Below are 72,089 nucleotides of genomic sequence, written 5' to 3' on the forward strand. Positions count from 1 at the left end.
AGCAGTTACTAAAAAACTTTAGGGTCGAGGATAAAGTCTAACCATGCTTTCTGATGAATCCGGTTGCTAATCCTACTCCCCAGCAAAACCAGTTATTTCCCAGAAGAAATTGGCATTACTAGACAGACTGGCCATCTCTTTTATCCCCAGCCAGGCTCTGTTGAATGTTTCTACCATCAGACATAAATCAAGTATCCCCAGCTAAGAAAGGGTCATCAATACAAATATCTCCAACCAGAATATGGGGATTTATTTTCCCCTGGAAGAACTTTTCAGACGCATAATTCATTCATTACATCATTTCACAGCATACGCATGCATACAATGTTCGCATTTATTTTCGAAAGCATAAAACATCTCATGCATCATGACATGGCATGAAGCTAACTTTATTTTTCAGGTTAATTATCCTTCTGATACAGTTAAAATAAAGGTTCATTCAGACAGACACCCTCAGCGGTTACATTCGAGATTCAGATACATCTTTCAGATATAATCCATGTGAATATTCATTCTGACAAGCATTCTGATATCCTCCTAATGATGGCATCTTTAAGCCCATCCCAGACATTTATTGCAAATACAACATATACAAATGTTATCAGATATAGCCTAACGTACGGTTCATTCTGATTCAGCTCAACATATGATTCCTTCAATTATTCCAATACGGTCTAGCGTACGACCCATTTGGATCTTCAAATCCTCAGATACTACCTAGCGTACGGTACATTCCGAGGTGTAGTCTAGCGTACGACTACTTTCTTTTTCAGATACAGCCTAACGTACGACTCATTCTGCAACTCAGATACGATCTAACGTACGATCCATTCTGATCTTCAAATCCTCATACACTAATATTCATTATTTTTAAAATATTTTTGGGGGATGATGATGTCCTGACCCCACCTTATTTAGTTTAATTTTTCATAATTTTCTTGATTAATTTGCTATTTATTCTTGATTTATTTCTAACCTAGTCTTATTGGTTGACTTTTGGTTTGACCTCTGTTTTATTTCAACTAATTCATGTACTAATTTTCATTATTTTTAAAATCTTTTAGGGGGATGATGATGTCCTGACCCTACGTTACTTAACTTAATTTTTCATAATTTTCTTGATTAATTTGCTATTTATTTGCTATTTATTAAGTTGGCTCGATTTTTCAGTTGACTTCTTTATGATCGATGTTTGACTTAGGGATTGCTTATGGCAATTGAAGAGATATTTTGATCCTCCCTTGTTCATCTCATAGGCCATGTATTAGAGGCCTTTTATCTTGATTTTATTTGATCCTTACCTTATTTCTTGATTTAATCATTTTAGTGGACCCTTTTTGTGCATCTTTTCATCTGTCTGGTTCATCTGTTATCTGTTATACTTGTTTCTTTCATCCATGCTTACTATTGCTTGATTGTTTAACATGTTCATACTTCCCATGCCTTGTTTAATGCTCCATTATTTCATTCTTTGATTCTTTGATTTGATTATATACTTGTTTACTTATCTGATTTGATTGATAACTGTTGCCTACTTGTATGATGATTGAGGCATATATTCTTATTGTTTGATTACCATGAACCATCCCCATTCGTAACAAATGTACCCCACTCCCCGGCATGTAATAATTTTATCGCTTTTTATTTCTTTGTTTGCTTGACTGTTTAGTTAGCTACTAACACAAGAATAAAATCAACAATTTCCAAAAGATCAAAAATAAGACTCGATCCAACGTCGAGGATTTTCTCAATAAACAAATCAATCCATTTCTTCCTCCCATTTCATTCTATTTCTTTCTAACCTTCATCAAATACTTGATCCAACGTCAAGCCATTTTTCATAATAAAAACTCAAAAAAATATTAATTCATATTTAAGACCTTTTCAATAAAGATGGAAGTGGAACATGGTGGATACCGTGCACTCCCGAGATTAAGATTTGAGGTGGATGCCTCGCCTATCTTAGCTCTCGCCATCATCCAAATTTATCTATTCAGTTTTCTCTCAAACACTCATTCGAATCTTTCTCAATCGCTCATCAAATGCTTGATCCAATGTCAAGTCATTTTCACAATAAAACTCAAAATACTTAATTCCTATCTAAACACTTTTCAATAAAGATGGAAATGGAACATGGTGGATACCATGCACTCCTGAGATTAAGATTCAAGGTGGATGCCTCGCCTATCTTAGCTCTCGCCATCATTTAAAATTGTCAATGCGGTTTCTTCAAACCCTTTCAATCAAACCCCAAAAACACTTAATTCTTATTAAACATTTTTTGCAAATAAGATGGAAATGGAACGTGGTGGATACCACACACTCCTGAGACTAGGATTCGAGATGGATATCTCGCTCATCCAAGTTCTCGCCATTACTCAAAACACATCAAACCAATCAATTTCTTTTTCTCGCCGTCGTGCGATTGACTCTTAAACCTTTTCACAAACGAAAGGTACTTTGTTTCAAAACAATGCAAGGCAATGTTTTTCCACCTGTTTTGGGTAGTCCAACAATGTTTTTGTCGATTTGACACAAAGTAGCTTTCACTAAAATCGACCAAGAAACAAACATTTTTCTACCCAGAACTACGTAAGCCTTGACTTCTCTATTGAGATACGTAGGAGCAGGATTTGTAAATCTTGTCAGGCCCACTAATAAAAAACTTAGGTTTAGTCCTTCGTCAAAAATCCAAAAACATTCTCCTCTCTTCTATTCTTTCCCACTTAATAACTTGAAAAGCCAAACATTTCAAACTATCATTAACGCACACAACTAACCTAATGGTTCCCGTTGAGTACAACAGACGTGAGGGGTGCTAATACGTTCCCCTCGCGTAATCGACTCCCGAACCCTGATTTGGTTGCGACGACCATAATCATTGTCATTTTTTTTCTTGGGTTTTATCGATATTTCCCCTTTCCTTTTTAGGAATAAATAAAGTTCGGTGGCGACTTTGTTCAGTCCATCATTGCGAGCGTGCGATTGCGCTTCGCTAGGTCGTATTGCCATTTTCATCGAGGTACGACAACATGTCTTCCACCTTTAATTCGCCTTCTGATCGTGGATACGGGTTATAGAAAACACTGTCGGATGTTTCATCGTCATGCAGATCCATCTGTGTCATATGTTGAGCCGGATTATAGACATGACTAGGAGGTATTGTCGGTGGTTGATCATCATCTTCAATGTCGTTGTTCAGTGTCATACCCCAAAATTTGCCCGTTAATATTACAAGGCATTTTTCAAGGCACTCCAACTTATTTTTCAAAACATTGATCTTAAGGGAACAAATACCCAACATACAGGTGGCAAAATCCGGAAAATGGCCTAAACTAGCTTGCTCGCTAGGCGAGCAAATCCTTCGCCTAGCGAACCCTTCGCTACACCACTCGCCTAGCGAAGCTTGCGAATACCAGAATTTTTGGGCTTCATTCTGAGCCCATTAGGTCACAAAAAGCATTATAAATACCAGCACTTCAGTCAAAAAAGGGGGGGAACGAAAGGAGGAGACGGACGGAGACAGAGAGAAGGAATAACAAACCCTGGAGGCTAACCCAGAGAATTCAGAGCAACCCTAAAGGAAACCCTGAAGGAGACGCATCTGCACAAAGGTTACCTCCACCCAACTCAATCCGGCGCCAACCCTAAGAGTGACTTGCCAATTCAAGGTTGTAATTCAATTGCAAACAGGTTTACATTACTATTCCCGCTTTATGTTCTTAATTTACATGTGGCATTATGATTGAATTTATAAAAACATCTTAAGTTTTGCATGTGGATTTAAGTATGTATGGATATCTTGAACGTTTAACCATGTAATTTCTGTAATGGATGCCATAGGGTTTGGAGCTCGGTGAAATCGTATTGTTCTTAAATTCAAAATCCGCAGCCGTTCGCTAGCACATCGCTAAGCGAACCTGTAGCGAGTGTTCGTTAAGCCCTCGCTAGGCGAGGCAGCAGCGAACGTGACAGTCGCTGATTTTTTTCTGTTCTGATCTTTGCTCATCTGACATGTTTTATTATCACCGTGCATTGTTTATCTGACACTATTACTGTTGTGATTCCTTTTGTTTGGTGCAATTCTCGATTGCACCCTGATTTGGTATTCTGACCTGTTTGCTGAATTTTGTAAGGGTTCACATACTCCCGGAAAAGGTAGCTTGCTAGGTATTCCACTTTATTTGTGGGATACCCTTGTGGAGATTCATCCTAATTACTTAATTGATTTTAATGTGGAGATTCATCCTAATTACCTAATTGATTATAAAATATTGCCTTTGAATATGTGATCTTGGACCTCTCTTTGTTGCCTTACGATTACGGTGTTACGGTCATGTCCCGCGAATGTGGGGATACACTTAGCAAAGACCCTTCGGTTAAATCATCATGTCCCTATAAGATAAATCATAGTCCCTCGGATGTTGCCTGCGAATATATGATTTTTGTCCCTCGATGACCCGTCGTTGTAGCCTACGGTTAAATGATGATCGTCCCTTCGAATGCTAAGGTATCCTTACAAATGTTGCCTTCAATGACCAATCGATGACCCTACGATGACCCTTTACATCCAAAGGATAGAACTACTTACTTCTCAATAGTAAGGACAGTTTTACCCTCATAAGGATAGGAAATGCCCATAAAGACCTTGGGTAGGTATAACTCCTAAATGCTTGCTCACAACTTAAACTACTTTTCACACCTCACACTTTTCAAAACCTCCATTAGAAAATCACCACTTGGCATACATTCGTACTAGAATCATTGCCAAGTTATATTTTCCTAAACAGCTTTCAAAATTAAACGAGATAAATACTTTGTATACATTCGTACGAGAAGCATTACAAAGTTAAACTCTCTTTTCAAAACATTTTCTAAACAGCTCTCACACACTTTTTCAGACAAGAAAAACATAAGTGATCAAGCAATTAAGAGCCCATGGATAACCATGGATACAAAGGGTGCTAACACCTTCCCTTTGTATAATGTACCTCCCGAACCCAAAATCTAATCAAGGTCTTTCCTGTTCTTTTCCGTCTTTCCTTATTGGATAAAAGAAAAGTCGGTGGCGACTCTTGCTATCCGCGACATTTGCTTTCCAAAGCAAAAACACACAAAGTCAGTTCACCGTATGACATTCAGCATATGATCAACCTGTATCTCGGCCTCCTCTTCTTTTTCATCAACGACATCCACTTCTGCTTCTGCTTCTGGGTTGACGTCATCTGACCATTGTGGATCAAACTCACCAGATTCATCCTGTCTGGTTATTTGAGACTATTGAGATGGTATACATGGTTGAAGAGTAATATACAATTTAATACAGTTGCAGCCTGAATGTTCATGACTAACAAACATGTATTCAACATCTTCATCATCTCGTACCTTAAGTGGGAAAAACTTGCATTGACTGTTCTAAAAAAATATTGGATTTTGATACGTGATCTTTGACACAATACCCGATCCTATACAGGATTATATTCTTTTTTTCCAATGCAAGAAGGTTGAATTTGTCTTGATCGTAAGTCTAATGGTATCGGTGTTTCAAAAATAAAAACCGTATAACTCAGACTCGTATGTTTCACCGTTGTAATGAACGTTAACACTGTATTTTGGTGAAGATGACATTGTGCAGATGAAAACTATTTTCTTGCTGCAAATGAATGTGAGTCGAGTCTTGGATGTTGATAGTAAGACACTTAAATTGGTGAGTGATGTGTCGCACATGCAAGCTAGTCCGAAATGATGTGTCAACCATGCAAGCTACTAAGAAGTGACATGTTCAGCATGCAAGAAAGAGGACAACCATGTGTCAGACATGCAGACACACACTCCAATTGAATTGGAGCCCCTATTCATTCCTTGCACATGGGCGCTAATCCATTTGGCGACACCTTGTCTTGCATGCATGCATACCTCGAAACCAAGCAATCAAACCTAGGTGTGTCATGCATGTCCCTATGGAGAAGCCAATTTGAATGGTGACACCATGTACAAAATGCACATGGGCGCCAATTCAATTGGAGACCACATTCAAACACAACTTTTCAAGCTCCAAGCCATTTGCCTATAAATACATCCACACCATCAACACTTCTTCCACACCATCACTCACTAATTCTTCTATAATTTCATCTGCAACAACTTCTTATAGTTTCATCTGCAACAAAATGTATATCCTTACAATGGGCGAATCTCATAAAGGAACGGTTGCAAACATAGCAACTTATGTAAGTGTTTTCTTCTTTTGTTATTTGTTTTAATAGAGTCCCTTTTAATAACATACCAACTTAGTCAAGTTTTTTGTTCTTTATTTTATAGGATGTTTCAAGGTTTCGGACTCGGGTCCACGAATATGCCCATATGGACCCGATGATTCAACTGATAACATGAAATAATATCACATTTTTGGACTTGATTTAATTAAATTATATTATTGTTTGATCCGATTTATTTTATATTATTTGATATTACTTAGTATTTTTCTTCTATTTATTTCAGGTAACATTATTTGAAGCATACGTGAAAAAGAAAGAAAAGGGGGTGTAAAAAGAAGCATTCCACTAAAGCCCAGCCCACAACTACAAGGAGAAGCGCTGAAGCGCTGTGACGACCGCCACGCAAGGCGTGACGAGCGTCACGCCCCCCTGCTCAGCGTTACGAGCGTAACACAGGGTGTGACGAACGTCACACCCCCACTCTTATTTTTTGGCTTTGACGCGTAACAGAAGCACGTTCGCCCTTTTTCTTCGCTTGACTCGTTGACACACGAGGAAACCTACTACTGAAGGAATTTTTGGGAAACGGTTACATGAGGGATGAATATAAATAGATCTTAAGTGGTGCCCTGCCTTCTCTCTCCTCTTTTCCGCCGTGCAAGCTTTTACAGCAATATATTTTACAGCATTCTACTTTCTTAGCATTTTTTATTTCCTTTTCTTTTCTAGTTAATTTCCAAAGCATTGAATTTATTTTCTTTCACACTAGTTTCTACACCGGAAACTATTGTGTAGTTTTTACTGGATCTAACCTTACGTTAGGTCATAGTATTTTATTCCTTCGCTTTTATTTTTCTGCCTGATCGAAGATTGTGAAGAACAAATTCAGCCGGTTTGTGGTGGAGTGTTCAAGCATCGAAGTTAGGGAACAACCAAGATTTCTATTAATTTTACAGGTTCATTAATTTATTGTTTTAATTTATATATGCTCTGTACTGCTGTTTATCTATAATGTTTGTCTGATATGGCTGTATTTAAGCATAATTATTGTTTAGGCTTGTTTAGCATGTCCGGCTAAATAAACTTAGATATCGGTATGTAAAGTAAGCGGAATAAAGGAATCAAAACTAAGTTGGTTTAAATTTATTTAAAAATATAGTCACTCTTTTTATGGTCTCAATTTACAGAGTTAATACCAAAGTTTTTGTACGAGAGTAAAGAACATAAGGAAGTTAAAATCAATAGAACGACGGTTTGAGCTTTTAACTGGATAGTGTAAATTGGACATTAACTTTAAATCAGGGCGAAAGCAATTTTTAGAGTTAATTAAATTCTAATCATTTTCAAAAAGTATTTTTAAAGGTTAAATGTGAGGACGAGAGTTAAGCATTTAAGTTTAATCATATAATCTAAGTCAACAGAGCGAGAGTTTGAGATGAGGGTGTTTAAACGGTTAGTATTTTAATAAAAAGAGTTTCTATAGATTCTATTGTTTTCAAAAAGTGATTTTAGACTTAACTAAATAGTGAGAGCGTACGTTAATATAAAGTCATAGTCTGATTCGACAGAGCGAGAGTTTGAGAAAAGATTTTTAATCAATAGTGTCTACTGAAAAGACTTATTTTAAAACTAAGAAACCAACGAAGATTTGATTCCCTAATTACGACGAACTACATACCGATATTCGCGTATTTGATATTTAATCTAGATCCGATTTTAGTTTTACTTTTCCCCCTAATCAACAAAGTATCATCCACCTTAGCTTTACGAAGTAACCTTAGAAAAACGGTATATCGATTCATTAAGTCCCTGTGGGATCGATATCTTTTAAAACTACACGATTAGACTGTGCACTTGCATTTAATACCCCAATAGACTCATAAAGTCGCGATCAAGTTTTTGGCGCCGTTGCCGGGGACTTTTATTTAGTCGATATCGTAACTCTTCTGTTACGCTGTAGAGACTAAGGCAATTTTTATTTTTCCCTTGTTTCTTCGTTGATTTATATGCCACACACTCGCTCACAAGGCGAACCGTACTACTTATGAATCAACGACGTTGAACGATATCTCCGAGTCTTACGACGAATTCAGGAGTATCATGATGCAAACAATCTTCCTTCAATCGAAATTCCTGATCTCAAAAATCTTCTTCCCTCGCCGATACCCGAGATGGCAGAACCAGCTCGTGCTCTTCGAGATTACGCCGCTCCATCACAAGATGAGCCGCATTCGAGTATTGCTCCACCCGCAATCGAAGCAAACAACTTCGAACTTAAACCTTCGGTGTTGCAGGCAGTGCAACAGAACCAATTTTCTAGAAATCCTACCGAGGATCCAAACCTTCATTTATCCGTATTCGTCCAATACGCTGATACTGTTAAAGCTAATGGTGTCACTTCAGAGGCAATTCGACTTCGTCTCTTTCCTTTCTCGTTAAGAGATAAATCTAGAAGATGGCTTCAGTCGCTTCCTTCCAACTCAGTCACCACATGGAATGAGTTGAAGAAAGTCTTTCTTGCCCGATATTTTCCTCCAAGCAAAACAGCTATGTTAAGAGCCCAGATAAATAGATTTAAACAGAAAGATAACGAGTCTCTTTTCGAAGCATGGGAAAGATACAAAGACATGATGAGACTTTGTCCACACCATGGTTTAGAGGACTGGTTAGTAATTCATACCTTCTATAATGGTCTCTTGTACAACACAAGGTTAACAATAGACGTCGCCGCAGGTGGTGCGCTTAAGGATAAACCCTACGCTGACGCTTATCAACTTATCGAGAGAGCATGGCCCAAAACCATTATCAGTGGGGAAGCGACCGAACAATGGTAGAAAAACCTCAAACAAAAGGAGGCATGTACGAGATAAGTAGCCTTGATCATGTTAATGCAAAAGTGGATGCTCTTGCCCAGAAAATTGAAAGTTTAAATGTATCACCTCCAGCCACCGTGGTTGCCGTAACTCAAAATTGCGAAGTCTGTGTAATTCAAGGTCACACTCCTACAGATTGTCAACTCCTAACAGGAATCCAAGCAGAGCAAGTGAACTATGCTCAAGGAAATCCCTACTCGCATACCTATAACTCAAACTGGAAGAACCATCCTAATTTTTCATATAAGAGTAATAATGCTTTATATGCACCAGGTCAAGCTCCCAGTCAAGCCCCAGTTATACCTCCTGGATATCAAAAGCCGACCCCATCTACACCTAACAATAACGTTCCTAGGAAATCCAACTTGGAAATCATGATGGAGAACTTCATAGCTTCTCAACAGCAAACCAATAAAGAGTTCTTAAACCAGAATGTACACACTAACGAACAGATTAAACAACTAGCAAGTAAAGTAGATGCCCTGGCTACCCATAACAAAATGCTGGAAACACAAATCTCACAAAATGCCGGATGGTGAAGATGTTACTCTGAGGAGTTTAGCATCATGACGTCAGATCAGCAATGTTCCCCAATAGTACGATACTGGAGGAAACTTTTCCGTCGGACAGAGATGGAAATGAAGATCGCGATCAGCGCGACTCGAGCCGTGGTTACCGCTTGAGATTTGGTTTCGCCGGATGGTGAAGATGTTACTCTGAGGAGTTTAGCATCATGACGTCAGATCAACAATGTTCCCCGGTAGTACGATACTGGAGGAAACTTTTCCGTCGGACAGAGATGGAAATGAAGATCGCGATCAGCGCGACTCGAGCCGTGGTTACCGCTTGAGATTTGGTTTCGCCGAATGGTGAAGATGTTACTCTGAGGAGTTTAGCATCATAACGTCAGATCAACAATGTTCCCCAGTAGTACGATACTGGAGGAAACTTTTTCGTCGGGCGGAGATGGAAATAAAATCAAAGGACGTTACGCGATCAGCGCGAAACGGGGTTCAAATGGAGAATGGGGTTCATTATTGGCAAACAAGATGTTGAGGTTCAAATGCGGTGATCCGGGATCATTCGCGCGAAAGAAAATTTGTCCGGGGTTCAAGAAAAGAAAAAAGGATTATCAATCGTAAAGTTCCGGGGTTCAAGAAAAGCAAAAAAAGAAGATGATAATAATCCCCAGCGGATAGGTGGTGTTCAGGCCATGGTTATCCCTGTGTTACCATTTATTTTGGTATCCGGGTCGACATTCAGTTTCGGTGTTCAGGCCGACTTTCTCCGTACCAGACGGATTCTTCTTTAGAGATTGCTTCTTTGCCGATTCTGACAGGCGTTGTTAATTATTTCCCATCGGAGTGCAATTTGTTCGTCTGTTCTTGGTATTCAATCACTCTTCATCCTGATCATCTGAAAGCCGAGGCTATTCATATTGACAGGTTCACAGTGGATTGAATAGGGGCAGCTGTAACACCTCAAAATTTGCCCTCCTCTCTTGGGACTAGCTTAGCATATTGCATTTCATTTTGTAGGTCATTAGTCATTGCATTTTTGCATATCATGTGGAGACAATAAGCAAGTCATCCTCCTAGGTCTTTCTCAGAAGATAAAGAGGTTAAAAGATTCAAGCTTGAGGGTCTCATTGAATTGATCACTAGCCATCTGAGGGTTTGTGCTTCAATTAGGGTTTCTTGGTTCCTCAAGGAGATTGGGTACCATCTTGGTTGAAGTGGTGCATCATCATCATTGGTCTTATCATCACCAAGAGGTTCATTGTGCTTGATCAGTTCCTTGGGATTAGGGTTTTGACCTCTGGTCAACCCTAATCAGTTGTATTGTACCAATCAGGGTTTTGTCAAGGAGATGAGGTTTTCACGGAGATGGGGATCATTATATGGTTTTATTGAGCTTGTACGAGCTAGAGTTTCATTTTGGGGCCATTTCATCAGGAGATTGAGGCTCAAGCTCAACAGTCAAGCTGAAATTCATCTGAAACCCTAGAAAGTCAACCAACGTCAACTGTGCATTCAATTATGGATTTGGAGGTGGGAGATGGTTAGAAATACTTCATTCATGTTCAGATGAGTCTCATTTGACATTTCAAACATCAACATTGAAGAAAATAAAGTCAGGACAAAACTTTCCAAAAATAGAAAGTGACTTGTAATTCAAAATTGCCAAAAATGGAAAGGTTTTCTCCTCAAGATTACATCATCAAAAATGCTTCAAATGAAATTTTGTCCAACATGAAAGTTGAAGATCTTGCTCTCACCTTTCCAAAAAGTCCAAGAACATGAATTTCTCATGTATGGTTGAGAAGATATGGTCAAATCTTGGTCAAGCAAATTTGAACTTCACAAGTGCATAACTTTTGAACCAAAAGGCCAAATGAAGTGGTTCTTTTTGCAACATTCTTGTTTTGACATGAGCTATCCAAAACATGCATCATATTCCATGCATTTTGATCACAAAAATATTTGACTTTCCATTTGAATTTTGGAGGGAAAAGTCAAATTCAAAAAGTATGCATTGTTTTCACTTCCAAGCATTGCATTTGGCTTCTACATGTCATTTTGAAGGGAATTGAAGCATAACTCGTGCACTGTAGCATCCATTTCATGCATGTAGGGTGCATTTGCAAATTGGCCATAACACTTGGTTTTTACTTAATTCACTTGCATTTGCTTAATTGTGATTAGCAACATCATTAGGAAACCATATATAAACATAATCATAACTGTTTTCATGATTAACACATCAAATTCTCAGATCTAGATCTAGTTTCACAAATCTTCGCATTTTTTTCTCTCAACTTTTCTTCAAAATTCTTCACAAACCTTGCCTAGTTCATGATCTATCCTTGATCCATAAGCATAATTGAGTGTGTTGGAAGCAAGATCCATCCATTTTCGAGCTGTTTTGGGAACTGTTGAAGCAAGCATTCATCAATGGCAGTTGAGGATTGGAGCTGCATCAAGCACAATTGAGCTATCAACATTCATCCATTCATTCACATGAGCATTGGAGAACACCTGTTTGGACATTACAAGGCCTGAAATCCACGAATCCAATTCTGCAATTGCTTGAAGGTAAGATTTCGAATGTCACCATTCTTGAAATTATGATATGCATGTGATAGATCTTCCAACACTGAGTAGTTTGAGCTTTGTTTCATTGAATTTCATCAAGAAATGAACAAGTTGTGTTGAATTTAAGTTTGATGATTGAAATTTCTTTTGATCGAACCTTGTGATATAACGAGAATTAGGTTAATCCAAGCTTAGATTCGTGTTGTACACTGAAAGATGAAGCCATTGATATAACTCTTGTCAATTTCTGTGCAAAAATGTTCTTGACCTGGAAATTTGTGATGAACATGATGAACTTCTTAGGTTTTCGCTTCCCAGACCTTGTTTAATCCATGAGCGCGCGTTTTGCATGAAATTTCTTGTTTATTGCCATGTATTGGCTGCATTAGATCCAGCGTGGCTAAATGATTGGTCCAGGGCGCCTCACCTTGCCACATCAACTTTAATGACACGCGGCGTTTCATTGTGAGGCGCCACAATTCAAATCCTTACACACTTCGATTCCCCGCTCTGGACAAATCCATGAGGCCTTTGCATTTTTTCCTTTTCTCCATTCATATTCATGCTATGCTTTCCATGTGATTTTTATTTTTCTATTCATTCCAAAATTCATAACTCATTGATTAATAATCCAATTGATGTGAGGTTTTTTTCACTTTGTTCCTTATCATGTCTACTATTTTTTGATGATTTTTCCATAATTTGTGCCTGGATGGATTTTATTTTTGCCTAGGGTTTGTACATGTGTATCCAATTTGAACCTTGCTTGCCATATCCTTCATGAAATGATGAGTTTTGACCCAATGTTCTTGAAACTTTGCATGCTTAAAATAGACATCCTAATGGTCATTTTGATATAGAGTTTGCATTTTTCTCATTTCTGGTTGTGGAGTTATGATCTGATGAATGTAGGTGTGACAATGTGTGTCACACCTTTGCTTTCTTGACTTGTGGATTTTCTTTGCCATGCCAATTCAATGCCAAATAATATGATTTTTTGCATGATACTACTTCTGGATGTTAGGATTGATCATGAATTTTTATGGAATTTTTGGAATGATTTACAATTTGTTTGAGATTTTCCTTGCTGATTGGTCATGGTTGGACTTTTGATGAGTGTTGAATTTAGATGATTTGTGAAATGCTTGATGTTTATCATATGAACTTGAAACTTTGTACATTGATTCTAGACACATTAAAGTTTATTGTGGCTTTGTTTTGAGACATTTCTCATGTGTGGATTCTGTTTTAGGCTTGTGTTAAGTTGATGTATGAAATTGTGCCTCAATTGAGCTTGTTTGTGCTTACCTTGCCTTAGGGAATTTGATTGCCTTTCCTATACTTGTCCAAATGCCTTGATTTTTGGTGTGTTGATCATGTGATGTGTGCTGTTTAGCCATGATTTTTATTGGGATTTATTGAATCATTTTTGAGTTGATGTGGATTGGTTCATTCTGTTTGCTTCAATGAGCTTTGAACTTGCATGCCTTGCCTTATTTGAGTTGTGAAATGAAATTGGTTGATGCTATGAACATGAGACCACTTGGATGTTGTTCTTAATTGATTAAGCTTGATTCATGCCAATTTTCATGTTCTGTTTTGAATTATTTCTCCCTCTTTGACCCTAGGCCTTGTCCTAGTGGTTTGCTTCTCATGTTTGAGCTTGGTTTGCAGGTTAAGAAGCATATGGCCTTGAGGAATTGATTCATTGGCTTGAATTTCCTATTTGGTTGATGTTGATTAACATTGAGTTGTTTTGTAGGTGATTTAGCTCATTTGAGTTGAGCTTGTGCTTGGCATATGGTTGCCTTGTTTGTTTGACTTTGTACAGTTAACTGTTGACTATTAACTGTCTGATTGACTTTGTGAATTGTATACTGACTGAGTTAGATTGTTTTCAGGTACATTTAGTTGCTATAGTTCATTGTGAACTTGCATTTGCTTGTGGGTTGCTTAACCTAGGTATAACATCTCTTCTCCATGTAGTCTGGAAGACCTGGCCTGTTACTTGGCCAGGCACCTGTCTGAAGTCCTCCTTAAGAGGCAATGCTTGTGTATGTTTATTTTTGTGCCAAGCAGGAAAAGTCCTTTGATAAGGCAATTGGCAGATAAAAGAGATGTGTAATCCATCTCCTGCTAGTCAGTGTGTCATCCCTTTGCTCACATTACATGTTGATGCATTGTGGATATTAACCCAAGATCTATAGAGTCATTACTTGTGGAGAGAGTTCCAACTTTCTGAACTCCCACACCTTCTATTTGAGTCAAGCTCTCCTAGGCCAGGGATAAGAGTTGTGAGGCACACCCCTCACTTACCATTTCATCTGCTTCACCCTAACTCTCGATGTTAGGGTTAAGAGCTAACTACACCCGATTCCAGTTGGCTTGTGTTTCACAGCCTAACCTTGTGTGAGCCCACTTTGTTTGTATATAGTGTGTGCTAATTGTGTGTATGTTTGCTTTGATTGTGCTGTTTAGGATAGCTTGCTGCCTGTGCAAGTTAGATAGAAAACTCAACCTAGGACCATTGTGGAATACATGATAACTATTAGGCTCGAGTCAGTCTCCCTTCTAGTTAGTCATTTCCCAGTCTCTGGTTAGGAGAAAGTTTCGCCCCTGTTAAGGGGAACTACGTTGCCCTGATCCTCATACCAGATGAGGTACGTAGGCAGGAGATCGTACGAGATCTCTCCGGGCACCCTTTTTTTTCTTTTTGTGTGTGTTTGCTTGACAGCTAGCAGGCTCGAGTACCAGACTCCCTGTTAGCTTGTTTGTTCAACTTTTTTTGTTGCTTTTGACGACTCAGCGTCCGATTAACCTCTTATTTTCTTGGAGTCTGACGTAAGCCCAGTGATTGGCAGTCGGTTTCCTGTGTGTGGTTTGTTTGTGTGGAGTCTGACGTAAGTCCAACGATTGGCAGTCGGTTTCCTGAGTGTGTTTGTTGGTTCGGAGTCTGATGTAAGTCCAGCGATTGGCATTCGGTTTCCATGTTTGCCTGTTTGTGTGTTTGTCTTGACGTCTCAGCGTCTGTGCGTGTGTTTTGTTTGGCGTGCGTGAGCCGAACTACGGTAGCTCTGATTCTCATTCCAGATGAGATACGTAGGCATAGGATGCGATATCCTAGCGATCCCGTTCCTCTCTTCCCCCCACCTGTGTTATTTTCAGTGTGTGTGTGTGTGTGCTTTGTTTGTGAGCAGTTTTAGTAACCTTATCCTATCTTTTTGAGCGTGGATCCCGTCGAGTACGACGGATGCGTAGGGGTGCAAATACCTTCCCTTCGCATAACCGACTCCCGATCCCATCTCTCATTGGTCGCGAGACCATGTCTTTTCCAGGTTTACTTCGAGCGTTTCCTTTCCCTTTTTGGGATAAATAACGCACGGTGGCGGCTCTGTTTGTTTTTGTTTTAGCCCGCCGGTTGTTTTTCGCGGATGCGACAGTACCTCTTAACAAAAAAAGACGCTAAACCTAGACTCCTAAGGTGGATCTTGTTGCTACAAGAATTTGATTTGGAAATCAAAGATAAAAAAGGAACTGAAAACGTAGTAGCAGATCACCTTTCTAGACTTGAAAACCTGGAACCGGAAAGAACATTGATCAATGATGATTTCTCGTACGATAAACTTATAGCTAATTTGGAAGAAAATAGATCTGATGAACAGGTAGAGACCACCTTGGTTGTATGCGTTACACCATGGTACGCTGATTTTGTCAATTATTTAGCCGCCGGAGTGGTTCCACTTGATTTATCCTACCAACAAAAGAAACGATTCTTCCATGACATAAAACATTATTACTGGGATGACCCTTTACTTTTCAAAAGAGGCCCCGATGGTATTTTCCGTCGGTGTATACCTGAAGAAGAGGTAGAAAGTATAATCCAACATTGTCATTCCGCTCCTTATGGTGGACACGCAAGTACATCCAAGACCTGCTCTAAAATCCTACAAGCCGGTCTTTATTGGCCAAACATATGGAAGGATGTGCATGCTGCTGTCAAGAAATGCGATAGGTGTCAACGCACAGGAAACATATCTAGACGTGACGAGATGCCACAAAAAGGCATTTTGGAAGTAGAAATTTTCGACGTGTGGGGAATAGATTTCATGAGACCTTTTCCACCTTCTTTCGGTAACAAGTACATACTCGTAGCGGTTGACTACGTATCAAAATGGATTGAGGCTATAACTTCTCCAACAAACGACACACGAGTAGTAACTAGACTCTTTAAGAATATAATCTTTCCAAGATTTGGTGTCCCAAGAATAGTCGTCAGTGATGGTGGATCGCATTTCATATCTGAGATACTCGAAAAATTATTATTTAAGTATGGCGTAAAACATCGAGTAGTAACACCTTACCATCCTCAAACTAGTGGACAAGTGGAAGTATCTAATAGAGAAATTAAACAGATATTGGAAAAAACAGTCGCTACATCAAGGAAAGACTGGTCATCAAAATTACCCGAAGCTTTATGGGCATATCGAACCGCTTACAAAACTCCCATAGGAACAACCCCATTTAGGCTTACTTATGGTAAATCTTGCCACCTCCCAGTAGAGTTAGAACATAAGGCCTATTGGGCTATTAAAAATTTAAATTTAAACTATAAGGCCGCCGGTGAAAAGCGAATTCTTGATATAAACGAATTAGAGGAACTTAGACAAGACGCATACGAAAATGCCAAAATCTATAAGGAAAGAACGAAAAAATGGCATGATAAGCGCATATCAAGAAAAACTTTCAAACAAGGCGATGTAGTCCTTTTGTTCAACTCTAGACTTAAGTTATTCCCAGGAAAACTACGCTCTAGATGGTCAGGCCCTTTCCAAGTCACTAATGTCTTTCCTAGTGGGGCTGTAGAAATTAAAGGAAAATCTATTGAAGCATTTATCGTAAACGGGCAGCGTCTGAAACATTATCACTATGATGAAAACAATGAAGACTCGCAAGTCCTGCACTTAGACGTATTGTCTCCAAAATTTATAGATTAACATTTAATACTTTTATGTCGAGCTTGCGACATTAAACAAAGCGCTTCGTGGGAGACAACCCACAACTTTCTATTTCATTTTCTATTTTTATTTTTTCTTTGATTATTCCTTTTGATTTTATTCAGTATTCATTTATTTTATTTTATTTTATAAAACTTTTCTTCTTTTCTCCTTTCGGCATCTGGCCAAATTCTGACTAAATTCTTGTTTTTCTTTTCTTTAGTTAACATTAACCTGATGGGACATATTGATCGTATGGGTATCAAATTCTGAGGGAAAGCTCAGAGACAAAAATTTGAAGAACTAGCAGAGAGAGAGATGCACCCAAGTTTTTATGCTGATGATTGGGCAATGACTGCCCTTGGACTAAGAGAGAGTGTCCTGTATCTGCTGAGTCAAATAGGGTGGGAAACCACTCCTATTCGAAGACAATTTGTCACTTACCGGAGGCTAACTTTAGAATTCCTTAGCTCCCTGATGTATCTACCAAACCATGGAAAAGGAATAAGCCGAGGTTTCATTCAGTTCAGGATGTTCAACATGGAGTATCAGTATAACATTCAAGAATTTACTAACCTTTTAGGGTTCCCTATTTTTTTTGGATACATTCACCATGAGCCAAGAAGACCTTTTTGAATATAGAGAGCTTGAGCATTTTTGGGGAAGTTTGACGGGAAATGATGACCCCGAGGAACATGAGTTTCTCTCTGGAAACATATATAACCCGACTTTTCATTATTTCCACAAGATCCTAGCACACACTCTTTTTGGGAAGAAATCAAACATTACCACAGTATCACGTGATGAACTCTTCATAATATTTTGTGCTTCCCAGAACCGTCCAGTGAATGGTGCCACTTATATGTTGGCGAGTTTTGACCGCCTTATTCAAGATGACCGTGCACCGATCCTAATAGGAGGATTAATAACTATGATTCCTAATGCTATTGGACTGCGCCAACCCATGCTTGACTTGAACCCTTTTTGTGGCATTGAGCCTATGAATATACCTTTCCTCTTCAACACTATGTTTATAGGTAACCTTGGACCTGAAGAGTTTGAACTAATAATTAATAACCAAGATTTTTACCTATTCACCATGCCTAGTCCGATGACTAGTATCCATAACCGAAATAATTGGCTCTACAACCTGAATGGAATACCTTCTCCTGTTAGATCTGTTGAATCCATCCAAGACTATGAGATTTGTGACGACCAGATTCCTTATGCTGAGTCTGATCCACAGACACCAACTAGTTACCATGATGTTGCCTCTCCACCTCACCCTATCCCGCCCGCAGAATCGACAATACCTGATCATAGACATCATATGCCCGAAACTGATTATAACACCGCCATTCAAGCCTTGATGTCAGAACAAGATGCCATCAGAGAAGAGTTAACTAATATGGGACATAAATTTCTAGGATACATGAGTAGTATGACAAATCAATTCCACGAGTTACTAAACCGTGTCAATTCCTTTGCTCCTCCGGCCAGAGATCCTACAAGTGGCTAGAAGTTTTTAGTTAATTAGTTTTAGTTTTAGGCAATATATAGTTTCGTTTAACATTGCTTTTAATCTTAGTATTTGTTTTTCCATGTTTTCTTTTGTTTTCAAATGTTACATTATATTTATTGAAGCTATTGGCATTATTGGTTTATTTTATTTTATTTTGATTTATGCAATATCTACAATTACCAGTAATGATATTCACTATATGCTAATACTTACATAGCCTATTAGAGAAAAATATATATTTAAACTATGATGTGTAGTAGAATAGCATACATGGCAATTCAAAAATATAACAATAGCAAATATAATGAACAAAACAAAAAAATAAAAAAATTATTAATAAAAATAATTTATGAAGCACCCACGTCAGCAATCACGAGCGCCAGTGACCGTTGGAAGCTAACTGGTGTGACGAGCGTCACACAAGCCATCACGGTCGTCACGCAAATGCACATGACGCCCGTAACACCTTATGTCACGAGCGTGACAGCTTAAGAATAGGTGAACGTTGGTGACCGTTGGGGACATGACCGTTGCTCCCCATCTTTTCATTTTTCCATTCAACTCACCTTTACTCCATCCCACTCACATTCATCCACATTTATTTTTTTCTCACCCACTCACCTTCCCAATTCCAAAACTTTTCCTATAAATACCTACAACACCTTTCTTCCTACACCACATCATTCCAACAAACCACTCTATACAAATACATTTTCATCCCCTTTCCTTCTTTTTACCTACCTACCAATATGGCGGAGAACCAATAATTCGGAAATATTATCTTCCGATCTGAAGATGATAACTATCAACGAGAGCAGTTCGATCGGTTCCAACAACGAGGTATCGTATCTACCAGGTATCCTGATTTAAATTGTTTACAAGAATTAGGATTACTTCAAGGTGTGCAATGGATGCTTCAGCTTTCTGATTTAACTTTTCTTTGCTAAGAAAATCACCCTACATACCCATCACTCACCTTAGAATTTTTAAGTTCTTATTCATACACCACTCCAACCGGTGAAGACGAGTACTTAACCGGTACCGCAACTTTCCGCATGTTCAACACCAAGTACTCACTATCCCAGGACCAGTTGAGTGTCATGCTACACTTTCCTGTAGGAGGCCAAGTCTATCCAAGAATCCTTCTGAACTCACAGTGGCACATAAACGCCTTCGACCTCTTTAGAAAAATATCCGGTGTGGAAACCAATAACTAGGATGCACTACTTGCTTCGCACATACATAACTCCACTATCCGGTATTTTATCCGCATTCTGCAAAACACCATTTTTGGAAGACCAAACAACAATAAAGTCAACGTGAAGGAATTATTCTTCCTCCACTGTGTCTTTGAAATGGATACAAAGGTAAACGCCGCCTCTTTCTTCTTTCACCATATCCGCACCCTATGTGCTAGAGGCCGCCAACCTTTTGTGATTGGAGGATTAATAACCACCATAGCACTTGGTCTGAATCTAGGGGACCGACTTCAAAATTTGCAATCTCTGCCACCCTTATTTATGGATATAAGCTATTGTCGCTCCAGCCGCTTAATCAAAAATAGGGTAGGCGGAAGGTATTATCTTATGGTGAATAACCAAGAAGTCCCAAGCGTTGTTTTGCCCAACATTGCCCTCACAGATGTCACCAACCCCGACCGATTCATCTACGATATGAATGCTCCCGAACCTACCGAGCCTACACAAGCAAACCCGGCCCCGGACGAGTTTGAGGAAATGGAGCAAGGTGATCAAGGTCCTGAACAACAGTCAGCCCCGCTTAATCCTTCCGATAATGCAACTGGTTAATCCTCCCGACGTCGTCGAAGACGAAGGCCGACAACTAATGATGACATCATGGATGCTATTGATGCTATGCATGCGCAGAATAACGAAGTAATGCAACTGATGCGCCAGATGCAACATCAACAGGAAGCGAGGAATGCAATAACCGACCAGCGGTTCACTGACTTGCTCAACAGGTTTGATGACTTGGAAGTTCGTCAACGATCACCGGGTCCGAGAACAAGAGGCGGAAGGCAGAATTGAGTTTGGGGTTCCCTTTTCTTCTTTTTTCTTTTCTTTTGTTTTCTTTGAAACATTGGGGACAATGTTTCATTTAAGTGTGTGTGGGGGGGGGGGGGGGGGGAACTTTGTTTCAGTTATGATTACTTCTCTTTCAACATTCCTCTTCCAAGTATGTTATTTTCCCTTTCATTGTTATTTCCCTATTAATATAAAAAAAATATAATATATTTATTTCAAGTCGAGTCCCTAGTGTGAAATTTTTTATTATCTACTCCCCTCAATTTTCTTGAGCCATAACAAAAATTCAACACACTCAATAAGTATAAAGGTTGCTTATTTTATCAAACTTGAGTAAAATTAAGACAAAAATTATTACCACCCCAACACTCTAAAAACCTCAACATGTTAGATCGGGCTAAGTACCTATTATATCAATTCCTTGAACTTTTAGTTTTATAGTAACCCCGAGTAGTTTATACGAGAAGTCGACACCATCTTAATAGCAAACTACGTGGAGAGCCGATGAATATAAGTGAATGATTCCCAAAAACAATATATTAAAAATCAGGTAATGCACTAATTAAGTTAGGTGATCCTTACCCGATCATTTAATCCAAAGGTTGCGGACCCTACAAAAACATTGTATGAACGATCCATTGTGAGTTGGTTCAGCGGTTTCTGGTGCTGAACTTGGTAGGACGGACTACGATCCGATCCCCCGCAATTTGCAATGGACTAAATAACGAAGTTATCCAACTTATGTACCAGAACTTCTAGCTAAAAGGGGATCGGAATCGCTAACCGGTTACTCCACTATGTGCGCGAAAAGATAAAGGGCTTAATGTGATTTCGCTAGAACGCAAACGGGTGAAATAAGAGTAAAAGAACTAGGCTAGCTATAATAGCATGACTCGAACTGGTTTGCATAAGGTGAGGTTATCTAGTGTTGTTACAGTAATTTGTGATGTTAAGATTGAGCTCAAGTTATTTTTAAATGAGATTTACTTGCAACCTACTACGAATTGATGTGTGTTTAGAAATTTCATCTGGCTAATATTTTAAACCGATTTCTACATTGTATCTTGCTTGAGGACAAGCAAAAGTCTAAGTGTGGGGGAGTTTGATAACATGAAATAATATCACATTTTTGGACTTGATTTAATTAAATTATATTATTATTTGATCCGATTTATTTTATATTATTCGATATTACTTGGTATTTTTCTTCTATTTATTTCAGGTAACATTATTTGAAGCATACGTGAAAAAGAAAGAAAAGGGGGTGCAAAAAGAAGCATTCCACTAAAGCCCAGTCCACAACTACAAGGAGAAGCGCTGAAGCGCTGTGACGACCGCCACACAAGGCGTGACGAGCGTCACGCCCCCCTGCTCAGCGTTACGAGCGTAACACAGGGTGTGACGAACGTCACACCCCCACTCCTATTTTTTTGGCTTTGACGCGTAATAGAAGCACGTTCGCCCTTTTTCTTCGCTTGACTCGTTGACACACGAGGAAACCTACTACTGAAGGAATTTTTGAGAAACGGTTACATGAGGGATGAATATAAATAGATCTTAAGTGGTGCCCTGCCTTCTCTCTCCTCTTTTCCGCCGTGCAAGCTTTTACAGCAATATATTTTACAACATTCTACTTTCTTAGCATTTTTTATTTCCTTTTCTTTTCTAGTTAATTACCAAAGCATTGAATTTATTTTCTTTCACACTAGTTTCTACACCGGAAACTATTGTGTAGTTTTTACTGGATCTAACCTTACGTTAGGTCATAGTATTTTATTCCTTCGCTTTTATTTTTCTGCCTGATCGAAGATTGTGAAGAACAAATCCAACCGAATTGTGGTTGAGTGTTCAAGCATCGAAGTTAGGGAACAACCAAGATTTCTATTAATTTTACAGGTTCATTAATTTATTGTTTTAATTTATATATGCTATGTACTGCTGTTTATCTATACTGTTTGTCTGATATGGTTGTATTTAAGCATAATTATTGTTTAGGCTTGTTTAGCATGTCCGGCTAAATAAACTTAGATATCGGTATGTAAAGTAAGCGGAATAAAGGAATCAAAACTAAGTTGGTTTAAATTTATTTAAAAATATAGTCACTCTTTTTATGGTCTCAATTTACAGAGTTAATACCAAAGTTTTTGTACGAGAGTAAAGAACATAAAGAAGTTAAAATCAATAGAACGACGGTTTGAGCTTTTAACTGGACAGTGTAAATTGGACATTAACTTTAAATCAGGGCGAAAACAATTTTTAGAGTTAATTAAATTCTAATCATTTTCAAAAAGTATTTTTAAAGGTTAAATGTGAGGGCGAAAGTTAAGCATTTAAGTTTAATCATATAATCTAAGTCAACAGAGCGAGAGTTTGAGACGAGGGTGTTTAAACGGTTAGTATTTTAATAAAAAGAGTTTCTATAGATTCTATTGTTTTCAAAAAGTGATTTTAGACTTAACTAAATAGTGAGAGCGTACGTTAATATAAAGTCATAGTCTGATTCGACAGAGCGAGAGTTTGAGAAAAGATTTTTAATCAATAGTGTCTACTGAAAAGACTTATTTTAAAACTAAGAAACCAACGAAGATTTGATTCCCTAATTACGACGAACTACATGCCGATATCCGTGTATTTGATATTTAATCTAGATCCGATTTTAGTTTTACTTTTCCCCCTAATCAACAAAGTATCATCCGCCTTAGCTTTATGAAGTAACCTTAGAAAAACGGTATATCGATTCATTAAGTCCCTGTGGGATCAATATCTTTTAAAACTACGCGATTAGACTGTGCACTTGCAGTTAATACCCCAATAGACTCATAAAGTCGCGATCATCAACCTTATGTTGAACTCGCCGGTTTTGGTCATATAAGCAAGATTTTATCTTGGTCCGTAGATAACAAATTCATTCTTGCTTTATGCGAAAAATGGCGTCCAGAGACACACACATTTTGGTTCCCAACCGGTGAGTGTACCGTGACGTTAGAAGACGTCTACATGCTTTTGGGACTGCCCATTGAAGGTAAGGTTATTAATGGTAAAACCAACTATGCAAATTCAATTTGCATGGACCTCTTGGAGACTGATTTGTTCGATGATAACTCAAGAGGTCAAGGTATACTCCTTTCACGCCTTAAGGCATACTATAACAGTTTATACTTAGATGAGCATTCTACCGAAGATGCTCGAATAATAAAAACTAGGTGTTACATTATACTTTTAATTGGTTCTTTTTTATTTCCCGAAGATAGTGATTCTAGCATGCATATTATGTATTTACCTTTACTTAGACATGTAGATAGATTAGGAAGTTACAGTTGGGGATCTGCTTGTCTAGCCTATCTCTATAGTTCCTTGTGCAAAAACTCACACAAAGACACATCTACATTTTCTGGATGTACTGTTTTGCTCCAAGCATGGGGTTGGTCAAGACTACCGTCCCTAGCACCCGTCAACAACAACCCTTTCACTTTCCCGTATGCACAAAAGTAAGTTGTTTAAATTGCTATATATTTACTTACTTCTTTAAAGATTATTATCTCTAACTAATATTTTTACCTTTTTGGTGTAGATGGTCTGCACGTGGTATGAGTTACAATAGATGTCCTAGACACTGTATTACCCAGTATCGCAATCTGTTAGATCACCTTCGACCGACAGACGTAAGGATAATAACCTCATTATTTCGTTATAATTTGTTAACCTCTTCTACCTAGATTATAATCCTATTTTCTTTCACATTTCAGTTCATTTCGCGTCCATACCTTAATTTGGATCATGACCATGAGGTCAACGCTGAAGACGTGGCCATATGGACTGCATGCACACCGATAATACGATTCACAATTGTGGAGATGCACAACAGTGATCGTGTGAAGTTGCAGTTCGGTATGCCCCCAAACATCCCAGATCCCCTAGCAAGCCTAGGAGAATGGCATATGCGCAAAGTTAACGATCAATGGAACTTCAATCCATGGCAAAGCTTCGCAAGATCGGAGTGTCGTAAATGGAAGCACCGACATGACCATGTCTTAACTGATGCAGACATGCCAAATGAAGAAAAACCAAGTCGTACTTATATGATTTGGCACAGATCGGTTGGTTTTCAGTTCATCGGCGAGGATATGTACCTGTACGATCCACGCCAACAAACTTACACACCTGACACCTCAACATCAAACCCCCAACAACATTGTCAGACCGGATACACACAACCCCCTGTCCGTCAAACGTTTCGTTCAACCAACGCACAAACATACAACCAAAACATGCCATACACCCAACCCCAATACCAAGAGCATACCCCATACCACCACCAACAAATTGACCATCAACCTGAGACCCAACATCGTTTCGCACCCACAATATCACCCTACCAAAGCCGGCTTAGCCAGAACACCCAATGATCATTCAACACCAACCGCCCCTCCTCCTACCATAGCCAAGAAGCCCAAACCTCACAAAACCAAAACCTCTGACAACCCTATTTATACCAAACACCCCAACAATCTTTCCAACCTTTCCTCGATGCATCATTCACACCCATGTCTCCCTTCAACCGTCTCGGTCGCCCACCAATGAGTCAACCACAACCCAACTACTCTGGCATGGGTCATGAACTCAGCTACGGCGGTACACCCTTGATGTATACTGAAGACTATGCCGACTTGTCTGACTACCTCAACAAGCCATCTCCTGTAGTTGGTAGTGACGCTCCTGACCCTTCAGATGCTCAAACACCAGTAGTGAATCATCAACGTGGGTTAGGACCACATGTTAGGGTAGCTAGGGGATGTGGGACCAAAGGTCGGTTGGGTGATTCCGGTCATCACCATTAGGCTTTTTGTGTAAACGATTTTTTTTATTAATATCAATTGATCTTATTTCAAAATTATATATGACGTAGACCATTTAGCCAAAAAAATTGCATTTTACACTGAGGTGTCAATCCAATTGGCGTCTCCTTTGTAAAAATACACATGGGCGCCAATTGGATTGGCTAGGGCACATGCCATAGCCAATCCAATTGCCGCCTCCATTCAATCTTTAAGAGGAGTTGCCAATTGAATATGAACTCCTCCTGAAAGTGGAATAGTTTGAGATTTTTTTTGAAACCATTGGTATTTTGGGATTTTCCTTGAAAAATTGGGTTATTTTTGTAAAAGATTCAACTTTTTTGTCCCAAAAATAAATTATCAAAAAAGATCAAAATACAATTTTTAATATCTCTCTATTTAATATTTTGATTAATAAATATAATATTATAATTTTATTTGTTAATAAATAATATTATAATAAAATTATATTATTTTTGTCTGATACATATGCGTATCAAATAAAGTTGAGTAAATCTTTTTTCTCTCTTCGTCATTTTTTCCCTTCTCAATATTTAATATTTTGATTCATGAATATCAATATTTTATATATTAATAAAAATATTATAGTAAAAATTATACTTTCTAATGCATAGATATATATCAAACAAAATAGATAAAAAATTGCATCGACCATCAAACAATACAAAAAATTATCTTGTATTGTCTTGTACTATTATGTTAAATACTTTTTATTTTGTAAATCAAACGCAACCTAAATAAAACAAGAGGAAATATGATTTTTCAAATTAAAGCGACAAAATAATTTATAAAATACACATTTTCCATAAAAATACTTCATAAAAATACCGGCGGTCTTAATGGTGATATTAATTAGATGAATATTATCGTGCTTTAGAATTTAATTATGTACATATATTAATTATTCAATACGATTTTTATATAAATGTATTTCAAAAAATATTTTAAAATATATTTTTAATAAGTATCTAGAAGTTTGGGTTTAATTTTTAGAGGATAAGATATTAATATTTAATTTTGATAAGTCAATTCAGTCGATAATTGTATAAAAATATTATATATAAAGACACTGATACGAATCCGTGACATCCGAGTTATTTATTTTAGTTATAGTTCAATTTTTAGAAAAGATAAATCCAAACAAACCTAAGTAATTGAGTAAAAAAACAAAAGTAATTAGTTTGTCTTTATTTGCATGTATCAATTATTTAATACAATGCTATTTTTACATAAATTTTTTCGATTTTTTTGAACTATTTTTATTAATAAGATATAGTATCTAGAAGTTAGGGTTCAAATTTTAAAGAACTAGATATCATAATTTAGAAGATATGGTCCAATTTAAAAAAATAAGATATCAATATCTAGAAACTAGGGTTCAATTTTTAGAGAAAATGAATTCAGACAAATAAAATAAAAGTAATTAGTTTGACTTTATTGGTATCCATCATTAAATTTCAATTCAATTTAATTTTTTTAAATTTTAACTTTTAAATAAACTTTGTTAAACACTTTGATTTTTTTTTCAAATTTTCTAATTATTTAAAATGAAATTTAAACCAAACTGATAAAAAGATGGGATTAAAGGTAGTGCACTCTCAGGATAAAGAAATATTACACTGACATCTAATCAAAATATTTTATATTGTCAAATCATAACAGTATTTAAAAATAAAAATGTGATGTGACAAGATATACGAGTCTCATTGGTTGACAGTGTAAAAATATTTTACACTGTTAGTGCATATTCATTTTTCTCTAAAAAGATTGATTTAGTCACAATTCTATTAACATGAATTTATATTAATTTTTTTTTTTTTTTTAAAATTATATAAAATTTATACAAAATTAAAATAGATACAAAAATAATATATAATAATTAAAAATAATATATAATGATTAAAAAATATAGTATAAATGCATAAACGACAATAAAAATAATATATAATGATTAAAAATATATAATAAATTATTTTAAAAAATATCTTATAAATTACCGAGATTAATTGTTATACATTGTCTAAGTAAAAAGATTTATACTGTCAATGTATCACAATCATCCGTTTGTATTAATTTTTAAATGGTTAAAATAAAACTCAATTCTTTCAAATAAATCCGTAGTTGCGATTAATTAACCGTAAAAAAAAATAAAAATCAACCTTTTCAAATAATCAATAATCATGATTAATTAAATCATGTAAAAAAATCTTTATATTGGTAGTGCATATCAATTAAATTCTGAATTATAATATAATGGGTTGATTCAGAATATGCTTTGTTTGATTCATTGTATTCAATTAAATTTTTTTTTTATCGAAAAGAAGAATATTTAATTAAAATATTGAATATTTTAAAAAAAAGAATATTAAAATATAGAATAAAAGAATTTTCCAAATTTATTCTTCATTTTTAAGATGAAGAAAATGAGGTGTAATTATTAAATCCTCGAAAACGCATGATAGTATAGTATAGTATATTCTTCTTCCTTCCATTGCATTGCATTCTTCTTTCACAGAAAAAATCTCCACTTGTGGTCTTGTTTCTTTCTTTTCTCTGCAAATCCTTCGTTCTCTTCTCTCTCTTGAATGTTGAAATAACACTCTGCATTTTCTCCAAACCAATTCGAAATCTCTTTCTCTCTCTACAATGGAGTGTGGTTCCGAAGATTTTTCAGATAACACTCAAGGACCAGACTCTAACAAGGACCAACGAGTCTATTTCGTTCCTCAAAGGTCTTTTCCCTTTCAATTTTTCACTAATTCTCACTTCAATTTAATTTAATTTAATTCAATTCAATTCAATTCTCCGTTCTCTTTAACTTTCCTTTTCCAAATCTGTGACTCAATTTCGATGTTTTGTTGGTTTGTATAGATGCATAATTATTGAAGTATTCAACATTTACAATGTCCCATAGGGTTCAAACGATTTAAACGGACTCAATTCAATTTCGTTATGTCTTTTTTTTTGTGTGGATGTTTTTGGTTTTTAATTGAATGATTTTACTTTTGTGGTTTGCTTTGATTTTGATTTTGATTTGGTCTCAGCTTGTGTGAATTGGTTGGAAGAAATTGATTGAATGTGCGAAGTGCATCAATGGATGATGATTGTGTGTTTCAGGTGGTGGAAGGATTCTCAAGATGCAATGCCCGTGGATTTGGATAAGAAGAAGGGAATTGTGTATGCATCTTCGCCTGGTTCATCCTATGGTCCAATGAAGATCATCAATAACATCTTCAACTCAGATCTTGTGTTTAATCTTCAGAGGGAGGAAGAATCGCGGCACATTCTGGAGAATGGTGAAGTGGGTGTATCTGGGCGGGATTTTGCTTTGGTATCCGGGGATATGTGGTTGCAGGCACTCAAGTGGTGAGTGGCATAGAGAAAATCTCACCCCCTATCTCTCTTCTGTTGTTTAAATATCTGATTCTTGTCTGAGTAAAGATATATAAATATAAAGTTGAACTGCATTAGGTTCAAGTTAGAATGTTCTCCGATGCAGAATTTTGATTTCAATATATGGTTTGGACTTGGGATCTCGTAACTCTGTATGATTTAGCTTGCTGGATCTCATAACTTTGTGTGATTTAGCTAGCTGGATTGGTACTTTGTGTTGTGTGAAATTCTCCCAGCCTTTCATATTTATGGTCCAGCGTTTTCACGTAAATAATATATCTGTTTCTATAGCAAAATAATTATACTTTAGGGACAGATGTTATGGGTGAGAAGGCTAGTGGAGGGATTATTTTGTGTGTGTTGATTGCTGAACTATATTGCGTATTTATTCTTCTATGCTAGTTCACTCCAATTTTGTATAGAAATCTCATTTGACCATTAATATGTAATTATCTCCTAAATGAGTAATACCTGATGGTACTGCATGTCGTATATATAATTCATATAACTCTCGAATTTTAAAACAACCAGCATGTTAGTTATATCTATGTTGTCAATAGTGCGCAATATAGCGGAATAGCAAGCAGCGTTAGATTTCGGCGTGACACTTTTTGCCTGCGAGCTTCCATTTGCAACAGCGCTGTTGCGGCCACTAATTGTAATGAAAATGCGGCCCCAAACCGCTATCGTATCCACTATTGGGGTTTCGGGGCGAAAATTCTCAATTTTCTTAAACTGTTGTCTTTTTAAGGGTATAAATATCAATTCGAACCCTTCTAAGGATAATGTTTTGTTCTTCATTCTATTATGTTCTTGCTGACCAACAATTATGTTCTTCTTCCTACTTTAAGTCCAGTCCTGTTATGTTCTTCTCGGTTTAAGTTCTATACTTTAGGCTCTTTAATTATTAAGTATGATGGTCTCTTTAGTTTTGTGTATTTTTCTACTTTTGAGTATTTATGTTTACTTTGTACGCTGATTGGTAGTCTTTGCAATAGCGGCTATCCCGCTATCCGCTATAGCATTTTAGGGGGTCAATACTATGCGACACTATCTGAGATTAACAACATAGATTTATATATAAATTTGATGAAATCAATTCATAACTTCAGGACATTTTACTATTTTTGAGTTTGTGAATAATTAAATTAGCATATTTGTCTTTGTTTAGTACTTCCTATTTAGAAGTTCGAGTAGCAAATAATGTGTTCTTAATAAGTGGAACAGAGGTTTATTGCTGTTTTAGCATGTATTGTTTTTTAATGTTGATTCACAATAAGAAATAGTTTGTGGTTCCTGCTTCTTGATGCAACTGATAAAAGTTTTTGTAAATCCATGATATATAGTTTGTTATGTACTTATATCTTCATCATCACATGCTTTGATATTCTATTTAGGCACAGCGACTCAAAAAATGCAATGAAAGATGAGAAGGGCTTTTCAGCAACCGACAATGATATTGGGGATGTATATCCGTTACAACTCAGGCTTTCTGTTCAGAGGGAAACAAATTCCTTTGAAGTAAGAATAAGCAAAAAGGTATATATATGTGTGCGTGTGTTTCTCTCTCATAGCTATTGTTCCCTCACCCTTTCAATTTTTTTAGCATGATGGCTGCCATGATGTAATTAGTGGTAAGCAATTTTATTAGGGAACGTTTTTAGTTATATTTTTTCATGGAATACTGAGATATCAGATACAAAAGACATAAGTTACATGCTCTCTTTAATTGTTGTTTTATATTCATTAAAGGAATGATTTCAGAAAGGACATATTTAACATACATATCTATTGTCTGGCTGGGTTAGGTTCCACATTGTGTTTGGATGGGGCTAAGACCTAGAATTTTTGAAGATAATGTTAAACACAATAGAAGTGTGTATTCACTATTGGATAATTTGATTCAACATAAGTGCTTATAATTCATACATCATGGAGAAATCATGAATTCAGTTGGGGTAGCACACCTACCATAGAAAAGATGGTTGAAACTCGGTTTAGGTGGTTTGAGGATGTTGAGAGAAGACTTGTGGATTATGTAGTAAGAAAATTAGATCAAATAGAGGATAGTCAAATCAGTAGAGACTAATGAGTTGGATGAAAATATGATATTTGATACTCCCTTTGTCCCTCAATAGGTATCCTCTTTGCCATTTTTATTTGTCTCAAATTATTTGTCCATTTGAAATACCAATACAACGTTTAGTATTAGTTTTTCCTCTAACTTAGCCTTATTTATTGTGTTTTGATTCATATAATTACTCCACTACATATTATTAAGAAGGTTTTTTAGTAAATGATACTCATTTTGTTATTGAAATCAACACAATAAATCACCATCTTAAAAAATGTGTATAACTCAAAGAAGACACCTAAATTGAGACGGAGGGAGTAGAATATTATGGCATCGTTTGATTCATGTAGCTGACCCCACATAGCGGGATAAGACTTTGTTGTTGTTGTTATTATTATTACTATAATCTTATTTTTCAAATTCTAATGAACTCTTCAAACTTATTCCATTCTTTTTAGGACAATACAGTTGAGCTTTATAAAAGAGCCTGCAAAATGTTCAGTGTGGATTCAGAGATGGTAATGCAATATCATATTTACATTTACAATTATACTTACGTGTGGTTGTGTGTGGACAATTCAACTTTTACTGCAATAAATTGACAAATTTTAAACTTATTATACAGTTACGCATTTGGGACTTTTCTGGTCAAATAACCTTGCTTTTTAATGATGACGAAAATCATGTGCTCACGGACAGTCGAAGGCAGTCAGATCAGGAGGTATGCGGTATTAGGTTTTGATTTAATATTTTTTTGTTCATGCTTGTTTGTGTAATTTAAATTCACAGGTCAAAATTTGATTACAAACCTTCGCCTTTTCCCAACATCAGTGACAGGCATCTATTATGTTCCACGTCCCTTTGATGATTAAGCATTCTGTCTAAGATTACATTTTCTTGCAGATCGAGACTTTCAAGCACTTGGTAGATTTTTTTTTTTTTTTTATAAAAGATTTATAGAAAAAGAACTGCATGAGGTCAAAGTGCAGGTTGGATTGTACACGACAAGCACTGTGTTTCTTATGCCTATGATTTTTGCTTGGGGTCCTTTCTCCTTAGTAATTATTACATCGGACTTTGATAGCTATGTAGAAACTTTATTATGAGCATGACTGTGTTAATTGGGTATTTCTATATTGCCCGATATTTGCATGGGATTTGTAGACGTTATTCAGTAATCAGTTAACAAATGCGATACAAATTAAATATAGTTTAGATTTTGGACAAATGTTTGCTGTAGTTTATTTTAAAAGCTACTTGTTTCCTTCATATTTTCCTTATACAACACAATATTGTTTGTGTTTTTTCCTCACAAGTTTTTTGTTAGTAATTCTCAATGTTAAGTTGTAGGATTTTGTATTCCTGCTTTAGTTTTAAGTGTCAATCTGTAGTGAGAACTAACATTTTATATTAGGTTTGTTGATGCAAGAGTGTATTCGAATCTACCTTATTGTGTTTCCTGTATGAATAGAGTGAGGATAACTCAAATTTCTGTGAGTTTTATATGCTATTGTTTTTTATTCTGATTTATTGTCTTGTGTGTCTCTTTATGGCTTTTATTAAAATTTACTATAATGACATTACCTTCTGAGAATTATTGGCTATGATTGGATTGCCTTATCTGCCAAACTAATTTTAACTATGAACAATGTATACAGACTCTTTTAGAGTTGCAAGTTTACGGGTTGTCAGACTCAATGAGATGTAGGGAAGGAAAAAAAGATGAGATGGCAAATTTTTCTGGCAGTGCTTCGATGAAGATGAATGGTACTGCTGACAGTTTAAATTCTGATTGTATGCGTGTGGGTTCTTTGACCTTCTCTCTAGGACCTGGTGAAGCGGGTTCCTTGGGATTAACTGGATTACAGAACCTGGGAAATACTTGCTTCATGAACAGTTCCCTTCAGTGCTTAGCACATACACCAAAGCTTGTTGACTATTTTCTGGAAGATTATGGTAGAGAAATCAATCCTGATAACCCATTGGGCATGAATGTATGTGATCAATTTATTCATCACTCATAATCAATTAGTTTAATGTATCAAGAATTTTATGGCACTTCTATACTAATGATGTCTTTCACTAAATATTTCTTTCTTGACATATGCTTCTTTGCCAGGGTGAGATAGCGTCGGCATTTGGAGATTTACTTAGGAAGTTATGGGCTCCTGGTGCAAGTCCTGTGGCACCAAGGATTTTCAAATCAAAACTTGCTAGATTTGCACCTCAGTTTAGTGGGTTTAATCAGCATGATTCGCAAGTTAGTGCATTTGGCCCTTTCTTTCTATGTCTCTTTTTGCTTTTATACAAGGCTCATGTTCCATGTACCCTTACATTGTGTACAATATATGCATATGCATTTTTCTTAACAGGAGCTTCTTGCTTTTTTATTGGACGGACTTCATGAAGATTTGAATCGTGTTAAATGTAAGCCTTATGTTGAAGCCAAGGATGGAGATGGTCGACCAGATGAAGAAGTGGCTGATGAATATTGGCATTATCATCTGGCTCGCAATGATTCAGTCATTGTTGACGTGTGCCAAGTATGTACTCATCTCATTTTATGCAATTTTTTACTTCACTATGACACATACATGATGTGAGGCGCCCCATAATTTCATGGTTGATAGTAGCAGTTTGTTATAGAAACTTACTATAATAATTTGTAATTGTGTTCCTAACTCAAATCAGACAACGGTGTTACAAACTAATAAATTGAATGCCTAATTGATTAGCACTCCTCCTCAAGCTGAATGACTGGACAGTGACGGTGCATGGCGGCGGCAGGAAAAGCACCGCCGTGCTTGCCGACAGTGTTGCATCCGAGAGGAACTGGTGCAGCTGGCTGAACACAGTTGGTACTGATGGAAAATGGTGCTGAAAAGGAAGCTCACTGGAAGAGCACAGTAAAAAAAATAACGCACAGTAACCCTAGGATAATATGGCTAATGTTGCAGAATCAGAATATTAATTAGAATAGTATACCATTTATATTGTTTCCTTCTTTAGCCAATATATTTTTTGGTAGTCTTTTATCATCATGTAACTATGCTAGGATCTGTGTGATTAATCTAGGATTCTAATTCTCTCTCTATTGGAGAGAGAAATTCCCTGTACATTTTACATAATCAAAGTATTATTCTCCTCTAATTCTTTTCAACTACTGATACCATATAGAATTTGTAATTTTGCGTGTCTAACTAAGATCACACGACCTTGCATTACTATTGGTGTTGCAAATAAATCCACTAATTTGAGCCTAATTTATTCGCACTAATCTGTACAGTCTAGGAATTCTAACAAGTTACTAATTCCAACACTTATAAAGCACATTCATGATTTTCTTGGACATTTACAAATTTATTAAAACTGTTACTTAAAGAGTTTAAATTTTTAAATAATTGGCTGTAACTATGAGTGACAGCTTCTTATGTCTGTCTGTCATGCCAAATTCAGTAATTCAAGAAATTACAGCTTGATTATTGTCAATCTAAGAGAATTCTAACAACATACACAGACATTGTATTATTTAGGACTGACCATTCTTTTAAAGTTTCTGAACAATGCATTTAAAGTTTCAAATCACATGTATTGTGTTAGATATCATATGATAGAATTGAATTGCTTTCAAAAACATCTGTGAGTGTCTGTGTGCTGGGACATATCTAGCAAGAGTAATGAGTTTATGTGAGAGGTGGAAAGGAAAACTGAAGATTGACCATTGAGTCTTTCATAAATGGTCAAGGGTATTATGATAACAGTTCATAATACTTCTGAAAAATATGCATTTGATGCTGGCTGCTGCTACTTTTATGTGGTCTTTTAATCTTGACAATTTATGGAATCTAAAATGGATAGGAATTTATGATAGCAGTTTTTTTAGGAGTTAGAAGAATAAGGAAACATGCTAATTTTTTAAAATTCTTGACAGAGTGCTCTGCGCTCCTTTTCTGTCGCTACTGCTTTTTCATTTTTTCTGAACATTTATTTGAGATGAACTTTGCTTTTTTTATTATGTTCGTCTGAAATATTTTGGTTACATATTCTTCCTAATGGTAACTCTCTTTACCTTGTGGATCACATTCATCATTTTATGCAGGGCCAATATAAATCAACATTAGTTTGTCCTGTTTGTAGGAAGGTCTCTGTGACATTTGATCCATTCATGTACTTGTCATTACCTCTACCTTCAGCAACAATGCGGACAATGACTTTAACTGTTGTTAGTAACATTGGTGATGGAATGCCTCAATTATCATCATATACAATTTCCGTTCCAAAACATGGAAAGTTTGAAGATCTTACACGCGCTCTTAGCATCGCATGCTCTTTGGGGCCTGATGAGACCTTCTTAGTAGCTGAGGTATACATATCCTAACTTATTTGTTTAAACTTGAATTTGAGCTCTGTTCCTTGGTACCTTGAGTTTCTTTATTGATACATTTCAATCTTGTAAAATCTTATGATTTCTGAAGCTCGGCTCTGATACAGGTATACAACAATTGTATCATACGCTTCCTTGAGGATCCAGCTGATTCATTATCATTGATCAGAGATGCTGACAAACTAGTTGCTTACCGGTTTCCGAAAGATAATGGGAAGGCCCCTCTGGTCGTCTTTATTAATCAGCGGATGGAGGAGTAAGTCAATACGTGTCTGATGATAAGAGTAATTTAAATCAGGAAAGAGTGACCTTTTTGTTTTTTTGGGTAATATCTGTAGACTGTTGAGTGTAATGAGCTAGTTTCTCTTGAACACTCAAAATCAGTCTTAGACTTTAATGGTTGAATACAAATTACAAGCAACTTTTCTGAAAAAGTAGTTGTGCCAGCCAAACTTTTTAACCGGGAATCGATATACAAAAAAATGACCTCAAATACATTGACTATCACCTGACTTTGATCAATGTCAACAAAACTTTGAGAAAAAAAATTGAGCTGAGTTGTTTCATGAAACTTTTTCGACTTATAATCACTATAGCATGCCGCATTCAGCAGGTATGTTATTATAGTTAATTCAGCAATCATCCCCAGAGACTCGGTTAAAAAGCATAATGGTTGACTATACGAGCTTACATTCACAAAAAATGCTTTACATGTACTACTTTATGGTCACTTGTTATTTTCTTGCCTTATAAAAATTGTGTTTGATATAATTTTGTCAGGCAATACATCTACGGGAAATCGGCTCCAAATTGGAAGGCATTTGGAATTCCTGTTGTGGCTAGTCTTTGCAATGTTGTAAATGGATCTGATCTCTGCAATTTGTATCTGAAGTGGTTCCATCCATTACAAGATTCAATTGAAGGGACCTTAGAAAATTGTGCTGTGTCTGAGAGAACTGAAGTTGTAGAAGTGGAAGGGGTTACAGATCCTTGTTCAGATCCAAATGTAAATGGGTTAGATACACCTTCAGATATAGAAATGGAGTTTTACCTAACAGATGATAAGGGGACTGTTAAGAATTCCAAAATATTAATGAACGAACCATTTACAGTAAATGGAGAGTTAAACCTGCTGCACGTGCTTGTATGTTGGTCAGAAAAACAGACTAAAAAATATGACACACAGCTTTGTAGTTCGTTGCCCGAGGTTTGCAAGTCTGGCTTTTTTGCAAAGAGACCTCAAGAACCAGTTTCTCTGTATAAGTGTCTTGAAGCATTCTTACAAGAAGAACCTCTTGGCCCAGAAGACATGTGGTTAGTTACCGTGTTTATTTATAATATAAAGAGAAGTACTTTGATTGGCATGTCTGTTATTCTTTTTCTATATGGGAAATATTTTAAATTGGATAACTATACATTCAAGCTTTGGCAAATAATTTTAGTTTCAGACGCACATGAGCACAACATTTATGTATTCAACCCATAACTGCTATGGTGTCCACTTACCGTATGAAGTACAAAGTCCGACACGGATGCGTGACACGACATAGACACGGCGACACTGCTAATTTAAAAATATAGGACACCGACACATATTTGTTTATTTATCAGAATTAAATATAATACAAACATTATTTTAACAGATCTACATTAATATTGGTAGTTTTTCAATTTGTTTCATTACAAAATGTTCTTAAACAAAATATGATAGTTTTTCAACTTCATTCGTCTATCTACTATACCGAAAATCTAAAAATGATGTAATCAAACTTCATGTCTTTAACCCCTTCATTGATCATCACTGCTTCAGCACACATGTTTAACTCTCGTAGAAGCGTCTAAGCAAAAAAAATGTTTTAGGACACTTGTCTGAGCTATTGAACACGTGTTGTATGGGTGTCGAACACTGGGACATGCCTAATCTCAGATATGTCTTTGTTTCAGAGTTATTACTATCATTATTGCACAAAATTACTTTTTGTACGGTATCAGTTGGACACTTAATGGATTCAAACCCTTAGTAATGTCAATAAAAAATTGATCAGGAACAGCTGCTTGTTTTGTAATCATCTAAGTTTCTATTTATACTTTTATCAGCAGATAAAATTTCAATATAACTCTTTTCTCTATATTTTCCCTTCGTTCTATTATCTAATATCTATATGATTGGATTCCTGTTTTCCTAATTTTAATCTTAAACACACTGCCATGAAAATATTCCGGCTAAACTTTGTCTGGAAATATTGCTGTGTCAATACTTCTTACAACTATTGCTGGTCTTTTGTTTCATGTTCTAACAATTCTATATATTAGAGTCAACAGTTGGAACATGCCCACCCTCTTATCTATTAATTATTCATGTTTCAGTCTTACTAGTATCTAAGGTGTAGTTTTCTGCATTGTTAGGTATTGTCCTGGCTGTAAAGATCATCGTCAGGCCAGTAAGAAGTTAGATCTTTGGAGACTTCCTGAAATTTTGGTCATTCATCTCAAGAGGTTTCAATATAGCCGATTCATGAAAAACAAGCTGGAGACATTTGTTGACTTCCCTGTGGATCACCTTGATCTGTCAGCTTATATTACTCATGGAAACCAGAAGTCTTATCATTACACACTTTATGCTGTCAGTAATCATTTTGGAAGCATGGGGGGTGGCCATTATACCGCATTTGTACATGTAAGTGCTGTTCATTTTTAAAATATTTTTCCTCTTCGTTTTTAAGCACGTTATTTGGGTTATGACCATGAGAAATCAGTAGAACATAATGAAAGTCCTGGAAGCATTAAGAACTGTTTGCGAACTTGACAATTTTTTCATTACATTTGCCTTTACTGTGTGCTGAATGTTATGCCTCTCTCCATGGGCCTTTTCACTGAAAAGTTCATATATGTTTTTGACATAACTATGTTCTGCATGAAATTATTTTTAAAAAAGTCCTTTAAGCAACTGTTAATGTTCTTCCTAACTGCCTTCTGCTCATGTATTTAATGTAGCATGGTGGTGATCAATGGTATGACTTTGATGATAGCCGTGTTTATCCCATCAGCAAGGAGAAGATAAAGTCTTCCGCTGCCTATGTTCTTTTCTACAGAAGAGTTTTTGAAGTTTTAACATAATGGGAGAGTAGCATATAGTTCGAACAGCCAATTGAAGCTAGATACCATTTATTAACATTATTGCCATCATAGTCTTACAAGTGTACAGAGGGTGAACCCTGGTGCAAAGATAAGATTCCTTCCCTGTGACCTGGTCGTCAGAGGATCTAGTTACAGAAATAGTTTGTGCTCATGCAGTTAAGGTCATGTACATCCAACCGTCTTCAAACCCTACAATGGTGAGTGCATGGTGTACCGGACTGCCCCTTTTTTGAGTCTTCTCACAAGTATACTTGACAAGGTAGCATTCTTTTGTCATTTACTCTTAAAGTTTAGAACAGTTGGAGTTTCGCCAGGGAAATGGTAACTTTAAAACTTAGGAGTTAGGACAGTATACTAAGGAAGACTAACATAGTAAAAACTGAGGTGACAGACAACACCTGTTGTGTCAAAGCATTTTGTTTACAAATGTTCATGTAAAGAGAATTTCTATTTTTGAAGAGTTGGACCTAATCCTGTCCATTTATTTTCTTCAATTATATTTTTTTGTCCTCATTGTATTCTTTAGCTTTCATAAACATTTTGAATTCATTCATATTTAGTTAAATCAGGATGCTCTCAACATTTTGATTTATTTTATGGTAATCAGAATTTGGCATGACTGAAATTCACATTTTGTTGGAAATGAACATTTGTTTCAATGGCCTTTGGCATTTTCTTGGAAGAATTTAAATTCCATGTTCCATGGTAGCTGTAAAGCACAAGTATGATATCTCTTGTGTGTTCAAATGTACCTTGTTTAAAATCCGTGTAACCTGATAGATTGTGTTTTCGTTGAATGGTTAAGTTGAAAAGAAAAAAGCAATTAAAAAATGAAATGCAGACTTTGCCGGTCTCACAGAAACACTGGATATGAGCAACACAGTTATGCCCAACACTTGTTAATTCTCCCCAGGATGCCGACGGACCAAGTTTCTCACTTATATTTAAAACTGGAGGAATTCATTTGTATGAATGTAATGGGAGCATGTCATTCAATTAACAGCCACGAGGTATACATCATTCAGTTAACTACAGAGGCAACAAAATGGACAACTTTGGAGATTTTGGTGAAAAAGCTTTGAAGAGTTTTTGTCGCATTCAGGCAGCTGAAACGTTTTACTAGTATTTCTCTTGCTGAATCTTGGGCTCTTCTTCTCCATAGAATTAGAGTGGCCTGAAGTATAGCCATCAAGATAGGGTACGTCTTCCTGCACCAAAAAAAAAAGTATTATTAGGGTACCATGTAAAAATATTAAAATGTCACCATATTTCGGAGTTGTATCTTCAGACGAATCCTAAACACACATCTTATGTCAATTCTGAGTCATACATCTTATGTCAATTCTGAGTCATGTCTTAGGAGTGTGACTTTTTTAGATTCGGAGATGCATCTCCAGAATTTGTATGTAGATGCATCTATGTAGCATACAGAAATAGAAATAGAAGTAGTAAATTAAAAATTTGTATTTTAATAAAATAAAATTATCATTCATAACATAAAATCAACATTACATATGTGATGTTAATATAAAATCAGATAATACATTTCAATATCTAGGTTGACGCTTCAACATCTTCACAATATCTTTGACCGATCTTGAAATCGTCGCTTCCACCTTGATTGAAATTTTTGTTTCGAAACGGAAAAATGTATTCCACATAGCCCTTATATCTGTATCCTTCTTGAGCTCATATTTGTTGAACTCAATCTTCTCTTCGTTGTTAATTGATGTTGAATGGTAATTGAGCTTCACAATTTTTGATTATTTTCGTAAGATAGGAGATTCTGCACTTCGTATTGCAGATATTCAAAAGAGGTGTACTCATTGATCTTAAACTTTCGTCTAGGTGTCATGTTACAAAAAGATACATTTGAGACATATCAGATGATGTTTATTTGTGACATTTTTCTTTGCATAAAATAAAAAACAAGAGCCTAAATTTATAGAAGTTGTAGACAAATGTGGACCTAAAAAATTCTATCTTGTATCAGTGGTGGTTTCATAGATATATTTTCGGTACCATCCTATTATATTATTCCGGAGATACACCTCCAGAACCTCTCATGAACCAGACAAAAAGTAGAACCCGCGTGTTTTGTTATATTTTGGCAAACATCAAAATGTATTAAAATATTTAAAATTGTATATATTACATTTCATTAATATTTATAGACAATTACCTACACTTAATTGATGACGAAAAACTAAAATAAATAGAAAGATTTGTCGCAAGCTAAATATATATAAGTATGAGTGGTATCCCCCTTTGACTTTTATGCATTTGATTCTCTTTCAATGTTGCTTAATAAAGTGAACTCTTGGATCCTTTCCACAAATTGTTCGGCCAAGTCTCGACTTTTGTTGTTGAATGAACCGTCCATTCCACTGATGTAAGTGGCATAGGGCATTCCAATTTCAAATAAATTTGAACAAAATGTCGTGATTTTGAAAGCCACCCAATACATATAATACGATCATTTGGATTTTGAGGTGGGACGATGCGCAGCGGGAAAAAGTTTCTGAAAAATCGTATCTTGTAAGATCAATACGCACTCTATCATATGAACTTTCTATGAGATGACCCATTTTAGGGAAGCACATCTATTTTTTTTTCGGTGGCGGTCCACCAAAGCAAGGAACATGAGACTCATGAATTACATCAATTTTTTTTCTTCTTTTTATAAAGCTGTGAGTATGATTCTTTATGGGTTCTTAACTCATGGATAAGTTGATGACATATAAGTGTGTGATTATATTCTCATTTACCGAGTAAGCCGAAACAACTCGAAAACTGCAATTACCGTTACCATTAACATTGACGATCCATGTAATGTATTTGTGCATAAAAACCGACATCTCGCCGATGAATAAATTTTTTGGTGGAGGCGGTGAAAGAGGTGTTTTGCTAATGCGAGCTCCTTTAAAAACACATTTTTTTTAAGATTTTGGAGTTGGTGAGTCCGAAAAAACATTGTCAACATGTTCAAAATACGAATGAGACCACACCGTTGAATTGTCACTCGATATAGGCTTGACCTTCTTCAGAGCATCTTTTGTTTTTATTGGTTTAGAGGATGGTTTCAAGTCGGTGGTTTCTGGATAAGAAATCTTCCTCAATTGTTCTTTGATATGGAGTTTCATATCATCACCGACTTTCAAAAATCTCTCTTGTATCACTTCCCATTCGGTTAAGATAGAGATATTCAATTTACTGTCTTTCACGAGACCATTATCATCAAACCTAAGCCTTTTCTAGTGACTGCAAACTTCATTCATTCTTAACGAGCTACCAAGTTCCACCTTCTTTGCTATAAGACAAGCATATACTACTACAAAATAGACCTTTCGCAACATCCATTTTACAACGGTCTTCCTGTTAACCGTGGTAATAATTTTTTTTGGTATTTACTAAAAGACATTTCACAATGGTCATAGGTACCAACTGTGGTGAAAAGTGGCGCATGGTCATGCGTTCGAATCCTAGCACCTACACTTTTGTTTTTTAAAATATATTTTAAGCCACTTTTCACCACGGTTGGAACTTCCAATTGTTGTAAAAAGTGGCGTCTGATCATGAGTTCGAATCCCAACACCTACAATTTTGTTTTTATTTATTTATTAAAAGACATACAACAACGATTGTTTAAAGTAACCATTGTAATTTTTTTTTAAAATAACCAGCTTTTTCAAAAAAACAAACGAAAATAACCATCTTTTAAAAAAAAAACCAAAAAAACCAATTTGGGAGAGGATGCGCCGGGGAAGTTGGCGCACCCCCCAAAAAATAAGAAGAGGCGCCAGATGCATTGGCACACATGCATTGGGCCTCATGAAGAGGCGCCAATGCTTCTGGCGCTTGCATGACCCTCCAAGAGGAGGCGCCAGAGGCAATGGCGCCTGTGTGTATTTGTGTGTAGGCGCCAATTTTTGTGGCGCCTGTGTGTGTGTCATGTGGGTGCCAATTCAACTGACGCCTACGTGTTTTGTCCAATTCATCTTCCGTCTCTATAAATACCATCCCCTTGCATACAATTATTTTCACTCAAATTCATCTCCTAGTCTAGTTCAACCATCAATTTTAATTTTCTTTGTTTCAACAATGTCTACATACATTCAGAAACGAAATGCTGATGTAATATTTTCTGCCGTTGCGGCTCCGATACAGGTTCGACTTTGGAACACAGATACGTTTGAACGTCTTAATCGGACGTTGTACAGTTGGTTAGAGGGAGAAATTGGAGAGGGTGAACGGATTAGAAGAATACAATGGCTTGTGTCCACGTTCAACCAAAACAGAGAAGTGCGCGAATGGGTGGATATTAAGACCGACCAAGACGCTCGTAGGATGATGCAGTACATGTTCAAAATTGTTTTGATGGTTGTAATCGCATAGTTTTTGTATTCTAGTTGTTTTAATTGTTTGTGTTATTTTTTATGAAGAACTGTCTTTTCGTCACAGACGTCTACTATGAAGTAAAATTAATTTTCCATATATTGCAACAGAGGTACTTTGAAATAAATTTAACTTTCCATATATAGCAACAGAGGTACATCTGAATTTATCTGGTTGTGCTCGTTCCAACACTAGGACAGTTATTACGATTGTGACCTGGTTGACGGCATGAACTACATAGTCTAACCATTTTGTTCGCCGTATCCATTTCGGTTTGAGTCCGGGTGCTGTTAGGGCGACCCTTTTTCTTCCTTCGCATAACTTCGTTGTGCCAGACGATGTCCCCTTGATATTCTGGCCAATAATCCTCTTTTGCCACTACTGAAAAACTAATTTTATAAACATTTGAAAAGCTGGCAACTTTGTAAACTTCAGATAGCAAGTAGGATGAATCCCTTCGAACCTTTGAGCATGCCGCAATGACATGGGAGCAGGGGGTACGAAAGGCTTGGAACCTTCCGCAGTCGCACCAACCTCTATCTAATTCGACTCTGTACTGTCCCATTGGCATGCCCTCATTGTGATCCATGGACTCGGCAACACTAAACCAACCTTTAGTTCGGTCAAATACCGTAACCACGTGTGTGTTTGCTTTGGCAGCTTCATGTCTGATGAATTTCATTGAAGCATCACTGAACAACTATACAGATTGCAACACGGAACTCCATTTTGAGCGTCTGGTTTCAAAAAACGCCCATAGCCTGAAATATGTAGCTTGCACGAAAGCGATTATTGGTAGGTTACGAATTCCTTTGAAGACAGAGTTCATTGATTCCACAAGATTTGTTGTCATATGACCCCAACGTTGTCCGCTGTCGTATGCCCTAGTCCACTTCTCCAACGGAATACTATCGATCCACCGAACCGCATCTTCGTTCGACAATCTTATTTCCTCGCGGTAGTGTTTGAAAGAAGGTTCTGTTAATGCATAACCTGCATTGAAAACCTTCTTACGCAACGTCTTATCTTTGATTTCCCGCATGAAATTTTGAGCAATATGTCTAATACAAAACACATGCGTCGAATGAGGATTTTGCCAACCATTGTCAATGTTATTATATGCACTGATGATTGAGGGGTTCCTATCAGAGATCAAACACAAGTTAGGCTGAGGTGCAACGTGCAATTAGAGATTTCTTAGGAAAAAACTCCATCCCTCAGCAGTCTCCCCTTCAACTAGGGCAAAGGCGATCGGAAAAATATTGCTGTTCCTATCTTGTGCCACTGCCATCAGTAACGTTCCTTTGTATTTTCCATACAACCATGTACCATCAATTTGTATAATTGGTTTACAGAAAGAAAAACCTATGATACACGGTTGATACGCCCAAAATAGACGGTGAAATATTCTATTTCCAGCAGCACACGTACCATCTGGTGTATATGCGGGCAATGTTTCCATCTTGAAAATTGTCCCGGGAGCATAGTGTTTTAGAGCCAACAGGTATTTTGGAAGTTGTTTGTAAGATTCCTCCCAATTTCCAAACACTTTTTCAATAGCTTTTGTTCTAGCTATCCATGCCTTCCTATATGATGGTGTGTACTCGTACTTTGCCCTAATATGCGAGATTATTGTACTCACCTTTAAAGACGGATTATCGCCAATGACAGACAATATTTCATCGCATATTAGCTGATAGCTTAATTTACGATGATCCTGCATTGGGTTTGTGAGCATGCATGTGTGATCTGGACCCATTGATCCAATCTCCCAAGACTCCCTCCTCTTCCGGTACGAAGCTGACAACTTAAAAAGGCAGTGCTCATTCGGACAATAAACTTTATACCTCGATGCGTCAGTTCTGTCAACTCTGAAATCTGCTGATAGTTGCATGTGGAATTTTTTAATGGCTTTTACACATTCCTCTTTTGTGCGAAATGTGTCTCCTTGTTTCAGAGATCCTTGCATTTGCACGTAAGGATTGTACCATACATCTGCCGAAGGTTCATCTGAACCCAAATTTAACCTTGTCATGTGTTGGGGTGGGCAATATACATGACTTGCTGGTATTGACTCCTCTTCCTCTTTAGCGTTCACCATCGAATCAACCATGATCTCAGGTTCCTCTTCTTCATCGTCTGGAACATTCACCTCAGCTTGTTCGTCATCAGTCTCACAAAACACTTGTGACTGATCAATGTACTGTGACTCCTGTTGTTGATGTGGTAATATATACAACTCTATATCGTTGTAACCAGATTGTTCGTGACTGCCAAACATATGTTGAACATCATCATCATCTCGAATCTTCTTCTGATAAAATTTTACCTGATTTTCTGCAAAACAAACTAGATTTTTATAGATGATCTGACCCACATTATTTCACTACAATTTCTTTTCTATTCTTTATTTCAGATGTGAAAAATTTGATCGCCGATTTATTGTAAACCGAGTCATCTCTGTGTCTCGAAAACAAAAATCGAACAACTGATGATCAAATATTTCACCTTCGACATGTGCACTGATCATATAATGTTGTGTGGAAGACATTGTGTTGAATGGAATTGAAACTGAATGCATTGCTAAGTTGTTCAACTGCACAACATAAATAGTTGGCCAATGCATTGATAACTTGATAATTGTCTGTACAGACTTGACCATGCATGTAGTTGAAGGAATCCAGCACGCAGAGAAAAGAGTGAAAAGAATACATAATAGCCAGGGAATCAAAGAATCTATGAGTTCTGTGCCCTAAGATTCCAAACCTAGGCGCCCATTCCCTAGGTGCCATAAAGTAACTGAGGCGCCAAAGGCTTGGGCGCCCCTTCACAATACAAAACAAAGGCGCCACTAGGAAGGGCGCCCCTTCCAATTGCCCTACACTAAGGTGCCAAGAGGGAGGGCACCTCTTCCTTGCATGTGAAAAATCACATGTAGGCGCCAAACTCAAGGGCTCCTCTTCCCTTGCCAAGAAGATTCCTCACATGCTCTTCCATGCTGAATTTTGTCATTCTTGTCTCCTCTTGCCTTTCCATGCAACCAATCACACTCTTTTTAGGTTTCCAAACCTACTCACTCATTCATCTATAAATAGTCTCTCATATCAACAATATCAAATCATCTTCATCAATACTCAAGTATTTTCTTCTACCACATTTCTTTCATCTAACAAACTCAAGCTTTGCAAATTCGAATCATGTCTTTGTTAACTATGGGCGATGAACACAGAGGCACAATCGAGAATATCTCGACATTTGTATGTTATCTCTCTCTCTTTTAGTTACTATTTCTAGATTACTTCTAATACATATCTTCTTTGTGTTATACCTTTGTAATCTCTCTTTTTAGTTTCTATTTCTAGATTACATCTAATACATATCTTCTTTATGTTATACCTTTGCAATCTCTCTCTTTTTAGTTTCTATTTTAGGATTACTTCTTATAGATGTGTGTTTGTTGAGTATGTATTTCTTCTTCTAATTGTATTTTCTTATTTTTTTGTTATTAGGATCCGAAGCGGTTTAGATGCCGTGTACATGAATATGTACCCCACGATCCTTTAATAGAACCATATATTAGAGGATGTGGATTTGGAAATCTACTAAACATTGTTTTGTACTCGGTGGACTACAAGTTCATTCTGGATTTGTTGGAGAGGTGGAGACCCGAGACCCACACATTTTACCTTCCGATTGGTGAGTGTACCGTCACACTTGAGGACGTGTACATGTTGTTGGGTCTTCGTATAGATGGAAAGGCAGTGAATGGGCAAGTTAACCAAGACAACAATATATGCAATGAATTACTGGGTGCCCCTTTGTTAGACGACGAAACTGAGGGAGACACATCCGGTCAAGCAAGGGGGCAAGGTATAAATTTAAAATACCTTAAACAATATTATGCCAGTATAGTACTGTCCAAAGATTCAACCGAGTATGAGAAAATAATAAAAGCTCGGTGTTATATTATGATTTTATTTGGTAACTTTTTGTTTCCAGAAAGTACAGGTAATTCTGTGAATATAATGTATTTACCTTTATTACGCAACATCAATAAGGTAAACACTTATAGTTGGGGTTCAGCTGTGTTGGCCCATCTATATAGTGCAATGTGTAGAACTGCAAAAAAGAATACCTGTACTTTTTTTTCATGTGCTTATTTGCTTCAAGCTTGGGGTGGTCTAGGATGCCGTCGCTCGCCCCGATAAATGAGCGCCCATTCGTGTTCCCCTTTGCAACCAAGTAAGTCTAGCACTTTACCATTCACCATTTAGTTAATTACATTTATTATTATAATTAACAGTAAATAATATTTTTCACTTCTTCTTATTATCTTAGGTGGTCAGTAAGGGGAATGAACTACAATAGGTGTCCGAAACACGCTATTGTAGTCTATCGAAATCTATTGGACCACATTGGACATGATGATGTAATACTCCTACCAAACTATATTTTAATTTAAAAATACTTCTCAAATTATTTTCCATCTAACAATTTGGTATTTTTTTCCAGTTTGTTTGGAGGCCATATCTGGGTCTGAATCATGATGTGAACCATGACGATGCTGCAGTTTGGACAACAAAGACACCGATTATCCGATTCACTACAGTTGAAATGCACCAAAGTGACTGGGTCAAACTGCAGTTCGGAATGCTACAACATATTCCAGAATCTCCCACGTGTTTGGGGAATTGACATAAAAAAAGGGTCAATGCACAGTGGGATTATTCTGACTGGAGAGACTTTGCAAAAGACATGTGTCATCAATGGAGGAATCGACGACAACACATCTTGAATGAACCAGTCATCCAAGGTGCAAGACCGACTCAACAATATATGGCATGGTTTAGGTCTGTAACAACTCAGCGATTTGTATCTGAGCCGCGGTATTTGATGGATCCGCGCCAACTTGCTTCGTCATCGTATGCCCCACATAAATTCACCATCCAACACCAATGTGAACCCACCCAAACTCAACAACCAACCACACAACATCAACCGACCACATACACAAAACAACCACACACCCAACATCGCAACCCGTTCATGCCAACCACCCAACAACGAACCATCCAACGTCGCAATCCATTCATACCACCCACCCAAACACAAAACCAAGAACCAAACCCCGTAACCACAACCGTCTATAGCCCAGATGATTCATATGGGTCACGTCATCGTAGCCCCCACCAATTAACACCCAACCACTGTTTAACTATATTACGCCCCAAGAACCATTGCTTCGTTTTCAAAACGACTCAATGGCCCAATTTGGGCAACTATACCGTCCCCAATTCACCCAACCCCAACGCCCTAACTACAATGACATGGGCAACGAACTCCATTACGGAAGCGCCGTTGGCCAGAGCCCCTCCGGATATTGGGAGCAAATGATGACACATCTGTCAAATACCGCCGGAACTTCTGTCGGACCTTCCAACCAGCCATCGCTCGATCAGGTTAGAACCCAAAGACCACAAACACCTCAAGAAAATCGTGGGAGACCTCGGAGACAACCTAACGCATCGGGATGTGGAACCGAGGGACGTTATAATCGGGCGAGTCATTAGGTTTTTGGTCTTTCCAATGTAATCAATTATTACATATTTAATGAATTTATTTTATTTTCATTTTTATTTATTATGTATTAAATAATAAATATTAAATATTAAAAACAAAAAATATTAAAAAAAAAGAATAACTAAAAAAAATAAAAATACTAGGAGGGGGTGTATGCGCCAGATGTGGAGGCGCATACACCCACCAAACAAAGGCCACATAGGTGCCAGATGCATGGGCGCCTCCTCTTGGAGGGCCATGCAGGCGCCACAAGCATTGACGCCTCTTCATGAGGCCCAATGCATGTGCGCCAATGCATCTGGCGCCTCTTCTTATTTTTTTGGGGGTGCGCCAACTCCCCCGACGCATCCTCTCCCAAAGTTGGTTATTTTCGTATTTTTTTTGAAAAACCTGGTTATTTAAAAAAATAATTCAACCGTTGTGATATATTTAGACATACAACAACGATTGTTTAAAGTACTCATTGTGATAGGTTGGAACCTACAGTTTTGTTTTTATTTATTTTTAAGTCACTTTATATAAGTGTGTTTATTGAGTTTCTTCACTGTTCTAACAAATCTTTATCGTCCATTTTATGAGTATCAACGCTCAAGACACTACCATTAGTGATCCATGTGAAACCTAAAACTTAGATGAACTTCCAACTTAGACGAACTTCATCTTCTACCTCCAATCATCTTCTTCCATTTACGACAATCTATTTCTTCACTAAACCAAGCTCTAAAACATCATTTCTTCCATAAACAAAACTCAAAAATATCATTCCTTTCATTAGTAAATTTCGGAACTCCATCACCTTTTCTCCAACTTAAATGAGACAAGGAAAATGTAGATTCAAGTTAGCAATGTTAGTTGTTGTTGTTCTTCTTCTTGTTGTTGTTATTATCGTTATTCTTGTTATTCTTGTTGTTGTTTTTGTTGTTTTTGTTGTTGTTCTTATTGTTGTTCTTATTGTTCTTATTGTTGTTGTTCTTGTTGTTCTTCTTGTTGTTGTTATTTTTGTTGTTGTTCTTATTGTTTTTGTTGTTGTTGTTGTTGTTGTTCTACTGATATATATTTTTTATTTTATTAAAAGACATATAACAATGGTTTTTTAAAGTAACTGTTGTGATAGGTTGAGACATACAACAACAGTTGTTTAAAGTAACCGTTGTGGTATGTAGTGTGCTACTTGACTTATAATCATGGCCGCACAACCGTGATGGAAAGCACCATACATACAATCACAACTTACCTCACAACGGTTGGTCCAGCATGGTGGTATCCCTTTTTCAACCGTTGTGATAGGTGTTTTCCGTAGTAGTGACATGTGAGACCATAAGTTTTCATAACTATGCAACGACACTTTAGAATATCAGAGCCTACATTATCAGCTCGTTTAGCTTCATGAAAAATATAATTCAAACTTGCTCGCGATATGTTGTCGACCAACTGAGAATAAAGATTGTTGTCTTAAATCTGTGTTCCAAAACCGTGATGTTCCGACCAAATGATGTTTGTATCTCATTATGTTGATTCTGGATCATTTAGTTCACAGAGTCCCAATCTCTACACAAATCTCCCTTACTATTTCTCAACCAATTCTTCAATGTAGTGTGGGCAGACTCAACTCGGTTTATTGTTGTATTCCCAAGCCGTCTACCCTGATCGGTCCATGCACAAAAAAATTTCTCCTTCACCTGGTCCAAAATTGTGCTTTCAACATATTTCAACAAATTTAGATATTTCTCGCACATCTTCCTGAAATGTATAGTAGAATCAACATATAAATCTTTATTAGAAGATTTTACTATAAAATTTCATGCATCCATTAGTTTTTCCACTATCACACCCACCTTCACCATTTTCCATCTTCGGCCTTTATTTGTTTCGTCCCTAACGTGAGTTTAATCCGACTTCTCACATTCTTTATTATGTGATACCTATAAAGTAATGCATAAGAAGTAGGAAATACCTTTGCAAACGAATTCATTAAAGTAGTATCACGATCGGTAACAATTACTTTCGACATCTCTTCTTGATCCTTCAACATTGCCCGACATACCTCTAAAGCCCAAGTAACATTCTCATCTTTTTCGCTCTCTAGAAATGAAAGTCTGATAGAATAAGTCTTCTCAGTAGAGGTAAGACCAACCATCTCCAATAGTGGAAGTCTGTACTTGTTGGTCTTATACGTTGAATCAATGATGAGCAAAGTAGGAAACGTGTTGAACAACATTTGATACAATGAGGATGAGTCCAAAATATATCTCTAACGGTTACTCCATCCTCGCACGTTCGGTACCTGGAAACATAATTTTTATCATCCAAAAGTTTAAATAGTTGTTGCATATCACTTCTATCCCCCCTTAGCGCCTTGTTATTTTTGTACCGAATATTGTACACTTGCTTGATGTTTGAGATATTTTTGGGTCTTTTACGTTTCAAAGTTGCAAGTATGTTTTTCAGGTTGAACCAAATTCAATGTTATGTCTGAAACACATTCCTTCTCTTGCGGCATGAGGCGACACACAATTGGATAACTGACTAACTTTTCACACAAGTCATGGTTATGTAAACCACATATTACATTAAATCTCAATTTCTTATTTGTCAACATATAACCACACAACTTAAAAGACACTCATATTTTCTTGAACTGGTGTCATCTCATTTAAAATTCCAGAGATGAGGTATATATTTTCTACTTCTTTCACATGTCATTGTCACAAATGTACCTCTTCTATCCGAACCATTATCAGACCTTACGATTACCACACCAAATCCCAGTTTGGAGGTCTCCATACGAATCCATTAAAGCATGTGATCACAAAATTCAAACTCGTGTTCATTTTTAAATTGGTTGCCAATATTTACCTCCTTTACAGCAACACATTTGACATCTTGAGACACAACATGTTTGGGGAAAACATTGGGATGCACCATATCTGAAAAAAGGAGAACAAGCAGACAACCTACGAAGATGCATCTCCGAAAGAGTCCATACAGAATCCAGAGATGCATCTCTAGATTAAACGAATGTTTTTCAGACTAAAAACAAGCTTTATGTGATCAATGAGGTTTGAAATGAATGATCTTTACCTGGAATTCCAGCTTCTTATGCTCCATTTGATGTGATAAAACACAAGAATGAAGATTTGAAGTAAAAATATTGATTGAGAATGGAAGATTTTTTGGAAAGGGTTTGGAGTAGAAAATAATTATGAGTTTGTGATCATCCAGGTGAATGTTTTATCAACTTATTTCAAAAATGCATCTCCGAAAATATTTGACATGCAAACGTGACATAAATTTAAAAATTCTGCCCCAAACCTCCATAAAATTTTGTTTTACTCTAGAATGACACTCATTTGATGCGTCCGAAGATGCGTCTTTAAAATTTAAGGGGTATTTTTGATTTTTCATAGGATGTTTTTCTACCTCATAGAATGGCATAAGAAGTTTTCTTAGAGAATTGTATTGAAACCAAATTTTTTTAAACAAAATATCCCCTTTGAATATTCAATGTTTTAAACTTTAATACATCTAAGAATTCAGATATTTTATTTGGAATTTTAAAATTAAAATAATATGGTTTGACTATTTGTTTTAGATTTTAAAGCTTCAATTTTTTAATAATTATTTTTTCATATGATACACACTAATGAAGAAACACTTATGTAAGTATCCAACTCTCACATTTAAAACATATCATAAATTTGATACATGAGAAGCTTGTCTCGAGAGTTGTTTTAAATATATATATATATATATATATATATATATATATATATATATATATATATATATATATATATATATATATATATATATATATATATATATATATATATATATATATATATATATATATTTGCTCGTATTATGAGGTGGTACACATTAAAGAGTAAGAATAAGTCTTTGTTAAATTAATAAGGATATAAATAAAAGAAAAAGTAATAAATTAGAAGGTACAAATTCAAAAACTACTTCGAATATCTATAAAAAAAAACAAAAAACAAAAAAATAAACAACAATTATCAAATAAAGATTTATGTGAACTAAAAAACTAAAAACTAAAAACTAAAAGCTAAAAATTAAAATATAAAACCTCTTTTTTTAATCTTATCAAAGAGACTCTAAATGCATCTGTCAGATGTTCATTTAAATTTAGAATAAAGTAGTTCATGTGCGGCATTGGATAGTAACTTAAAATGAATCAGAATATATAATAAAAATAAATGAAGTTGAAAAGTATTGTGATATGAAGCTATTGTGACATTTGAATGAAGAATAACCAAAAGAAAGAGAAGAAGACTTCAAGAAAGAAGAAAGATTGCTTTTGTTGATCTTACACGTGTTATGATACAGTATATATAGAAAAGCTTATCACATAACAACCAATTAATGTGTAACTAACTAGTAACAACCAATATCTATATCAACAATATTGATTAACTAATTTAATCTAAAGACTAAAATCAGCTAATCATAATAGCCCCTCTCAAGCTAAGCATGGTGAATGTTGATCATGCCAAGCTTGGAAATAAACTTGTTGAAGGTTGAAGTAGATAATGCTTTGGTCAGGAAATCCGCGAGTTGCTCATGAGTGGAGATTGGCAGCAGTCGAAGTAAACCCTGTTGCAGTTTTTCACGAACCAAATGGCAGTCGATCTCAAGGTGTTTGGTTCGTTCATGGAACACCGGATTGAGTGCAACGTGCATTGCACTTTGGCTGTCACAGTAGAGTACAGGAAGCTTGGTACATGTGATGTGCAACTCTTTCATAAGAGCTATCAACCAAATCAATTCACATGTGGCAAAGGATAGTGCCCGGTACTCAGCCTCGGATGACGATCTGGAAATAGTATCTTGTTTCTTTGCACGCCATGATATGAGAGAAGTACCCAGAAAAAAACAATAACCTGAAATGGATTTCCTTGAATCGAGGCACCCTGCCCAATCAGAATCTGAGAAGCCAAGGAGTTGTGGTTCAACATTCCTGCGAAACAAAATTCCTCTACCAGGACTGTTCTTTAAGTAGCGTATCACTCTACAAGCAGCATGGTAGTGTGCCATTGTTGGATTGTGAAGAAACTGACTGAGTTGTTGGGTGGCATAGGTGATATCTGGACGTGTGGTGTTAAGATACATCAGACGGCCTATTAAGCGTCTATAAGCTCCAATGTCTTCAAAGGCTTTGCCATTATCAGCGTGTAGCTTGACTGAAGGATCAAGAGGTGTGGGTGCTGGTTTTGATCCAAGCATACCAGATTCCTGTAAGAGATCTAGACAGTATTTTCGCTGTGATAATGAGATCCCTGCTTTTGAATGAGCTACCTCGAGGCCAAGAAAATACTTGAGTATTCCCAGATCTTTGATGCTAAAGTTTTCATCCAGAATGATTTTGATACGATTAAATTCATGCATAGATGTTCCAGCCAGAATTATATCATCAACATATACTAAAACAGCTGTAAAATGTGCATCAGTTTTCAAAGTGAAGAGGGAATAATCAGAAGTAGATTGAGAATACCCTTATTGAAGTAAAAGAGCTGTTAACTTTTCATACCATTTGCGACTGGCTTGTTTTAGACCATATAAACTCTTTTGGAGTTTACATACTTGATTGGGCCTGTGACATGAAACACCTTCAGGAATGGTCATGTACACATCTTCCTGCAATTCCCCATGTAAAAACGCGTTATTAACATCAAGCTGATGTAAAAACCAGTTGTTGATGGCTGCAGCTGCAAGAAGAGTTCTGACAGTAGTAAGCTTTGCTACTGGTGAGAATGTATCAAAGAAGTCAAGTCCTTCGATTTGGTTATAGCCCTTTGCAACAAGCCTAGCTTTGTACCTCTCTATTGTGCCATCTGCTCTATGTTTTACTTTGAGCACCCATCTGTTGCCAATTGGTTTGACATGTGGTGGCAAATCAACCAAAATCCAAGTTCTATTCTTATCTAATGCATCTAATTCAGACTTCATGGCCTTGGTCCAATCCTCAGATAAACAAGCTTCTTTGTAGTTCTTTGGTTCATGTGTAGGTGTGATGCTAGATGCAAATGCACGATGAGATGCAGAAAGAAAATGTAATGAATCATAATTAGAAATAGGATAGATAGATTTAGATGTACCTGATGATGACTTGACTGCTGAAGCATCAGATGTATTGCAAACATAATCTGAGAGATAGTTAGGTGTATGTTTGACTCTGACAGGCCTGGACTGAATGTGATCATTTTCAGTATCGGGTGTATCAGGCACATATTGGACATCATGGTTCTCATCAGGATCTGCTAAAATTTCAGGATTAGTGTTGGGATGGTGAACATGTTCCTCAATAGTGGGTTCAAGACTTTGTGAAGGACCAATGTTAGGCTGGTGTTCATGTTCCTCAATAATAGGTTCTGGACTGTGTGGTGAAACAGGATTAACATCAGAGGGTTCTGTGTGAGGGTGATAATCCCAGTTAATAGAGTTGGAATTGGAATAAGGGAAAATGTGCTCATGGTGTATGACATTTCTAGAAACAAAAATAGTATGACTGTTTATATCATATAGCACCGCACCCTTCATACCATTCTTGTATCCTAAGAAAATGCATTTACGACCTCTTGGCTCAAGTTTAGTTCTATGCACATTCAATGTTGATGCAAAAGCTAGAGACCCAAACACTTTGAGACTATGCATATCAGGATGTTTATTATGCAGGATGAAATGGGGAGAAAAATTGTTTAAAACACGTGTGGGAATCTTATTGATAATGAATGTGGCATGTAAAATGGCGTATGACCAGAATTTCTTTGGGAGTTTTGATTGAAAAAGAAGAGCTCTTCTAACATTTAATAAATGTTGATGTTTCCTCTCCACTCTACCATTTTGTTGTGGAGATTCAACACAACTTGTTTGATGTATGATTCCCTTAGATGCATAAAAATCAGGAATGGAAAATTCAGGACCATTATCAGTTCTGATAATTTTGACATGACACTTATGTTGATTTTCTATGAGACTGACAAAATTCATGACATGCTGTCTAGCTTCAGATTTAGCTTTCATTAAAGTTATCCATGTGTATCTGCTACAGTCATCAACAGCAGTTAAGAAGTATGAATGACCATGTAAAGAATGAACAGCAAGGGGTCCCCAAATGTCAAAATGAATCAATTCATAAGGGTGATCAACTCTACTAGTACTAACAGTATAAGAAAGCTTTCTTTGTCTAGCATAACAACATACATCACAAACATCTCTATGATTAACTGTGATAAAGGGAAATTGAGAATGTAAGTACAAAAGTCTGTTTTGGGATAAATGTCCTAGTCTAAAATGCCATAGGGCTCTGTCTGGTAAAGTGACATTGGCTGCTAAAGCAGGGGTTAAGGCTGGTGGATTATTATCTCTCAGTATTAAGAAGTACAATCCATCTTTCTGCTCAGCAGAACCAGTCATCTTCAAGGTGAATTTGTCCTGTATAACACATTGTGAATTGAGGAAATTGACATTGCAATTAGAGAATTTACACAATTTTGAAACTGACAGAAGATTTAAAGAAAACTCAGGAATAAGAAGAACATTGTGCACTATGAATTCAGAGGAAAAATTAATTGTGCCAGAATAGTTTGCAACAAGGCATTGTCCATTTGGCAATTTAACATTAATAGGAGTGATTTTCTTATATGAGTGAAACCATTTTGCAGAACTGCATATGTGATCAGAAGCTCCTGAATCAATGATCCAAGAACCACTGCTACTACTATGCATGCAATGATATGTGTTACCTGTTGATGAATGACCAACAGCAACTTGATTTGAAGAGGCATGTCCTGAAGATTGTCCAATGCTGGATTTCTGAATTAGCTCCATTAGAGCACTGAATTGACCTTGAGTTATAGGTGAATTGTCACTTTTGATGTCAGCACCACTAGAAGAAGATGCATCATCATTGCCTTCTGATGCTACATTGTGAGCTGAATTTGGAAACTGCTTTTGCATATGGGGAGGTACACCATGTTTCTTGAAGCAATTTTCAACAGTGTGATTAGTCTTGCCACAGAAAGTGCAGACACGAGCTCCATGTTTTGAAGTACTGGGTCTGGCACCAAACCTCTTGGAATCAGCAGCATTAATCAGTGCTTGCGACTCATCATTGATAATAGGAAGCTGAATTTGTCGTTCATGTTGAATCACCATAGAAAAGATCTTATTCATGTTTGGCAAAGGATCTATTAACAAGATTTGAGACTTAACTACAACAAATTGTTCATTCAAACCAGTTAAGAACCTGATTATGTGCATCAATTGGTGGTTAGATCTTGCACTGCGCATAGCTTCACAAGAGCATTTGATGCGACATGTACAAGTTGGTAAAGGCAAATACAAATCTAATTCTTCCCAAAGAATTTTAAGATCAGAGAAAAAATCAGTTACCGATTTGTTTTCTTGTTTGAGACTATAGATTTCTTGCTGCAGCTCAGAAATACGAATAAGATCACCCTGAGAAAACCGTTCTTTCAAATCATTCCATACGTCAAGTGCATTTTCCATGAAAACGATAGACTGAGAAATTGAATCTGAAACTGAGTTCATGATCCAAGAATGCACCAACATGTTGCAACGATTCCAAGCACGCAAAGATGGATCGAAAGATTCAGTGGGAACGGGAAGAGAACCATCAATGAATTCGATTTTCATTTTTCCACCAAGAGCTCTTTTCATGCTTCGAGCCCATGAATGATAGTTGGAACCTGTGAGTTTTGGAAGAACGGTAACAAAACCGGGACCATCACTAGGATGAACAAAGTATGGAGAAGTTTGATCCAAAGCCGGATCAAGCGGTGAGGTTCGAGAAGGAGCCATGGGTGCAAAGAAACGAAGAATTGATGAAGAAGATCTATTCAGTGAGATAGCAGCGGAATGGGGATCGAAATGGCGATGATACCATATTGTGATATGAAGCTATTGTGACATTTGAATGAAGAATAACCAAAAGAAAGAGAAGAAGAAGACTTCAAGAAAGAAGAAAGATTGCTTTTGTTGATCTTACACGTGTTATGATACAGTATATATAGAAAAGCTTATCACATAACAACCAATCAATGTGTAACTAACTAGTAACAACCAATATCTATATCAACAATATTGATTAACTAATTTAATCTAAAGACTAAAATCAGCTAATCATAATAAAAAGTATGCATGTTAAAGTATAAGGCGTGCATATTCAAATATCGTGAGTGACTTCTTTGTTGTATATTAATTTAAGCTTAGTTATAGTTAGTTATTATATGTGTATAAATATTAATTACTTATGTAATTTTATAGTTAGTTATTATATGTGTATAAATATTAATTACTTATGTAATTTTGATAAACCCTTTCCATTATAACAATAATCTCGTTTCATTCATCACTCTCTCTTTTCTTCCCTTCCACTCCAACTCTCTCTATCTTTCTCTTAATTAACTTCTAATTCAAATCCAATAGTGATTGTAGCTATGATTGGAATAGGCGGAAACAACTTCCCTGCAAATCTTCCAGTTCTTGATGGCAAGAATTGAGAAAAATCGTGCATTCGCATCTTCAATGATCAAGATGTGTCTGAGTATGTAGCAAAGAGGCTTCAACCTGTTGTGAAAATGCAATAGATGCTCAAAAGGCAACATATAAAGAAACCAAGAAGAAAGATCAGAAGACTTTATTTTACATTCACCAATGAGTTAAAGCGAAGGTGTTTGATAAAATAGCTCATGCTGCAACTTTGAAAGAAGCATGAGGCATGCTGGAAAAATAATATGGTGGAGATGCCAAGGTCAAGAATGTGCGCCTCCAATCTTTGAGAAATCAGTATGAGATGTTGCATATGAAAGATGGTGAATCAATATCAGATTTTTTCACAAGGGTTCAAGATTTAACCAATCAGATCAAGAGTTCTGGAGAGACTCTAACAGATAAAATGAAGGTTGAAAAGGTACTTTAAAGTCTCACTCCTAAATATGATATAATAGTAGTAACAATTGAGGAAACCAAAAATCTAGATCTCTGGAAGCCAGAGAACTGAGACTGAATCAAAGAGAGACAAATGATGATTGCTGGTATGTTTATAGGTGGATGACCTCTTGATAACTGGAGAATCTCAACTAGAAATTGAATACCTCAAGAGTACAATGAAGTCAAAATTTGAAATGTCATATGTGAGTAACTTGTCCTACTTCCTTGGTATGGAGTTTCTATACAAAGAAGGTGGAATAATCTTGCATCAAACAAAGTATGCTACTGACTTGCTGAAAAGATTCAACATGTAGAGTTGCAATGCTTCTGTGACTTCTGTTGAATCAGGTCAGAAGTTGGAAGAAGATAATGATGAAGAAAAGGTAGATGCCACCATGTACAAGCAGATTGCTGATATTTTGACCAAGGATGTAAAAGGAGAACAATTTTTTAAATTGAAGATAAACATAAGAATGATGACATTTGATTCAGAGGTTGGAATGAATTTTGTATCACTAGCCTCTAAAGCTTTGATGGCTTTTGAATCATCATCCTCAGAAGGTGTTAGAGGCTGGAACAACCTAGCCTCTAAAGCGACGACCTTTGAAGGAGTCAGAGGATGGAGTAACCTATCTTCTGGAAAGCTTTGTTAGCTTATGAACCATCAACTTTTGAAGGAGTCAAATGTGGGAACTACTTCTAAAACGTTGGAGTCTGAAGCAGCTTCTGAAGAGTAGCGGGAGTCTGAAGCAGTTTTTGAAGAGTGACTGGAGTCTGAAGACGCAGAGTCTGAAGTATCAGCTTCTGATGTGTATCACTTGGTGAAAGTTTGAATTAAGGAAGCATGTTGTTTATTAATTCAAGCTTAATTAGTTAGTTAGTTACTAAATGTGTATAAATACTAACTATTTATGTAATTTTGATAAATCCCTTCCATAATAACAATCATCTATTCTCATTCATCACCCTCTCTTTTCTTCTGTTCCTCTCCAACACTCTCTCTATCTTTCTCTCAATTAACTTCCACATTCGTAAAGTATAATAACACCAACATTATTTGGAATGCATCTAAATTCCACAAATGGTTGAACTCATTTCTTATTAAATTGATACTTGACAACAAATACAAAATGAACAATCTAAACAAAGTGTTACATATTGTGTGGTATTCGAGTTTTTATCATATCACTCTCACTTATTGATCCGACACTCTCACACATTTTTATAATAATAAAAGTGTATTTGTTTAAATTTTATTAAAAACGAACGAAAGAAAAATTTAGTATAAATTGAAACACCCGGTAATGTATTTTAAATGTCTAATATGTATTTTTATTGATTTCTAAAAAAAAGAATTTAACATTTTAATAAATCCTATGTATTTTATAATTTTTATAATTTTTTAAAAATTTAATAATTCAATTTTGATAGATAAATAACAAATAAAAAATCATACTATCGGATTTTTTAAAATATCCTATACAATACTAGATTTTTCAACTGTGCGAGAGTGTCAGAATAAAATCTCATCCTATTTGCTTTAGTTGGAATCATAACGTTAATAAAACTTTTGTTAGAATATTATAGATAGTTTAATTTATCAAGTGCCGATGATTGAGAGAGGTTTACTTTGGTGAATGTCATTAGAGTTGTGTATTCTGTTGAAAAGTATATCTTCGGCAAATATTTTTATATCGTATCCACAAAGATTGGTTAATATTACCGCCGTTCTATAATCCGATTTGTTATAAGTTTAGAAAGTAACAAAGTTGTTTTGGTTGGAAAATTATCTTGTGAGTAAATGTCACTAAAAACAGTAAAATGGTTTTAATCAAATGTAAAAGCTTGGCAAGATTGGAGTTCACTATTTCAAATGCTTATAATTCCTTATGATAACTATATAGATTTAAGATTATTGATGATGTTCAAGTATCCTCTCAAAGTCATTTATGTCTAAATGATATTGTGATAATCACTATATTGATCCTTAGACGATCTCTCCACCTAACTATCAATATAGCAATCTTTAATGTTTAATACCAAAGAAAAGTAATGAATAAATCTATCTCTACAACTTATTCACTACTTGAAAATCTGTTTTATGTCAAGACTCAAATAATCTCTTTCAACAACTACTCAAATCTGGTTTTCAACTTAGGGCAAAAACAGTATTCAATACATCAACAATCTTTTTCATATATATAAATCAAATGGAATACATAAACAAATGAGAATAGCTACTACCTCCAATCTTGACAAAAGGAGTTTAGCTCCTCATCATCATTGTTACAAAGCAGAATGTTAATGGAAGAAAGCTCTGTTTTCTCTCTTACAAGAATATCTCAACGTATCTATGTGTCAATAATAATGAATGCCCTAGAATAATGTATTTTTCTCTTCAAAAAGGGTTGACATTTCCTTAATTGATCATTCTCATCCAAAGCAGAAAAGCTATTCCAAGGCAGACACCAAAATGACAAGCAACTTTTCCTGAAAGACAACACTTTTGGCCCTTAATCAGCTTGCTGGATTCGCAGCCTTCGCGGCGCGAAGGCAGTTCGCGGCGCGAACTGATGCTTATCCAACTTTCTTGTTTTGCAAGCTTCATCCAAGATGTGGTGTTGCATTCCAAAAGCTCTTTCATCTAAAAGTTCTACAAAACTAACAAATCTGTGAAATAACTATTCAAAACAAAATAAATTAAATCTAATTGCATTTATACAAATTAATAAGAATAAAAGTGTGTAATTACATCAAAGTTTGGTAAAAGGGACCAATAAAATGATATAAAAAGTAGTACTAATTGGTCCCTAACAACTCTCCCCAACTTAGCATTTTGTTTGTCCCTAAACAAAAGTTTCCACCCTCACAACCAAAGCAATGACACAAAAGATTGGAACAAGGATTTACCAAGGACATTCAAATGGTTCAAAAGTGTTTGGCAATTTTCTCAATCCACCTATCTCAATTCTAGACAAAACATGAATAAGAGAAATGGTTGAGTGCAAAAATCATTCTAATGAATTCAAAGCCATATATGTCAAAATTGAATCAAACTTACACACACATCATAATAATGATGAATAACATGAAGGGTTACTTTCACTCATCCAAGCCATTAAATCAACAACAATTCAAATCACGCGGTTATCACAACAAATACCAAATCATGTGAAAAATGAGAATCAAGAGGTCTTTCAAAGGTTGTAATGTGGCTTAGGTTACAAGAAAGGATGTGATTAAGAGAATTCGATAAAGTTGCCTATCCTAAGGGAGCATTCCCAATCATTCAACTTCTACACAATTTCCCTTTCTTTGATCCCTATCTTTTTCTTTTTCTTTTCAAATCCACACAACCATGATCATTTTCTTTGCTTCTTTCTTCCTTTTTTTTTCTTTGCTCTATGGTTTCAAGGGTGATTTCTTTTTCTTGTTTCTTTTCATACTTTTTCACCCTTTCATAAAAACTCACTTTTCCAATTTTCTAATCACTTCTCATTTTACTCTCCCCAACTTTAGATTCCAAACCCAATTTTATTCAATAATGCTCCCTACTTCGAAATAAGCAAAAGGCAAAATTTTGCAAACAACTCGGTTTGAGGTTTCAATTGATACGAAAGAAATTAGGATTCATTTTTTCCAAAATTTTCAATTGATTTTACAATGATCAATCAAATGAATCCTAAAATAAGCTCAAAGGGGTTTAACTAAGGATTACTCCTTACAAGGTTAGTTGATTCAAACTTTTTGGTCAAGTGGTTTCTCTCAACAAACAATGCCTCTATCATTTTCAAAATTTTTACACAAAAATAGATTGATGCATGATTTAGCATGATAAGAATGAGTTGAAATAATGCTCGGTTTCCCGCTTTTTAGTGTACAATGGAAAGCTTCCTCACAATTGATTAAGTCCTATTTTGATTCAAAAATGACATAAATTTCAATGAGTTTATGATATGGAATTTGCACACACCATCAAACTACTCATGTTAAGTCTAGAAAGCGATAAAGTGTACCTTGAAATACCGACACTAATTCTTATCATCACCACTCGAAGTGTCCTATGCTTCTTTCTTTGCGAACATTTCTTGGTTGCTTTAAGCTTGACTTAAGAGTAAGAACAATTAAACAAAAAATGTTGGTAAACCAATTTGATTGTAACACACTTAAATCTCAAAAAGTATTCATGCAATTATTAAGACAAACTCTAAAATTCAACAAACTCCTCAATCTTCCTTCATCTCATCGCCATGGATCGCACCACCTCCTGCACCCCCCCCCAAAAAAACTGGCATGCCCTCAGGCCACTTAGCATAATCAACATAATCCTTCTAGGAAGGGAATGGAGAGGAATAGTTTTGAAATTTGGAGGTTTGGAAGTGGGGCAGCGAGGTTGTTGAAAGAAACTCTTAAGTTTGTGAAAATAGGAAAAAAAAATGACATAAAACAGAAGTTAAATGGTTCTGCCCTGCTCAGTTCGCTGGGCGAACTGAAGGATTTTTTTTTATTATTATTATTATTATTATTTTTTTTTATTTTATAAATATTCAGTTCGCTGGGCGAACTGAAGGAAATTTCAAAAAAAATTGCTGGCAGTGGACATAACTTAAGTGGTTCTGCCACGCACCGTTCGCTGGGCGAACTTTGTTCGCGGCGCGAACTGAAGCTTTCCATTCAGTTCAACAGAACCCAATTTTTCAAAATTTAACACAGCAGAAAATCAATAAAACAGAATTGAGAAAATGTAAAATTCAGACTTACAACGTTGGGTTGCCTCCCAACAAGCGCTTTGTTTAACGTCGTTTCGAGCTCGACGGTTCAACGGTCTTCACGATCCGACTTTGTTGAGCAACTTCCTCAAGGGCTTTGTTGTCTTTAAGAGGTTCTTGATGAACCTTCGATAAAATCTGATACCACCCGTTTTCGGAACTACTCGCACAACACTCACCCATTCACCATCGGAGATAGAACAAATCATCTCGGCCTCTACTAGTTTGACAACTTCCTTCTTTTTCAGCACTTGCATCAATTGATTCTCCTCTTTTGTGGACAATGTATTACTAACGACCACCGATTTAGTCCAGTCATCACCAAGGAACAAATACTTCAAATTTGGCTCTAGTTTTTGGCTCTTCCACTTCCTTTGTCATCTCCAAGCCTTCGTTTGTATCTTCATGATAAACAAGTTCTCCACGAGATTCTAGTTCATGCAACATTGCTTCCATCTCCTTTCCTTCATTTTTGGTCGAAACTTTGTAGACTCCGATAAGAGATTTCTCTGATGGATTAGAAAGATGAACCTGGTCTGCGATCTCAACTAGTCCCTCCTTGGTGGCATCGATTCGGAAGGAGTCATGCTTAACATTAGGATGTGTTTTGGCTTCAAAAAGATTGAAGGCTACCTCTTCATCTTGCACCCTCACTTTCATTAGTCCATCATCAATATCAATCATCATTCGGGCCGTTTTCATGAATGGTCTTCCAAGAATTATAGGAACCTCACGATCCTCATCCATGTCTACTATCACAAAATCTACCGGGAACAAGAATTTGTCCACCTTCACTAACATGTCTTGAGCAACTCCATATTGTGAAGTGGTAGACTTATCAGCTAGTTGTAAAGTCATCCTTGTAGATTTGATCTCAACATTTCCACAATCTTTTGACAATGGATAAGGGAATTAAATTGATGCTAGATCCCAAGTCAATCAAGCCATTACCCATGTAAGTGTCTCCAATAGTTACCGGTAAAACGACTCGGCCCGGGTCGGATTCCTTCCTTGGGAGAGTCTTTTGAATGATGGCACTACAACGTGCATCGAGCAAGATTGTCTCGTCTTTCACATGTCTTCTTTTCTTTGTGAGAATATCCTTCATGAACTTTGTATACCGCGGCATTTGCTCTAATACATCGGCAAATGGAATATTGATTTGAAGTTGTTTAAATATGTCCATAAACCGTGCATAGTGTCTATCATTATCCTTCTTTGATGGTGTGTGCGGATAGGGTAGTTGTTGAACTGGAATGACATTCACTCCTTTGTCTCTTGTTTTCTTTTTTCTTGGTTTAATTTCCTTCTCTATTTCCGCTTCACACTGCTGTTCTTCCATCAATTGCTGATTCTGCTGTTTTCGCGGCGCGAAGGAAGATCGCGGCGCGAACTGAGCAGTTTCTGCCACTTTCTCCTTCCCACAAGCCACATCCTCACTTTCCAGCACAACATCCATATCATTCTCAACTGTAATTTCCTCACTTTTTTTACTTGTCAACTCTCTACCTCTTCTAGTAAAAATTGTTTTACAATGCTCCTTTGGATTAGTTTGAGTGTTAGCGGAGAAAGAAGATCCTGCAGTTTGTTCCGACAGTTGTTTCGCAAGTTGACCTATTTGATTTTCCAAATTCTTGATTGCTGTCTCGTTGCTCTTCTGATTTGCCATGGAGGCTTGCATGAATTGTTGGAGAGTGTCTTCTATTTTTGAATTTCCTCCTTGCGATTGTTGTCCTTGAGAATTTGGGTGTTGATAAGGACTTTGCTGCTGAAAATTTTGGTTGTTGAACCTTGATGGTTGATAACCTTGATTGTTCCTTTGATAGCCTTGATTTGGATTGTTCACATAGCTTACTTCTTCTAGTGGAGGGAAAAAACCAGTAGGATGATCTCCTTGACATAATTCGCAACATGCTACTTGATGTCGAACTTGAGACCCTTGAATTTCCTTCATTTGCTGTGGAAGCTTGGCCATTTGTTGAGTAAGCAACTCCACTTGTTGAGAGAGTAGCTTGTTTTGAGCAAGAATGGCATCATTGGTATTTAACTCAAGAACTCCCGGTTTCCGTTGTGAAAGGCTACGGTCATGTTGACTTTGACGATCATTAAGTGCCATCCGATCAATAATGACTTTAGCTTCTTCAGCATTCTTTGACATAAGAGAGCCACCCGCGGTAGCATCCAAAAGTGTTCTGTGAGTTGATTGGAGCCCATTTAGAAAAATATGGATTTGAGTGAGCTCATCAAAACCATGACCCTTGCATTTTCTCAACATTGACTTGAATCTTTCCCAAGCCTCATTTAAAGACTCGTTGCTTCCTTGAGTGAATACCGCAATAGCCGTTTTGGCTTCCATGAATCGGGATTGAGGGAAATATCTTTCTAAGAACTTTTCTTCTAACAAATTCCAATCCGTCATCACTCTTGCTGCTTGATCAAGGTACCACTCTTTTGCCTTTCCCACTAAGGAGTGTGGGAACATCCTCTTGAATAATGTTTCTTCACCCGCTTCGTCTATTCCCGTAGAACCCGCAATCTCATAGAATTTGATGAGATGGGTATACGGATCTTCATGGTCCATTCCGGTGAATGGATTTGCATAGAGAAGTTGGAGGATTCCGGTCTTCATCTCCGTATTTCTTCCTCCACGGGCAAATTGAGCATTTCTTCTTGGACTATTAGCGGACATTTCGGTACGATTGTCATCCGCCATGTTTCCTTCACAAGCCTCTACAACCACTTCTTCGATTTGAACAAGGGCGGAAGTAGATGCTTCTTCTCTCCGGTTCCTCTCTTCGGCTAGTTTCCTTCTTCTTCGTGTTTTGCTATTGAACTTCCGAAGTGTTCTTTCAATTTCAGGATCGAATTGCAATTGCTCCTCGGTAGCTTTTCCTCGCATGCACAAGAATCTACAAAACTAACAAACCAAGTGAAACAAAAGAGGGATAGTAATAAAAGTAACAAAACTTAAAACAATGAATTATTGCAATGCTTGTAATATCAAACACCAATCCCCGGCAACGGCGCCAATTTATTGAAAAGTATATCTTCGGCAAATATTTTTATATCGTATCCACAGAGATTGGTTGATATTACCGCCGTTCTATAATCCGATTTGTTATAAGTTTAGAAAGTAACAAAGTTGTTTTGGTTGGAAAATTATCTTGTGAGTAAATGTCACTAAAAACAGTAAAATGGTTTTAATCAAATGTAAAAGCTTGGCAAGATTGGAGTTCACTATTTCAAATGCTTATAATTCCTTATGATAACTATATAGATTTAAGATTATTGATGATGTTCAAGTATCCTCTCAAAGTCATTTATGTCTAAATGATACTGTGATAATCACTATATTGATCCTTAGACGATCTCTCCACCTAACTATCAATATAGCAATCTTTAATGTTTAATACCAAAGAAGAGTAATGAATAAATCTATCTCTACAACTTATTCACTACTTGAAAATATGTTTTATGTCAAGACTCAAATAATCTCTTTCAACAACTACTCAAATCTGGTTTTCAACTTAGGGCAAAAACAGTATTCAATACATCAACAATCTTTTTCATATATATAAATCAAATGGAATACATAAACAAATGAGAATAGCTACTACCTCCAATCTTGACAAAAGGAGTTTAGCTCCTCATCATCATTGTTACAAAGCAGAATGTTAATGGAAGAAAGTTCTGTTTTCTCTCTTACAAGAATATCTCAATGTATCAATGTGTCAATAATAGTGAATGCCCTAGAATAATGTATTTTTCTCTTCAAAAAGGGTTGACATTTCCTTAATTGATCATTCTCATCCAAAGCAGAAAAGCTATTCCAAGGCAGACACTAAAATGGCAAGCAGTTTTTCTTGAAAGACAACACTTTTGGCCCTTAATCAGCTTGCTGGATTCGCAGCCTTCGCGGCGCGAAGGCAGTTCGCGGCGCGAACTGATGCTTATCCAGCTTCCTTGTTTTGCAAGCTTCATCCAAGATGTGGTATTGCATTCCAAAAGCTCTTTCATCTAAAAGTTCTGCAAAACTAACAAATCTGTGAAATAACTATTCAAAACAAAATAAATTAAATCTAATTGCATTTATACAAATTAATAAGAATAAAAGTGTGTAATTACATCAAAGTTTGGTAAAAGGGACCAATAAAATGATATAAAAAGTAGTACTAATTGGTCCCTAACATATTCCCATTTTCATTTAATTTGCTCTATCATTTTCACATTGATAAAAATGATGGAGTCAAATGCAAACGCCATGTATTAAAGGACAAGAAAAAAAACAATGTTAGATTTTTTGAGAAATATTCTTATTCTATTGAAAGAAACAGTATGAGAAGAGTTTGCTACACTTTGAGAAAACATGTGTTGATCACATCGTCGTTGTTGATTATGCCAAAGATAATTGCTTGACTATTTATAGAAAATATTTGTTGATGTATGAATAAATCAAGTGATTCAATTAGAGAGAATATTTATAAGCGTAATTTTACTTAAAATCAATTATATTTTTATGGAATGTTACGAGTAATTTTAAGAAAATCTCCCAAAATATTAAAAATATTAGTTGTTTAGGTTTTTAGTATTTGTATATCTACTTTGACATGTTTCCAATGCCATGTAAGTTTTAAAAACCAAAGGTTTCTTAGGACTTTTTGACCAATAATGTCATATGTTTGAAATTAATGTCCTTAAATACTATAAATTGGTTTTTTTCCAATGTCACCTTTTTTCTTTCGGTTGTAATTTTTTTTTCTTTCTCCTCCATTTAAGATAGTGGACAGGTCAGATCCCATGAAAGAATCCACCATCTTGGATGGAGCACCATTTTTTTTTTATGTTTTATATTTTTTGAATTTATGTTAATTGTTTTAAATTTGTTTTCTAATATTAAAATTAATAGAAAATAAATTAATATTATAATATAAATTTAAATATTTTTATTTTTATTTTTTATAAAATATTTAATTTTTTATGTCTTTCTTTAATAATTTCTATTGTTTAATATTTAAAGTTTAAAAGAATAAATATTTTGTTATTATAATATGACATATTAAATATTAATAAATCACAATTGAAAATAAAAAATCATCTTATAATTAAAAAAAAGAAGAGGTGTGATATTTGTTGCGAAATCGATCATATGCGCAAAAAATGTCAAAACATGGCTGGACCTTCTAGTTAGTTGTGTTTGAAGTTTTAGTTTTTGAATCGTCGTTTTATTTCAGTGTTTCGTGTATTTTATTTTCCAACAACAACAACAACTTTTATTTAGAGCTTAAAATTTCCAACTACAACACAATGACTATTACAACAAAACATGAACTTATGATAACGTTACAACAGATAAACACTACAATACCATTAATCATGTTAGCCTATTAAACGATATCAGATAAAACAAGTGGATCTTCAACACCTCGGCTAACTTCTCCATTATGTGCAGAAAACATACAAGCGACATCCAAATCATTTTCTACACGATTCCAATAATAGAGATAGGTATCATCTAAGCTAGCATCCGTCAGAGTTATGTATGGACAATAATATTCAATTTTTCTAACACTTCGAATTGGAGCACCCAGCTGTCAAAAACTTAATTAATGGCAGAAATCAATCGTCTGAAATTCCATTGCGGATCCAAACAAACGCTCATGTGCTTATTTGTTTCAAAAAATACAATACACCACATAAATGACTAAAATAAATATGTGAAACAAGTAGAAAAGAAAAAATATATTTCATTTGTCTTAGACACCTTTACTTATAGAAGATCAGATGGAGGGAAAAAAGTATATTAAAAAGTATTTTGGCGGGAAAATATATATTGAAAATTTTAATTTTTAAACAATGGGATTTAATAAAGAAACAAACAAAAAAATTAAATATTAAAAAAGAAAATTAATATTATATTATTAACTAATTTTTTATTCCATTATATATTAAAAAACAATTTTAAACAATAAAAATAAATTCAAAAATTTTTAAAAAAATAAAAATAAAATGATGGGTGCTCTATCTAGGATGACAAATCCCTTCCCGGTGTCTGATTCGTCCGTCATCTTGGATGGAGGAGGCAAAACAAAATATACTAAAATAAACTAAAAAGGACAAAAAAAATTTTTTTGTTAAGGTAGTGGTATTTTGGGACATTAATTTCAGGGTTGTAGCATTAGAGTAAAAAATCGTTTCTTGGAGATTGAAAAAAAAGAAAGAATTCTGAATACATTCAATTCAATAGGCAAGCTAGTAGAGAGCTAAAAAATTCAAAGTGATGTGTAAGAGTTGAATCAAAAAGAGAATTCTAATTCTCAATAAATTATGATGCAGTGAAATTATCTCCTTTGAAGTAAACTTTAATTCGTTAGGCAAGACATTCATTCGCTTAGAGAATTCTCACTTTTTTAAACATATAAATAACAACTCGGTTTTTTTAAAAATAAATCATAACATAATTACACCAAAGGAAACATAAGGAAACGAGTAAAAGAGTTTGGAAACAGGTGAATCAAACTCAAATATTGAATTTCAAGGTTTGGGTACAACCTATCTCTCTACTCAATTCTCTTCAATCGTCGTTGTGAGTATGCGAAGATAATTTCTTTTTTGTGTTGGGATTAAGTGTAGTTAACTAAGAATTTAATGTAAACTTTAACCAGATTGGTTATATATAATATTGTTTTGTTATACCATATAATTATTTTTGCACCTACTAGCTTTTGGACGTTAAACTCCAAAATTAAACTTTTAATTTAGAAAGTCTTTGATAAAAACTTTTCATTTAAATAATTTGGAATAGTTTTATTTGTGAATTTATGTTGTTAGATATATGAATATGACTATGTTTACAATCGCAATCAATGTCAGAACATATTAATATTATATGAGTTATTTGAAAAAGACATGTAAGGTAATTGATACAAATAAAAATTCCATCGCATGTCGGGCCAAGGAAAAGTATAATGAAAGACAAGTGAAGATATAACTCAAACAATAATTTTTTTTAATAGATCAATAGAATAAATTAGAAAGTAATTTAACAAAGTTTAACCCCAACATAACTCATCTCTCTACATTTTCCATTACTTTTACGACTTTAATCACTTTAAGCGCAAATCAAACAATTGCAATATTGACATAAAATCATAATATTTATTGAAAGACAACAATATCACAAGAGTCTTAGTAGATATAATAACTCTAAATGCTTAATACTTTGACCTATAAAACTACACTATCAAATATAAGCATTTAGAGTTATAACGTAGATATCAACCACGTTATATAAGAAAATATATTACATTGAGCTACACATTTTAGTTATTATACTCTCTTCAAAACATGTTTAAAATCTCGAAAAATGTTACATAAAACAAACCTTCGACACAATATCGAAGTCAACGTGTTTACCAGATATTAGGGAGCTTAGGATATTATTGAGTTCGAAGACTTTGTGATGTGGAAATATCTCAACATTATGGGATTTGATCAAAGAATTTTGACAAAGGCAGTAGAGTAGTTCAACGTAGATATCCACATGATACTTAATTTTTCAACAATTTCATCTTTGAAGACGCGTGAAAACAAGTTAGAGCATGAAATCCTTGTTGAAAAATAAGTGTGAGTTGTGTGGAGAAACAAGTGTGAGTTCTAAGTCACACATTGCTTAGAAAAGTGGAGATTAATCACTTTATAAGTAAGATGACCTATACGCCTATCATCTTAAGGTTTTGGGTGAATATGTGGTGTCTCTCTCACTTGTTTGGGCGAGTCTTTGACCTTTAGGTGAATGTTAGACCCAATGTGAATATTTCCCCCTCATGATGACCCATCAAGCCTAAGTAGTGGTATACGTGTCAGATTCATAGGATTTAACTGTTATTGACAGTTATCTTTGTAGTAGTAAATAATGCAGACTTATGCTTTATAGTCAGGGTCGCAAAATTCTCATTGATTCTCTATAGAACTAAAGTACTCAAGCTATAGAGCGAAATAGTTTGTGTGAAACGTGAGTCTGCGTCCATTCTTTAAACTTTCTGCAAATATTTTATACTCAAAGCATTTACGATTAACATCATTTACTTCATTTAATTTTCTTATTCCTTATTGTCTTCATCCAAAGTTTATTATTTGCATGCAGTTGGTTACAATTCAAACATTTAAACCCAAATCATACACACTTTTCTTTTGCACAAATTGTCTTTGAGATTTTTCGAGTTAATCTCTTAAGTGAATTAAACTCCTGATTGTTTACTAAAAAAACCAGTAAATAAATTGGCACGTCCGGTGAGACCTTTTTGTGTAGAAAAGTTTTTTTTTTTTTGCAGAAAAGTTGGGTTCTTTTTGTCCAATTTTTGTTCTTCGTTCATGAAATGACTTTGGTTGTCGAGTGTGTATGCGTCCGAGGAGTGGCAAGACTCTTCCTCAAATGGTATGCTCACCGTCTAGAAACCTCCCCCTTCCTAGAACAATGCTATGAAATCAAACGAACAACCAGTTAGACCGACAGTTAGTCATGTAGGAACTTCAACTTTTGTTGGAGAAATGTCTATCATTATAAGTCAGATAACAACATCGACTATGCCATCAGAAATGGTGGCATCCTTACCACAAGTAGCGAGTGTGCCCAATATCCATAGGTCTACACAAAATATGATAGGAGACCAAATGCCTCCTTTCCCTTTGAGTTTTACGTTATCTCTAAGTGGTAGAGAACAACCTTATGGGATGCCAACAACGATGATGGAAAGCCCGCACCCTAGTGCATCTACGTAT

General features: G+C 35.9%; 1 protein-coding gene and 1 non-coding gene across 2 annotated transcripts; one reads left to right on the forward strand and one right to left on the reverse strand.

Moving 5' to 3' along the window:
* Positions 1-8,767: 8,767 nt before the first annotated feature.
* LOC127088720 (small nucleolar RNA R71) lies at positions 8,768-8,874 on the reverse strand. The gene has a single exon (XR_007790544.1). It is a non-coding gene; the product is annotated as a small nucleolar RNA R71 (small nucleolar RNA).
* Positions 8,875-28,039: 19,165 nt separating this feature from the next.
* Positions 28,040-39,105, forward strand: LOC127086697 (ubiquitin carboxyl-terminal hydrolase 8). The gene is made up of 13 exons (XM_051027494.1): positions 28,040-28,335; positions 28,721-28,969; positions 30,394-30,535; positions 31,529-31,588; positions 31,696-31,791; positions 32,729-33,064; positions 33,190-33,330; positions 33,443-33,613; positions 35,170-35,433; positions 35,562-35,710; positions 36,235-36,768; positions 37,861-38,131; positions 38,449-39,105. Exons 1-13 carry the CDS (start codon positions 28,250-28,252, stop codon positions 38,569-38,571), a joined length of 2,622 nt encoding a protein of 873 aa, XP_050883451.1. The 5' UTR covers positions 28,040-28,249; the 3' UTR covers positions 38,572-39,105.
* The last annotated feature ends 32,984 nt before the right edge of the window (positions 39,106-72,089 follow it).

Source organism: Lathyrus oleraceus, chromosome 5 (assembly GCF_024323335.1).
Source record: "Lathyrus oleraceus cultivar Zhongwan6 chromosome 5, CAAS_Psat_ZW6_1.0, whole genome shotgun sequence".
In the NCBI taxonomy this organism is placed as follows: domain Eukaryota; kingdom Viridiplantae; phylum Streptophyta; class Magnoliopsida; order Fabales; family Fabaceae; genus Lathyrus; species Lathyrus oleraceus.

Bases quoted from the DNA above. Each gene is read 5' to 3' on its own strand.
- LOC127086697 (XM_051027494.1), top strand. From the start codon at position 28,250: ATGGAGTGTGGTTCCGAAGATTTTTCAGATAACACTCAAGGACCAGAC. The intron at 30,536-31,528 runs GTATATATATGT...CATTCTTTTTAG, and splicing joins AAGTAAGAATAAGCAAAAAG to GACAATACAGTTGAGCTTTA. The intron at 36,769-37,860 runs GTTAGTTACCGT...CTGCATTGTTAG, and splicing joins CTTGGCCCAGAAGACATGTG to GTATTGTCCTGGCTGTAAAG.